At 39.6% G+C, this 72,089-nt stretch overlaps 3 protein-coding genes and 1 non-coding gene across 4 annotated transcripts; 3 read left to right on the forward strand and 1 right to left on the reverse strand.

Annotated features, from left to right (window-relative positions):
• Positions 1 to 18,479: 18,479 nt before the first annotated feature.
• On the reverse strand, positions 18,480 to 18,563 carry TRNAL-CAA (transfer RNA leucine (anticodon CAA)). Its single transcript has one exon. It is a non-coding gene; the product is annotated as a tRNA-Leu (tRNA).
• A 2,278-nt stretch (positions 18,564 to 20,841) lies between these two features.
• Positions 20,842 to 21,705, forward strand: LOC104245418 (uncharacterized). Its single transcript, XM_009801018.2, has one exon. It carries the CDS (start codon positions 20,842 to 20,844, stop codon positions 21,703 to 21,705), a length of 864 nt encoding a protein of 287 aa, XP_009799320.1.
• Positions 21,706 to 31,979: 10,274 nt separating this feature from the next.
• On the forward strand, positions 31,980 to 32,825 carry LOC104245417 (uncharacterized). The gene has a single exon (XM_009801017.2). It carries the CDS (start codon positions 31,980 to 31,982, stop codon positions 32,823 to 32,825), a length of 846 nt encoding a protein of 281 aa, XP_009799319.1.
• A 2,058-nt stretch (positions 32,826 to 34,883) lies between these two features.
• Positions 34,884 to 36,175, forward strand: LOC138885068 (uncharacterized). Its single transcript, XM_070165959.1, has 3 exons — positions 34,884 to 34,989; positions 35,097 to 35,308; positions 35,750 to 36,175. Exons 1-3 carry the CDS (start codon positions 34,884 to 34,886, stop codon positions 36,173 to 36,175), a joined length of 744 nt encoding a protein of 247 aa, XP_070022060.1.
• The last annotated feature ends 35,914 nt before the right edge of the window (positions 36,176 to 72,089 follow it).

Raw genomic sequence — 72,089 nt, forward strand, 5'->3', positions numbered from 1 at the left:
GGCCTTGTAATGGAAATCCGACGGTTCTGTAAGCTCCGTTGGGTGATTTCGGGCTCAGGGGCGTGATCGGATTATGTTTGGAGGTCCGTAGCTAATTTATGCTTGAAATAGAGAGAGTCGAATTTTTGAAGTTTCCAATCCGATAGTGAGATTTTGACCTAAGGGTCGGAATGGAATTCCAAAAATTGGACTAGCTCCGTAGTTTTGAATGTGACGTGCTTGTAAAATTTCAGATCATTCGGATGAGATTTGATAGACTTTTTGATCTAAAGCATAAGTTAAGAGTTCTTGGAGTTCTTCGGCTTGAATCATATGTTAAATTTGTGATTTAATGTTGTTGTGAGAGTTCCGAAGTTTTGAACAAGTTTGAACGATGTCATGGGATGTGCTGGTACAATTGGTTTGAAGTCCCGGGGGCTCGGGTGAGTTCCGGGTAGGTTCCGAGATGTTTTAGGCCGAAAATCATAGCTGTTGCAGGTCCAGAAGAGTTGCAGGCCTCGGAACCCACCAGTGCGGTCCGCACAAAGTCCAGTGCATCCGCGGTGGGGGCTGTGCGGTCCGCGGTGGGGGCTGTGCGGCCATACAAAATGCAGTGCGGTCCGCGGTGAGAAATTCTTTACTGGTCCTACTTTGGAAGCTCATATCTTTTGATATGCAAGGAATTTTGGGATGATTCAAAAACAAAAGTTGTAGCCCTTCGTGTCTAATTTCTAGAAAGGTAAAGAAATCATAATTTGGACATATGTAGCGAACGTTATGGCTAAAATACTAATGTTTATCACTGCAGTCAAAACCTGTGCGGCCGCAATCGTTTTTGTGCGGACCGCACTGGTTTTGTGCAGACCGCGGTCGTTTTTGTGCGGTTCGCAGAGGTGGAAATCCAGGGGGGTGCCCTATAAATATGAGGTTTTGGGTTTTTATGTCATATTTTGACCTAGAGAGCTCGGATTTTGGCGATGTTTCGAAGATTTTTCAAGAAATCATCGGGGTAAGTGATTATAACTCAGATTTGGCTAGAGTACATAAATTCATCATTAAATTCATTATTTAATTCGTGATTTGGGATGAAATTTGGGAAGAAAACTTGTAAAATCTTTCAAAAATATAAAATAATGATTTGAAGGACCAAATGGTATCGGAATTGGATAATTTTGGTATGGTTAGACTCATGAGGGTATGAGGATTTTGAAAATATTAATTTTACCCGATTTCGAGACGTGGGCCCAAGGGGCATTTTGGTCATTTTACATAATTTCGCGTATTAGCTTAGAATTTAATTGTAGAATCAGTTACTTGAAGTGCTATTTACATTATGCAATTGAATTAAATAGATTTGGGCCATTTGGAGTCGAGTACTTGTGGCAAAGACGTGGTGTTGGGTTGATTTTGAGCCGGTTCGAGGTAAGTGGCTTGTCTAACCTTGTGTTGGGGACCTTCCCCTTAGGATTGGTATATTTGGTAATTGAAATTCCTTGTACGTAAGGTGACGAGTGCGTACTTGTGCTAATTGTTGGAAATTCAGTTTTCTTAAGTAATTACTAGTATGTTTCCTTTCCTGTTTCTATTTCTTGCACCATGAAGCCTGTTGTTAGCTTAGGAAAGCATGTCTAAGTGACTTAATTTACTTTATTTGATTCAATCTGCCTTACTTGAATTCTGTGCAGCATGGTAGGCTAAAATCACTTGTTGCCTTAATATGAAATTTTGCCATTTCTGGATATCTTCCTGCTGTTGCTGTGTATTTATTTTGGGACTACGGATGTGAGATTTCGGTAGCTCCCCCTTGTCTATTTACTTTGGGACTACGGGTTAGATTCCCTGTAGATCCCCCTACACATTTACTCTGGGACTACGATTAGATTCCCGGTAGATCCCCCTGCACAGTTATATGGAACTACGGGAATGCACCCGGTAGATTTCCCCAGTACTGGGTATTTATATTTGGGACTACGGATCGGGATTCCGGCAGATCCCCACGCATTGATAGTTGGACTACGGGACGAGATCCCGAGAGATCCTTCGGACATATATATGATGGACTACGAGACGGTATCCCGGGAGATCCACTAGATATTTGTAATTGGGACCACAGGACGGTATCTTGGAAGGCGCCCCAGTTGTTATCTCTGTGTTGAGCTGTATTTCTTTTCGTGGCTTGTTTTGTCTTTGATCTAGTTGTTGTTGTTCTGTCAATTTGATGTTATTTATTACTGTTGCACTTATTTATACGATTTTATTCCATACTGTTAACCCTCATATTGTATTTCACCTCAGTAGGGCCCTGACCTTCTTCGTCGCTACCCAACCGAGGTTAGGCTTGGCACTTACTGAGTACCGTTGTGGTGTACTCATGCCCTTTCTGCTCATGTTTTTCATGTGCAGATCTAGGTACCGCTGATTAGGCCTACTATCGTTGAGGAAGGAAACTGCTTAGAGACTCCGAGACACATCTGCCGCATCCACAGACCAAGGAGTCCCTTTCTATTCCTACCTTTAGTATTTAGCCCTTCTGTACTTTTCTGTTCTTTACTAGAAATTCCGGAGTTAGAGCTATGTAGTATTTCTTTTCTTAGCTTGTGATTCATGGGTTTCCGGGTCTTGGATTTATGTTTGGTAGTAAGAGTTAAACATGGTGTATGCCGAGCGGCACATTTATACATTGTTACTACTTTATTTCTGTTTTAAATTGTTTACTTCCGCAAGTTTTCGTTTTCTTCCGCAAATTAGGCTTACCTAGTCATATAGATTAGGTGCTGTCATGATGGTTCATAGAGGGCGAACCGGGGTCGTGACAAGTTGATATTAAAGCTCTAGGCTCATATGAGTCATGAATCCCAAGCCGGTTTATTAGAGTTTTGTTGATCGGTATAGAGACATCTATACTTATCTACGAGAGGCTGTGTAACCGTTAGGAAAATTCCATTTCATTTGATTTCCCTATCATGCGAGATTTTTGACATCACAAATTCTGAACTTTTACCTTCTATTCTGTCACCGATGGTGAGAATACTGCTACCTAAAATGATCAGGCACCCACGTTTCTGTGAGAGTCGCCAGAAGTCGGGGCCGGGGTAGAGGCCAAGGACGCGCACGCGATGAAGCAGAAGATCACCTGCGCGAGCTGCCACCGATGAGCCACCAGCAGTTCCAGCCAGAGCACAGGCATCGGATGCGCCTACTGCTACTACTGCTCCAGCCTTTTAGGAGACATTTGCATAGTTCCGAGCATGTTTGGTACATTAGTTCAGGCGGGATTAATTCAGGTTGTACCAATTACTTTACAGATCGGGGAAGGGACCCAGACTTCCACCACCCCTACTCCAGAGCAGTGAGTTCCCATTGTTCAAGTTCTAGGTGTCATGGCAACACAACTTGTGGTCCTAGTTCAGCGAGTGGTGAAGACCTCTCGCCGAGTAGAGGATAGGTGGGTCAAAGAGAGAAAGGATAGACGAGGGCAGGAGAAAGAGTATAGGGAAGTAAGGTGACCTTGTAGACTGGAGAGTCCCACTGGTCCTTATTTTGGAGGAAGAATATGGCATGGTAGAGGTTTTGTGGGTTAGCTAGCTCAGTTTGCATCTCAGATTTCACATAGTGTTTCAGGTGTTCAAGGGTCTTGGGGTACCCGTACCACACAGCTCCCACTGCCAAGTCCTCCTAGAGCTTGTTTTGAGTGTGGTGACACATGCCATGTGGTGAGGGATTGCCCCAGACTTGGGAGGACTGCACCTCCACAAACCTTTTAGCCGCAGCGCGCTCCGCAGAGTTCTCAGGCTATGACCACAGCTCTAGTTTCTACCCCCACCTACTCAGCCAGCTAGAGGTGGAGGTCGTGGAGGTATAGGTCCCCCTAAAGGGGGAGGCCAGACCAAATACTATGCTCGTACCGAGGTTGTTGCCTCCGATTCTGTCATTACAGGTATTATACTGGTTTGTCACAGAGATGCATCGGTTCTATTCGATCCAGGCTCCACTTATTCTTATGTGTCTTCTTATTTTTCTCCGCATTGGGGTGTACCTTGGGATTCTTTGAGTTCCCCTGTTTATGTTTCCACTCCTGTAGGAGATTCTCTTATCGTGGACCGCATTTACCGGTCGTGTTTGGTTGCTTTTAGTGGTTTTGAGACCAGAGCCGATCTATTATTACTCATCATGGTTGATTTTGATATTATCTTGGGCATGGACTGGTTGTCGCCCCATTATGCTATTCTTGATTGTCATGCCAAAATCGTGACGTTGGCTATGCTAGGTGTACCGCGTGTTGAGTGGAGGTGTACATTAGATTACACTCCCAGTAGAGTTATTTATTTTCTTAAAGCTCAGCATGTGGTTGAGAAGGTGTGTGACACATATTTAGCTTATGTGAGAGACGTCAGTATTAACACCCCTTCAGTTGATTCAGTTCCAGTAGTACGGGATTTTCCCGATATGTTTCCAACTGAACTTCCAGGCATGCCGCGTGATAGAGATATTGATTTTGGCATTGATCTATTGCCGGTCACTCAACCCATTTCTATTCCTCCATATCGTATGGCTCCTCCTAAGTTGAAGAAGATGAAGGATCAGTTACAGGAATTGCTTGATAAGGGTTTTATTCGTCCCAATGTATCACCTTGGGGTGCTCATGTCTTGTTTGTGAAGAAAAAGGATGGTTCTACGCGTATGTGTATTGATTATCGCTAGTTGAACAAGGTTACACTGAATAACCGTTATCCTTTGCCTCGTATTGATGATATGTTTGACCAGCTTCAAGGCGCACGAGTATTTTTCTAAGATTGACTTGCGCTTAGGTTGCCATTAGTTGAAGATTCGGGAGTCCAATTTCCCGAAGACTGCTTTCAGGACTCGGTATGGTCATTACGAGTTCCTTGTCATGTCATTTGGGCTGACCAATGCCCCATCTGCCTTTATGCATCTGATGCACAGTGTGTTCTGGTCGTATCTTGACTCATTCGTCATTGTCTTTATTGATGATATTCTGGTGTATTCCCAAAGTCGGGAAGATCATGAGCAGCACCTGAGGACCGTGCTTTAGACTTTGAGAGAGAAGAATCTATATGCTAAATTCTCGAAATGTGAGTTTTGGTTGGATTCAATGGCATTCTTAGGCCACGTGGTATCAAGTGAGGTATTCAGGCAGATCCGAAGAAGATAGAGGTCGTGCATAGTTGGCCCAGAGCATCCTTAGCTACCGAAATCCGCAGTTTCCTTGGTTTGGTAGGCTACTACCATCATTTTGTGGAGGGATTTTCATCGATTGCAGCCCCTATGACCAGGTTGACCCAGAAGGGTGCTCCATTTCAATGGACGGAGGAGTGTGAGGCAATCTTTCAGAAGTTCAAGACATCTTTGACCACAACCCCATATTTGATACTGCCTATAGGTTCGAGGTCTTATACGGTCTATTGTGATGCCTCGAGGGTTGGCCTCGGAGCGGTGTTGATGTAGTACGGTAGGGTGATTACCTATCTAGACAGTTGAAAATACATGAGAAGAACTACCCTGTTCACAACCTTGAGTTAGCTGCCATTGTTCACGCCCTGAAGATTTGGTGTCATTACTTATACGGTATGCCTTGTGAGATTTATACTGACCATCGGAGCTTGCAGCACTTGTTCAAGCAAAATGATCTAAATTTGCGCTAGAGGAGGTGGTTAGAGTTGCTGAAGAACTATGACATCACTATTTTGTATCACCAGGGCAAGGCCAATGTGGTGGCCGATGCTTTGAGTCGCCGGGCAGAGAGTTTGGGGAGTTTGGCTTATTTACCAGCATCGGAGAGGCCTATGGCAATGGATGTTTAGGCCTTAGCCAGCCAGTTTGTGAGATTGAATCTTTCGGAGCCTAGTCGGGTTCTAGCTTGCGTGGTTTCTCGGTCTTCCTTATTTGATTGTATCATGAAGAAGCAGTATGATGACCCTCATTTGCATGTCCTCAAGTACAAGGTTCAGCACGGTGATGTTAGGGATGTAACTATTGGTGATGATAGGGTAATGAGGATGCAGGGTCGGATTTGTGTATCCAATGTCGATGGGCTTCGAGAATTGATTCTAGAGGAGGCCCATAGCTCGCGGTATTCCATTCATCCAGGTGCCGCGAAGATGTATCAGGATTTGAGACAGCACTATTGATGGAGGCGGATGAAGAAGGATATAGTTGGATTCGTATCTTGGTGACTCAACCGTCAGCAGGTGAAGTATGGACACCAGAGACCGGGTGGAGTGCTTCAGAAGATAGAGATTCCGGAGTGGAAGTGGGAGCGGATCACCATGGACTTTATAGTTGGGCTCCCAGAGACGTTGAGGAAGTATGATGTTATTTGGGTGATTGTGGATTGGCTGACCAAGTCCGCTTATTTCATTCCTTTGTGTATTTCTTATTCCTAGGAGCGGCTGGCAGAGATCTATATCCAGGAGATTGTTCATCTGCATGGTATTCTAGTTTCCATCATTTCAGATAGAGGTACCCAGTTCACATTACGGTTCTGGAAAGCCGTTCAGCATGAGTTAGGTACTCGAATAGAGTTAAGTACAGCATTTCACCCTCAGACGGATGGACAGTCCGAGCGCACTATTCAGATTCTTGAGGATATGCTTCGTGCGTGTGTGATTGAGTTTGGAGGGTCTTGGGATCCGTTTTTTTCATTAGCGGAGTTTGCTTACAATAACAGCTATCAGTCTAGCATTCAGATGGCACCGTATGAGGCTTTATATGGGAGGCGGTGTAGATCCCCGGTGGGTTGGTTTGAGCTGGGTAAGGCCAGGTTGTTGGGCACAGACCTGGTTCAGGATGCTTTGGAGAAAGTTAAGGTGATTCAAGATAGACTCCGCACAGCCCAGTCCAGACAGAAGATTTACGCGGATCGGAAGGTTCGTTATGTTTCCTATATGGTTAGAGAGCAGGTTCTGCTTTGAGTTTCGCCTATGAAAGGCGTTATGAGGTTCGGGAAGAAAGGGAAGTTTAGTCCGAGGTTTATTGGCCCTTTTGAGATATTGAGGCGTGTTGGAGAGGTTGCTTATGAGCTGGCCTTACCTCCCAGCTTGGTAGGAGTTCATCTAGTATTTCATGTTTCGATGCTCCAAAGGTATCATGGCGATCTGTCACACATGTTGGATTTCAGTTCAGTCCAGTTGGACAAGGATCTATCTTATCTTAAGGAGCCAGTAGCAATATTGGACAGGCAGATTAGAAAGCTGAGGTCAAAGAACATTACTTCGGTAAAGGTTCAGTGGTGAGGCCAGCCGGTCGAGGAGGCAACTTGGGAGACCGAGCAGGATATGCGCAGCCGTTGCCCTTATCTTTTCACTATTTCAAGTATGTCTCTATGCTCGTTCGAGGATGAATGAATGTTTAAGTATAGGAGGATGTGACGGCCCGGTCGGTCGTCTTAAGAATTAACGCCCCGATCCCCCATTAACTGCTTTCCCCAAGTTTATTTCTGCTAATGTCATTTGCCAGGATGTTCGGTTTTGAGTTTCGGGGAGTTTTGGGACACTTAGTCCCTAAATGAGAGCTTAAGTGTTGGAAAGTTGACGTTAGTTAGAACAGTGTGAAGACGGCCTCGGAATGGAAATCCGACAGTTCCATAAGCTCCGTTGGGTGATTTCGGGCTTAGGGGCGTGATCGGATTGTGTTTTGAAGGTCCGTAGCTAATTCAGGCTGTAAATAGCGAGAGTCAAATTTTTGAAGTTTCCAGTCCGATAGTGAGATTTTGACCTAAGGGTCGGAATAGAATTCTGAAAATTGGAGTAGCTCCGTAGTGTTGAATGTGACGTGCTTGCAAAATTTCAGGTCATTCGGACGAGATTTGATAGACTTTTTGATAGAAAGCATAAGTTAAGAGTTCTTGGAGTTCTTCGGCTTGAATCCTATGTTAAATTTGTGATTTGATGTTGTTGTGAGCGTTATGAAGTTTTGAACAAGTTTGAACGATGTCATGAGATGTGTTGGAACAATTGGTTTGAAGTCTCGGGGGCTCGGGTGAGTTCCGGGTGGGTTCCGGGATGTTTTAGGCCGAAAATCATAGCTGTCCAGAAGAGTTGCAGGCCTCGGAACCCACCAGTGCGGTCTGCACAAAGTCCAGTGGGTCCGCGGTGGGGGCTGTGCAGCTGCACAAAATGTAGTGTGGTCCACGGTGGGGGCTGTGCGGCCGCACATAATGCAGTGCGGTCCGCGGTGAGAAAAATTTCACTAGTCCTACTTCGGAAGCTCATATATTTTGATCTAAGAGGAATTTTGGGATGATTCAAAAATGAAAGCTATAAACCTTCATGTCTAGTTTCTAAAAGGTAAAGAAACCACAATTTGGACATCTGTAGTGAAAGTTATGGCTAAAATACTAACATTTGTCACTGCAGTCAAAACCTGTGCGGCCGCAGTCATTTTTGTCCGGACCGCGATCGTTTTTGTGCGGTCTGCAGAGGTGGAAATCCGGGGGGTGCCCTATAAATACGAGGTTTTGGGTTTTATTTCATATTTTGACCTAGAGAGCTTGGATTTTGGCGATTTTTCGAAGGTTTTTCAAGAATTCATCGGAGTAAGTGATTCTAACTCAGATTTGGCTAGAGTACCATCATTAAATTCATCATTTAATTCGTGATTTGGGATGGAATTTGGGAAGACAACTTGTGAAATCTTTTAAAAATGTAAAATGATGATTTGAAGGAAGAAATGGTATCAGAATTGGATAATATTGGTATGGTTAGACTCGTGAGGGTATGGAGATTCTGAAAATGCAAATTTTACCCAATTTCGAGACGGGGGCCCGAGGGGCATTTTGGTCATTTTACATAATTTCGCGTATTAGCTTAGAATTTAATTGTAGAATCGGTTACTTGAAGTGATATTTACATTATGCAATTGAATTGAATGGATTTGGGCTATTTGGAGTCAAGTACTCGTGGCAAAGACGTGGTGTTGGGTTGATTTTGAGCCGGTTCGAGGTAAGTGGCTTGTCTAACTTTGTGTAGGGGACCTTCCCTTTAGGATTGGTATATTTGGTAATTGAAATTCCTTGTACGTAAGGTGACGAGTGCGTACTTGTGCTAATTGTTAGAAATTCGATTTTCTTAAGTAATTACTAGTATGTTTCCTTTTCTGTTTCTATTTCTTGCACTATTAAGCCTGTTGTTAGCTTAGGAAAGCATGTCTAAGTGACTTAATTTACTTTATTTGATTCAACCTGCCTTACTTGAATTCTGTGCAGCATGCTAAGCTAGAATCACTTGTTGCCTTAATATAAAATTTTGCCATTTCTGGATATCTTCCTGTTGTTGCTGTGTATTTATTTTGGGACTACGGATGTGGGATTTCGGTAGCTCCCCCTTGTCTATTTACTTTGGGAATACAGGTTAGATTCCCGGTACATCCCCCTAACATTTACTTTGGGACTATGGGTTAGATTCCCGGTAGATCCCCTGCACAGTTATATGGAACTACGGGAATGCACCCGGTAGATTCCCCCAGTACTAGGTATTTATATTTGGGACTACGGATCGGGATTCCGGTAGATCCCCACGCATTGATAGTTGGACTACGGGACGAGATCCCGGGAGATCCTTCGGATATATATATGATGGACTACGGGACGGTATCCCGGGAGATCCACTAGACAGTTGTAATTGGGACCACAGGACTGTATCCTAGAAGGTGCATCAGTTGTTATCTCTGTGTTGAGCTGTGTTTCTTTTCGTGGCTTGTTTTGTCTTTGATCTAGTTGTTGTTGTTCTGTCAATTCGATGTTATTTCTTAATGTTGCAATTATTTATGCGGTTTTATTCCATACTGTTAACCCTCATTTTGTATTTCACCTCACTAGGGACCCTTCCTTGTCACTACCTAATCGAGGTTAGGCTTGGCACTTACTGAGTAATTGTGGTGTACTCATGCCCCTTTTGACAATGGTTTTCATGTGCAGATCTAGGTTCCGCTGATCAGGCCTAGTATCATTAAGGAAGTCGACTGCTTAAAGACTCCGAGGTACATCTGTCGCGTCCGCAGACAAAGGAGTCCCTTTCTATTCCTGCCTTTTGTATTTAGCCCTTCTGTACTTTTCTGTTCTTTACTTGAAATTTTGGAGTTAGAGCTATGTAGTATTTCTTTTCTTAGCTTGTGATTCATGGGTTTCCGGGTCTTGGATTTATGTTTGGTATTGAGAGATAAACATGGTTTATGCCGAGCGACACATTTATACACTGTTACTGCTTTATTTCTGTTTTAAATTGTTTACTTCCGCAAGTTTTAGTTTTCTTCCGCAAATTAGGCTTACCTAGTCGTAGAGACTAGGTGCCGTCACGATGGTTCATGGATGACGAACTGGGGTTGTGACAATAAGTAACTTTGGAGAATAAATAGATAGAAGTGATAATAATTAATTAAAACTAATATTCCAGCACAATATCGAAATATAATTAGAACGTTTCAGGTCAAGCATGTAGTAATATTGAGATTAATATTATTACGATCTCGAGCTTCATCAACTATCCCAACAAAAGAGATTACTCCATTATGGAGTCTTTAAATCTCACAAAGAAAGATATTCTTAAAATACTATCAACACTCTTAGAAAATTCAAAAACTACAAGAGGAAAGTGCAATAGATAAAGAAACAAGTAAAGATAAAAGCTAGAGAAAAGTTGCTAATTAGGCATGTATGATCTTCCCCCTCTTTCAACACAAATATGACATCCTTTTTATAAAAAATCAAATCTCATAAGGTGCCACGATGCCTCGTGGTTCTTTTGGCATGATGCGTCGTGCTTCTATTCCATGATGCCGCGTGGTCTCTTTTTATTCCTTTGTTTGCTTTATCATGATATTTTTATTTCCTGCAAAATACTATTAGAAAATACAAATAATTGACATATTATATATATATATATATATATATATATATTATTTAAAATAATTTATTTTTAAGTATATAATATATGAATATTTAATAGTCATCAGTAAACTTGTCCAATCTCAGTAAATCCTCAAAAGACAAGGCAGACCTCTCATCGGCCAGTGCCGCAATAATTGGTTGAGCTACCCCAACTAGATGAGATTAAGCTAAATCCTTCATAAGGTCATGCAACACAACCCATCTAATCCCTCAAACCATTTGCAAATCTCGCATTTACCCTCGTAACAGTCAAGCCCACTCTTATAAGCGATCCAAACTCAAATTGCAACATGTATATTTCACTGATAAAAGAGGACTGCCAACCAACAACATAAGGATGACACAAACTTCAGAACATCCCGTAGGAGATAATCCACTTGCTTAACCTCAAACTGGTATCTCTCTATACTCTTCAATAATCATAACTATTACACAATCACTTAACCTCCCTCTAAGTCTGAACTCATAACACAACATGAAGATTTACTCCACTCAATAACTAAACTACACGAGAGGCCCTTTAATACACCCATAGCTCGAGGCCATATGCCAACTCAAGACAGAAGTCAAACACCCAATAATCCTTGCTACATCCTCAGCAAACTCTTCCTGTCACATTAGAACAATTTGAACACATCTCGCAATCAAATCATACTCACCCCTAGTCATCCAGTCACAAATCCCACCAGTAAGGACACAAACAGACATATAAGTCCCAAATGCACGTGCTCACACAATCGAAATCTCAGTACTCAAGCCATAGACAAAACATGGCCTCAAGTCCTCTAGACTGGCCCAACATTACACACAGAAATCACATCACGCACCTCATCCAGGGAATCACAAGCTGCTGATGCATAGCAGATACCGAGCGCTCATGTGCGCACACGAATGCGTGGAAGGAATTCAAGGAATTATGCTTCAAGTTTAATCAATGTCACAGATAAGAATTCAAGAATGTGGAATTTCCTAAAGGGTTCTGCAGCCTCTCAAAGATAAGTACAGACGTCTTCGTACCGATGCGCAAGACTCTACTAAACCTGCTCATGACTCGTGAGACCTATGTAACCTAGTGCTCTGATACCAACTTGTCACGACCTAAAATCTGACTTGTCGTGATGGCTCCTATCGTGGTACAAGGCAAGCCTCAACTCAACATCTCAACACAGTAGAACTTTTAAATAAAGGCGGAAGCAGTTAATATTAAATAAAATCTTTTAGAACAGAATATAACTCCAAAAGTACTAAACAATCCATCCCCAAAACCCGGTGTCACTGAGTGCATAAACATCTAAATGATAACAACATCCGATTGATAAAACACTATCTGGAAATATAGAACAATACAACATGAAAGGAAAGGAGAGTCAAGGTCAGCGAACGCCATACAGCTACCTCAATAGTCTCCTAAGTCTGACTCCTCAATCAGCAACCGTCGTGACCAGAAGTGTCTAGATCTGTACACGAGGTACGTGGGGTAATGTGAGTACACCAACTCAGTAAGTAACAGAAATAAATAAGGAACTGAGAAGTAGTGATGAGCTATGCAAATACAGTTATCTCAATAACATTCAAATAAGAGTAGTCACACTTTCAATTTAACAATTTAAGTCACATCAATACATACTCAATAAACCAAATATCAAGTTTGACTAAGCAGTAAATAATACCTTTCAATAATTTTCAAAACAGTGATATGACATCTGCGATGCAACAATAATGAAATAAATGTATTTTCTCAGAATAACAGCCACTCCGTCCTCCCATTCACTCCAACCTCACAATCACTCATTCCTCATATTCACTCATTCCTCCCAGTCGCTCAGCACTCGGCACTCGGCACTTGCACTCAGCACTCGCATTCAGCACTCACACTCAGTAGGTACCTGCACTCACTGGGGGTGTGTACAGACTCCGGAGGGGCTCCTTCAGCCCAAGCGCTATAACAAGCCACCTCGTGGCATAAATCACTGAGGCCCTCAGCCTCACTCAATCATAAATCAGTAACAACAAGTTGCGGCGTGCAACCTGATCCCATAAATATCCTCACAGATCAGGCCCTCGGCCTCACTCAGTCATAAATCACTAACAACATGCTGCGGCGTACAACCCAATCCCATAAATATCCTCACATATCAGGCCCTCGGCCTCACTCAGTCATCAATCTCTCCAGTCTCTCGGGCTCTAAAAATTATATAAACAACCCAATAGAGGTAATGTCATGTATCAACAATGAACAGCAAGAGGCGGAGGCATAATAAGCAAGAAAAGCTATGACTGAGTACAAAACAACAATTAGTAGCTAATTCAGTAAGTACACGACCTCGCATGTCTCAACAGTGATCACATAATGCCTAAACATGGTTTCTAACATGAAGTACAATCAATTTCTATGAAAACATAGGGAACATGTATTAAACAGTAAGCCAATTAATTCCACAGTCTTGCGGGACGGACTAAGTCACAATCCCTACGGTGCACGCCCACACGCCCGTCACCTAGCATGTGCGTCACCTCCAAAATAGTCATACGACATAATGTCTGGGGTTTCATACCGTCAGGACCAGATTTATAACTGTTACTTACCTCAATCCGAGCAAAATCCTACTTCGTAATGCCTTTGTTGCTCAAATCGACCTCCGAATGCCTCGAATCTAGCCATAATAATTTGATTTAGTCAATAAAAAATATAGGAATTAATTTCACATGGAATTCTACATTTTCCATTAAAAATACAAAATTGCACTAAAAATTTGCTCGTGGGGCCCACATCTCGGAACCCGACAAAAATCACGGAATATGAACCCCCATCCAACCACGAGTCCAACCATACAAATTTTACCAAAATCCGACAACAATTCGGCCTCCAAATCATCAAATCTTAATTTCAAACTCTTCCAACTAAATTCACAGATTTAATGCCAAAACTAGTAATAGATTCGGGTAATCTAACCAAAATTAAGTTAAGAACACTTACCCCGCTGTTTTCTCTGAAAATCTCCCAAAAATTGCCTCTCCCTGAGCTCCAATTTGGTAAAAATGGAAAATGCAAAACTTAACATTCTGTCCAGAATTTTCATGTTTACTGTTCACGGATATTGTTTACGGATACTGTTCACAGATAATGTATATGGATTTTCACGCATGTGCGGTCACTGTTCACACGTGCAAAAAATGAAGAAGCTGCCCAGAAAATTTCAGCAGCTAAATTCAAGTCTGAATTGATCCGTTAACTTTCTGAAATCCACCCGAGGCCCTCGGGACCTCAACAAAATACACCAACAAGTCCTAAAACATCATACGAACTTAGTCGAAACCTCAAATCACATCAAATAATGCTAAAACCGCGAATCACACCCCAATTCAAGTCTAATGAAACTAAGACCGTCCAATTTTTATATTCGATGCAAAAACCTATCAAATCAAGTCCGATTGACTTCAAATTTTGCACACAAGTCATAAATGGTATAATGAAACTATAAAAATTTTCAGAACTAGATTCCGACCCCGATATCAAAAAGTCAACCCTCAGTCAAACTTTCCAAAAATCTTCTATTTTTCAACTTTTGCCAAAATGCGCCAAATTATCCTATAGACTTCCAAATCCAAATACGAAAATGTGCCTAAGTCCAAAATCACCATACGAAACTATTGGATTCATCAAAAATCTAATCCGGGGTTGTTTGCTCAAAAGTCAAATCTCCGGTCAAACTTAAAAAATCTTTAGCCTTAGATTTCTAGAGTCCGTTAATTGCCGATAATTTGATCTAGGGACCTCCGAATTTGATTTCGGACATATGACCAAGTCCCAAATCACGATACGGAACTACCGGAATGGTCAAAACTTGTACCCAGGTTCGTTTGCTCAAAATGTTAACCGAAGTCAACTCAGTTGAGTTTTAAAGCTCTAATTCACAATTTAATTCATTTTTCACATAAAAACCTTTCGGAAAATTATACGGACTGTGCACGCAAGTCGAGAAATTATTGATACCGTTTTTCAAGGTTTTAAAATACCGAGATAATTATTTAATTTAAAGATGACATTTTGGGTCATTACAATATATATATATATACCACTTATCACGACCCAAACCGAAGGGGCCGCGACGAGCACCCGATGCCTTACCCAACTGAGTAACAATGTAGCGTATCTTTCTTATCATACCATCATGGGTAAATGGGCCGGAAGGGCTATCATGATATAACCAAAATAAAACATAAAGGGATACTTGACATAGGACGACCCAACATGTAATACAAACTTATACATGTGACATGCAGTCCTATAAGACTAAAATGAACACTCGTACACTGAACATAGGACGACAAGGCCATACAATCTTTTATATATATGAAATATGTCTACAAGCCTCTAAGAGTACATACACATCATAGTGGTCGGGATAGGGCCCCGCCATATCAATCAATATATTCATACTAACCAAATAGGCAACTCCGGAGCAAGTGGAGTGCACGGACACCTATCACTGAGCTGATAGCCTACTAGGAGGAATGTCAACCTGTCTATCGGGACCTGTGAGCATGAAACGCAGCGTCCCCAGGCAAAAAGGACATCAGTACGAATAAAGTACAAAGTATGTAAGGCAGGAAAGCATAAACAAGAACAGTAATGTAAAGAGAGATAGAAGAGATACAACCTGTAACATCTGAGTGCCTCTGGGGGATACTGACATGAAATGCATAATACATATATACACATAAACTTTTAAAAACATATGCCTTAGTGGGCATCATCATTATCATATCGTACCCAGCCTCAAAGAGGACTCGATAAAAACGTACCCGGCCATTATAAGGCTCGGTAGAATCGTACCCGGCCACGTGGAGCTCGGTAAACCTAACTAATCAGTGGTTGCATAATAGGTGTCATACCCGACCGACTATAGCGTAGCTCGGTAGAGTAAAATAGATATTATATATAATGCATGCTAGATTCATGGAATCACGTTCTAAACCTTTCGGAGTGACTTAAGGTCGTTGCACCTTCGATTAATATTATGGACATCCATACCCTCAATATGAACATCAGTAGGATTGAAGGATCATACACAGTTGCTTAGATTAACTTTATAAGGAAAGAACAACATGGACAACCTTAGTTCCTAGGAGTAGATCCGTTATGAATTAGCATATCGTTTATGTTCCTGTCGTTTTAGATCATGCCAAAAGAAAGAATTAAGTTCCTAACATTCTTTAAACAAGTTGAGTCCTTAATACCTTCCAAGAAACTCTTCAAGCAAGTCAACTCAATCTATCATAGCATAAGGAGATTCAAAATCAGTGGTGAGCAAAGGCTAAGTCTGTAACTTAAGCTAGTAGCTCGTTTACGTAAATTCCGGCAATATCTCCCCTATAACAAGGGCCTCCTCCAATACCATATACCAATAACAACAACCAGAGAAATCCATCAACATATAAATATCAATAACAAGTCACCACATAACAACAACAAGTCACAACTACTTCACGACGAGCGGCAAGCTCCAATTGGAATCCGTATAACCCATATTACCCCTTATAGACTTCTTACATTAACTTAACAATATCATTAATATGATAATGAAGTCATTCATCAATGATTCCATCCTTATACCATATATTTATAACATAGGAAACAATCCCCAATTCCAACTATCTTCAATTAGTAACTTTATTCACTAGTTCATGTCTACTCCATCCATTTAACTTAATTAACATCAATATAACTTTAAGCACATGCAAGAACACATTATACATACCTCCTACAGTAACTTCAAGTCGAAATCCAAGTTATATTCAACTTACAACAAACCTAAATGGCCATACAAAGAGTTGTTGTTCTTCACTAGAACTAAGAGGTGTTGTCAGCCAAACACAACCCACAACATCAAACAATTAGTAGGTTGTTTTGCCCACAACAATCCTCAATGACAACACAACCTCAAAGAGGTGTTGTTCTTCACTAGAACTAAGTTTTGATGTTGAAATATGGTGTAATCAATTTGGAATCACTTCAAACCCTTGTGGTATCTATTTAGGAGGGTTAGGAGAAGTTTGGAGATAAAGTTGAGTTGAAAATGAGTTAAAAATAGGCGTCCAAATCGTTTATAAAGTGAAGTAGGTCGACCACCGCCTAAGTGGGTCCCATTAGGAGCTGCTTGTGCGGTCTTGCAAAAATACGAATATCTCTCTACTCCAATGTCGTATCGATAAACGGTTTAATGCATTGAAAACTAGACTCGTAGATCTTCAATTTGGTAGGTAGATCACCCAATAATTCCAAGTATATTGGGCGAGAAGCCCAGTTATATTTGACCTAATTTTCAGCATATTATGAATGTAACTTGTGATGACCTTTGCCAACTTTTGTTCCACAACTTGCTTGAGTTCAAAATGTAGCACATGACTATCATACGACTAAAATAACTCATAGCATAACCTCCTTATCATGTTAATAACCATATTTCTATCCTAAGGTACATGTTATAACATTCCAAACTTGTCGACTTTAGACGAAACTTATTTTCTTCCATTGGTTTAGTATCTAAGCTTTCCAATCCTCTTGGTACTCGTTATTCATGATCTTAAATATTTGTAACCTCCAAAGTAACATGATTAACTTACTTTATTTTCTTCCAAATATAATCTCATTTCCGAGCTTACATCAATGGCTTGCGACGTACTCTCACGTATGAAAACGTGGGGTGTAACATCATTCCCCCCTTTGGAACATTCGTCCTCGAATGTTGACGGATACGCTTATCTGTTTCATAAGTTATAGCTCTTACGAATACTTTAATGCTCATCTTATCATATATATTTATTTGAAATGCCAAATGATTATGAGATCCATTGTTCTTGAATTAAAATGTTAGTCTGCACTCACACCTTAGCAACTGCTAGTGAATGGTTACTGGTTAGCATCAATAGAAATAGCTTAGTGGATGGGAGTGTAATTTACATAAATAATAAGTACCCCTCTGTTCACTTTTACTTGTCCCCTGTGGACTTTGCACACCCCTTAAGAAATAATAATGAAGTGCATATTAATTTACCATGATATTCATATTAATTGATGTATATTTTTAATTGATTTGAAATGAGTAATTAATACTGTAGGTATAACAAGAAAAAAGAAATTATTTTCTCTTGATATGCTAAAAGTGACAAGTAAAAGTGAATCTATTTTTGGAATATTGAACAAATAAAAGTGAACCGAGGGAGTAATTGATAAAGGATCTAACATTTCCTCGTAAAATTTGGTTATTACATTCTTGAATCCATGTTAAGACCAATGATTTTGGGCCTGATTAACAACGAGAACTTGAGATCATGTGGACTGAATGTCATATAGTATAATGTGGCACTATTGTCAGACTCCGCTTTAGGCTAATGCATAAAAACAATGTATCTAGTTTTTATATGTAGGTTGGTGTATATATTTCTTCCTGCTCGTGATTATTCCCCTTTCGTGAAGAGTAAAACAAGCCTACTCCATTTTTATGGTCGTCTATGCCACAGCTTCAATCCTTCACTGGACAGTCTGAGGAACATTGGAGTAAATCTGCTGAAGCCCAAAAAACAAAGATAATATTGTCAGAAGTGGGATTTGAACCCACGCCCTCTCACGAAGACCAGAACTTGAGTCTGGCGCCTTAGACCACTCGGCCATCCTGACATCGGTTACTTCTTGCTTATTTGTTATTTATAAAAAGTATTTAAAAAAAAGGGAAAGAAATAGAAATAATGAAAATCTGAAAAGAGCTAGAAAGATGGCGTATCCTAATTAAGTAGGGTAATTTAGGAGGAGAATCAACTGTAACATATGCTCAATAAAAAGAAGTTCAATGTACCCTCTTAATGGATCAAATCCAAGCCCATCTTTCATGGTATTCGTCATGAGAGAGGAGCATGCATGTGATGATTAAGTGTAAGTGTTGCATTGTGTCACCCATACCTCCAAAGGCCCATATAAGTATTCACTATTTCGTTGCAAACAACTGATTCATTAGTTTCTCCTAACCAATAAACACTTTGCTCCTAGTATTCACAAATCACAGCTTAGCTTAAGTTTTGCACATACATTAATTGTTGAGAATCATGATAAAATTGATTTTGATTCTCAAAATGGATTACATAAAAGTCAAGCTATGAAGTCACATAGCAGAGGATTGAAGATGAAGAAAAAAGAGGGGTCGTGTGAGGCTTCGTGTGTATCGACTACAAAGGATAAAGTGAAGCCGCCTAACTTTAAAATATGTTTTGGTCAAAGTTGATCTTCTCTGACAAACAAAGGAACACGTGGACAAATCCTCACCTTCAAACAAATTATTGATGGATTAAATCATGACTCTCCAAATACTTCCTTGGCCAGCAATCAGAAAAGAATATTTCTAGAAGATGCTTACATGTGATCAATTCTTTGACATGTGGGAGAGAATATAGTTTGTTACTATAGTTAGATTTTATTGAATAAGAATATAGGACAAGTGTAAATAAAATTTTCTTTTTCATTTATTTATTTTACATTACAAACTTGTATAAAAGGGATGTACAGTGCATTATTAATACAATGAGAAAGAAGTTTTCTGGAAATTTAGTCTCTAAATCTATTATTAATTGCATAAGAATGAATCTGTAAAAATTTTAAAATTAATTTAATTGATAGCGTATAAAATATTACAAAGTCAAGTTAACTAAAAGTCAACTGCAGGTAAGATTGATTAATATAAGTATAGGATAGTAATATGAAAATTGACGACTAACATGCTTGAACAATTCAAATTGCCTCAAATAAAGTGTTAGGAGAGTAAAAATAAAACTAAAGTTCATAAAATACTTTTGGTATTTAGTCCTAACAATTAATTTTCTCTAATTGTATGAATATATAGACAAAAAATTATGGATCCCACCCCCCTCAATTGCCCACACCAGACATATTCGTGATTCGTGTATCTCTATGATCAATCCGCTACTTTCAGACGTAAAACTCCCATGCATGGATAACATGATGAGTACATGCTGAATATTTGCCTTGGTTATAGCTAGGTTCTTTGAATAGTCATGAAATTACTTATCTGCTTATTTAATGACACAAATCCATCCCATTGGTCAGCATTTCTTATGCTTTCATGCTTATAGTTATAGGCTTATAGCAAGTTTATAGATTCAGCAATTTTCATGGCCACAGGTGCAATATATAACAACTTGCTCTATCTAACATTAGTTAGATTGACAATTAATATTCTTAAAATTGATTCCCGTCCATTAATTTGAGATATTAATGATGAAGGAAATAGTACATGATTAACAAAACACCACTTGATTAAGATGAGTCATAGTATATCGTGGCTAAACCTCGGCAAATCTCCATCAAAATGGATAGAATCCTTAAAGTAATTAAGAGGGGAAGGTAACCAACAAACCATACGTGCTTCAAATATAATATTCACACCTCGCCACCGTTGCAGCACTCGTGTTCCTCCCTTCTATATTTTCCTAATAAAAAGCTCCTTTTAGCTTATCCTTTTCAAAAAGTCATACTAAAATCTTCCAAAAAAGATCCTCATCTCAATTTAATACTGGCGCTTTGCTGTTACAATTGACAAAATTTGGGTCCTCCAACCAAGACAACAATAATAAGCCACGTATTTGCTGAGACATCTTTCACCACTTAGAAGCAATAGCGTAATGCCACGTGGCCCCGTTGGAGGACAACAACATCACTAATGATTAAAGTTTGTGTTTCTTGAAGCGCAACAATCCCACCGAACACTTGGGGAATGCCCACTCTCACATCACATGGCGCGCAATCTCAACGCTATTAGCAAACAAAGCCCGCATCTTGTCGCTTTCTATACAACTTTAATTTGTGTATAAATAAGATGAGTTTTGAAGGTATTTCTTCATCCCCAAACATTGAGTTAATTCCAAGAACTTAAAAGAAAAGCAAAAAAATGGCTAGCTTTTCTTCAAAATCCAATACTAACAGATCCATCAGTTTACCAAGCAGATCACATCCAGCTACCCAGAAAATTGAAGAGGAGCTCAGTAAGCTCAAGAATTGGGAATTTTCAGCTTCACCAACTGCAGAAGCTGTTTATAATGGTTTACTTGGTTTGGTAGAAGTGCATAAGTGCATGGGTGATCTTCTCAACTTGCCCCTCACTCTTCAAGCCCTTTCCCAATGCCAAGACAAAAAATGGGTCAACGAAATTTTGGATAAATCTGTGAGATTTCTTGATATTTGTGGGACCACGAGGGAGATAGTGTCACAGTTTAAAGAAAATGTTAAAGATGTTCAGTCTTTATTGAGAAGGAGAAAGGGAGATTTAAGCATGGAAACCAGCAGCATTAACTATGTTTCTTTCAGGAAGAAGATAAAGAAAGATGCCAAAAACTTAGTTACAATTTTAAAGAAAATGGATCATGAGGTGGTTGAAGTAATGGAGATTGATCAACTTGTCTCAGCTGTTATTAGAGTGCTAAGAGAAGTTACCACAATGGGAATTTCAGTATTCCAAATGGTGTTGGTTTTCTTGTCAGCCCCAGTTTCTAAGCCAATAAGCAAATGGTCTTTGGTTTCAAGATTGGTGAACAAGGGAGATCAAGACAATGTAAATGAGATAGAAAGTGCTGATTTTGCATTCAACAGCCTTTTCAAGTATGGTTGTAATGAAGCGGAGAAGATACAGTTTGTGCAGAGCAAATTGGAAAATCTGGAAGCTCATTTTGAATGCATTGAGGATGGCCTGGACAATATATTTAGATGCTTGATCAGATCAAGGAGCACACTCCTGAATGTTGTCTCTTGCCAATGAAAATAGTCTTGTATTAATGCATACGCATCCGAATATTGTAGGATATGCTTATGATGTAAAACCTTGCTGTAAAGGAACAATTTTGTAATTACGCATATACAGAAAAATATATATACCTATATCATAGTTATACTTGTTGCGAAAGCCAAATGTATATAGTATGAATGAGTCACAACTACTATACCAAAAATTATGACAGCCACCAAATAATAAATAAGACAATAAAGCAACAATAAAAAGAACACCAGAATTTATGAGGTTCGGCCAATTTTGCCAACTTCCTCGGACACAACCAATATTTTATTCCACTCCAAAAATACAAGTGAAATAATACTAAAGAGAGAAGATACAAATGTATTAAGAAGATAAGAAGGTAAATGAGAGGTGTTTCTAAATCCTAAACATTAGGCCTCATTTTATAGGGAAAAATTCCCTACCAAATGGCTAAACCACCGATGTGGGATTTGCCAAATTCAACAAATCTCCACCTTGGCAAAATTTCACATCTTCAATTTTCTCTCAATAACAAATTTTGGTTGTGTCTTCATCTTCAATCTTCAGTGTTCAACAATGTTGATCAAATCCAAACAATGTTGAAACTTGACCGGAGTCACCACTTTTGTCAACATATCAGCAGAATTCTCTGTAGTATGAATTTTCTTCACCATAACTCCACCTTCTTCTATGATTTCTCGTATGAAATGATATCGAACATCAATGTGTTTCGTCCTTGCATGTTCTTTGCTAATTGAATAGCACTTTGACTATCACAAAAAATTGTGATACTTTTTTGTCCAATACCAAGCTCTTTTAGCAACCCATGAAGCCAAATTGCCTCCTTCACAGCCTCTGTAATAGCCATGTACTATGTCTCTGTTGTAGACAAAGCAACTGTTGACTGCAAAGTAGACTTCCAACTAACTGGTGCCTTTACAAAAGTAAACACATAACCAGTAGTTGATCTTCGTTTGTCCAGATCACTCGCAAAATCTGAGTCACAATATCCAATTACAGACTGATTGCATTCCTGCTCAAAAACTAACCCAACATCTACAGTATTATGAATATACCGTAGAATCCACTTCACAGCTTGCCAATGCTCCTTTCCTGGATTATGCACATATCTGCTAATAACTCCAACAACATGTGAAATGTCAGGTCTCGTACAGACAATTGCATACATCAAGCTACCAACATCATTTGCCTATGGTACCTTTGACATGTACTCTCGTTCAGCTTCATCTTTTGGCGACATAGTAGTACTTAGCTTAAAATGGGGAGCAAGTGGAGTACTAACTGGCTTAGTCTTCTCATCTATGCCAAAGCGTTGTAGTACTCTCTTCAAATATTCTTTCTGAGATAAATAGAGTTTCTTTGAACGTCTATCTCTTATTATCTCCATGCCAAGAATTTTCTTTACCTCACCCAGATCCTTCATCTCGAACTCCTTCTTCAGTTGAATCTTCAACTTATCAATTTCTTCCGAATTCTTGGAAGCTATCAACATATCATCAACATATAGGAGAAGATATACAAAGGTACCATCTTCAAGCTTGCGCAAATACACACAATGATCGTATTTGCTTCTCTTGTACCTTTGCCGCAACATAAACTTGTCAAATCGCTTGTACCATTGTCTAGAAGATTGTTTCAATTCGTACAATGATTTTTCAAGTTTGCATACCATAGTTTTTTTTCCAACAACTTTGAATCCTTCTGGCTGAGTCATGTAGATTTTCTCCTCCAAGTTCCCATGTAAAAATGCGATTTTTACATCCATTTGAACTAGTTCCAAATCCAACTGTGCTACCAAAGCTAACATAATTTAATGGAGGAATATTTTACAACTGGAGAAAATACTTCATTGTAATCAATTCCCTCCTTTTGAGCATATCCTTTGGCCACCAATCTTGCTTTGTAACGAACATCTTCTTGGTTAGGAAATCCTTCTTTCTTTGCAAATACCCATTTGCGCCCAATTGCTTTCTTTCCCTTCGGGAGATTGGCCAATCTCCATGTATGATTCTGATGAAGGGACTGTATTTCATCATTCATGGCAATCATCCACTTATCTTCTTTTGAACTTTGGATTGCGTCTTTATAAGTGGTAGGAACATCATCAGCTATAATTGAGGCAACACAAGCAACTGTCTCTATAAGACGAACAGGTTTTATTATTGTCCTTTTTGGCCTGCTGGTTGCTATTGATTCAAGTTGTTGTTGAGGTTCTGAGTTGGAATCTCTCTCTCTCTATTGGCTCTTCTTCCAGAGAATAATCTTCATATTTTTCCTCCTCTGCTTCTTGTGTAGGAAAAATAAATTTTCCCTCAAACTCCACCTACTTAGAAGCACCCTCATTTTGTTTGGTATCTTCTGTTACCTTATTTATCATAGCAGATTCATCAAAGGTAATATCCCTGCTGAATTTTACTTTCTTTGTCATAGGACACCATAAGCGATATCCTTTGACTCCAGAAGTAATCCCCATAAAAATAGCCTTCTTTGCCCTTGGATCCAATTTTGATTCTGTCACATGATAATATGTAGTTGAACCAAATACGTGCAAAGAGTCATAATCTACAGCAGGCTTTCCATACCATTTTTCAAATGGTGTCTTGCCATCAATAGCAGCAGATGGTAGACGATTAATGAGGTGGCATGCATATGTAACTGCCTCAACCCAAAATTCTTTGCCCAAGCCAGCATTGGACAACATACACCGCACCTTCTCCAGCAAGGTCCGGTTCATACGTTCTGCCACTCTATTCTGCTGTGGTGTATGTCCGATAGTGAGTGTTGGACGATGCCATCATTTTCACAGACCTTATTAAAATGATCATTTTTGTATTCACCTCCATTGTCTGTGCGAATACACTTGATCCTCCTGCCTATTTGATTCTCCACCATCATTTTTCATTTGAGAAAAATTTCCAACACTTCATCTTTGCTCTTTATTGTATACACCCACACTCTTCGGGAAAAATCATCAACAAAGGTTACAAAATAGTGCTTCCCACCCAATGAAGGTGTTTTGGAAGGACCCCAAATATCAGAGTGTACATAATCCAAAATACCTTTAGTATTATGGATTGTTGTACCAAATTTAACTCTTCTCTGTTTCCCTTAAACACAATGCTCGCAAAACTCCAAGTTGCAAGCCTTTACTCCTTTAACAATCCTTGATTTGATAAAGTTTTCAAGGATTTACCTCCAACATGTCCCAAGCGCATGTGCCATAGCCTGGTTGTTTCTGCCTCTTTTTCGTTACTGGATGTTACTGTCGTTGTCCCAATAACTGTACTACCGCGATAACGGTACATGTTATTGTTCTTCCGATTGGCCTTCATTACCACTAGTGCACCGGAGCATACTCTCATCACTCCAGTTTCTGCAATGATTTTAAACCCTTTTGATTCTAGGGCTCCTACAGAGATGAGATTCTTCTTCAAATTCGGTACATATCGAACATCTGTTAATGTTTTGATCATTACATCATGGTCCTTAATCGTATTGAACCAATTCCATATGAGGTAAGAGGGTTGTTATCCGCTGTGTGGATGATTCCATATTCTCCTTCTTGAAAATCCACGAGCCAGTCCCTGTTGGGACACATATGATAGCTACAAGCCGAGTCCATCAACCATATGTCTGATGGTGTTGATGGCTCTGTTGTAACTAATGAGAAGTTTGAATCATCACAATCAGCTACATTTGAATCCATAATGGCCTTTCCATTGTTATGTTTGGCCTTATTCTTCAACTTCGGACAGTCTTTCTTCCAATGTCCCTTTTCTCGACAAAAGACACATTCATCTTTGTTGGGTCTAGATCTTGACTTGGATCTTCCTTTCTTTGTCCTCATTTGATTTTGAGGACGACCCCTCACAACCAGTGCTTCTCCTTCTCCGCCCTTTTGTTTTTCTCACTTTCTTTATTCATAGATGTACAAAGCCGAACAAACTTCTCTGAGAGAAATTTCGTCATTCCCATGGAGTAGAGTAGTTTCAAGGTGCTCGTACTCATCAGGAAGTGATCCCAACAACATCAAGGCCAAGTTACCATCATCAAAAGTTGCATCCATATTTTGCATATCTGTGACCAACTTATTGAAACTGGTGATATGTTCGTTTATTGTGGTACCGGAAACATAGGTGAAGCGAAACAGTCTCTTCTTCATGTACAATTTATTTTGACTATTTTTCTTCAAAAATTTATCCTCCAGTGCTTTCCATAATTTACTTGCAGAAGTTTCTTTTGTGTATGGATATTTATCCTCTCTAGCAAGGTAGGATCGAATGGTACCGCAAGCAACACGATTGATAATTCTCCAATCTTCTTCTCCAATAACATCTGGTCTCTTTTCTTCAATAGAAAGATCTAGCCCTTGTTGAAAAAGGACATCTAGAACCTCGCCTTGTCACATCCCAAAATGTCCTGACCCGTCAAAAATTTCTACCGCAAAGTTCGCATTTGACACAATTCTTGTCATAAGCGAAGATGTCAATGATGACGTATTGTTGACACTTGATGTAGATTCTTCTTGTTTATTGTCTCCCATCTTTGACACAAATATTATTTAATAGCTGACGACACAAATCAAGATTATTTCCTTTCTGATGTGGAAGATCAGACTAAGCTGCAACCACAGAGCATACTCAGACAGAACCTTGACTCAGTTACCAAGATAAATCTTTTCTGATGTGGAAGATCAGACTATGCTGCAACCACAGAGCATACTTAGACAGTACCTTGGCTCTGATACCAATTGTTGCGGAAGCCAAATGTATATAGTGTGAATAAGTCACAACTACTATACCAAAAATTATGACAGCCACCAAATAATAAATAAGACAATAAAGCAACAATAAAGGGAACACCAGAATTTACGAGGTTCGGCTAATTTTGCCTACTCCTCGGACACAACCAATATTTTATTCCACTCCAAAAATACAAGTGAAATAATACTAAAGAGAGAAGATACAAATGCCTTAAACAGATGAGAAGGCAAATGAGAGGTGTGTCTCAATCCTAAACATTAGGCCTTCTTTTATAGGGGAAAAATCCCCTCCAAATGGCTAAACCACCGATGTGGGATTTGCCAAATTCAACAATACTCACAAATTTTGCCGCTCTTTCTCTATTGTTTATCTTTAATCAAATAAAAATACGACAATGAACTTAGATATACTTTGGTTAAATCCACGAAACTTTTCCTTGAATGAACCAGTTAATTACTTTTTCCTTCCCTTCACATATGCAGAAATGAGATGTTTAAATAACATAATATTCTAGTGAACAACGAACTCAGCCCATGCAATCCTAGTACTCCTCATGATTTATCAATAAAACTCACTATACTAAAGGTACATTAAAAATGTCCAAGGCACTTGATCTTTACAAGTGCAAGTAACGCGTCATGGCGGAGATGATCTGATGATGGTATTATGCTGTTTAAATTCCAATTAATTCCACATTATCAGTATTTCTTTGAGCTAATTAACTAGTACTCCTCATGATTTATCAATAAAACTCACTATACTAAAGGTACATTAAAAATGTCCAAGGCACTTGATCTTTACAAGTGCAAGTAACGCGTCATGGCGGAGATGATCTGATGATGGTATTATGCTGTTTAAATTCCAATTAATTCCACATTATCAGTATTTCTTTGAGCTAATTAACTGATATTTGGATATCATGGTACGTTGCACCCACCCCCGAGTATATACTTAAACAGGAATCACAAAACTCTGGTAAAATAATGATTTTATCTCTCCCCTACGTTTTATTTTTCCTTCCACCCCCAAAAGGCGAAAGGCGGGAATTAATTACTACTTAACAGAGTCAACCCTAAAATAATTTGGCAAAACAAGATGTTGCGGAGACAGGATTTGAACCCGTGACCTCAAGGTTATGAGCCTTGCGAGCTACAAAACTGCTCTATCCCGAGCTGGGAGAAATGGAAGTTTGGGCTCTAGAAGGGTTTGGGGTTGTTCATATTTTACAAGAGATGCTTACTTATAAATCGGATCATATTAGAGCTCACCGGGAAGTACTTGGTACTACGATCATTGGGGGAGCAATACGTAATCCCGAAGACGCTCCAGAACCAATTCGATTGGTCAAGTAACAAAATGTTATATTTTCTGGTATATCCTTACGGATTGGATTAGTCTTGTAACTCAGCATTGTCCACTGTTACTAGCTACTAATAATCTATCCTACCATAATTTTCAGAACCTCTGGACTTCTTAGCATGTTCCCATGAATGTTCTTTATTGAGCTGGGAATGTCACGTAACGTTCCAAAAACTATGAGTAGTTTTAGGACTGGTCATAATTCAGTAAAAATTGAATTATCGAATCGAATCGCTCCAAACAGAGGAAAACACCTAATTAGTTAAGTAGCTTTGTTCTTATAAATTTTAAAAGAATACTGAGGAAAAATGTTAGAAACAAGAGAAGGGCAAAAGGCAATTTTATGATAGAACCTAAAATTATCCTTTTGCATGAAAATTTATTCCAATTCGATAGGATTTAGATATTGGATTAAATAAAACGAAAGACAGACTTTCGCATTAGGATTTGCAAACTAAAAGGATTAAGAAATTGGCTGGATTAAGCAATAATTTAATCACCTTCAACGAGGATTCTCTTGGTAGAAAACATGGAGGAAACATCAAGGCAACAAGCCACTCGTGCACACCTAACTAAACCATATTCGTCGCTATCTTCTAATTAACCACCGTATATCTTTATTGATTAGTGAAATGAAATCTCGAGATTCTTGATGTGTTCAGATTTCAAATCCTTGACAGCTAGCTGCTTAGCCAAGAATCCATGAGAAAATGGGATCTAAATCATGAAGTGTAAATTTGGAACTAAATCTTTTATTATAGTTCACAAAACTGCTCTAATAAACCTTTAAACGGTAACTAGACCTAGTTAAAAACAACATCTTACTGCCTTTAACTTGTTGATTTACCACGATGAGACAAATTTCATAAAGACTAAAGAGGGTTCTATTCTCCAGATTAGATTCCTAAATTCTATGGATTGATGAGGTAATTATCATAGTCACACAAATTAAGTTCGACCATCCATTCGTGCACTATTAAAATATTAGCTTCATTATCCATAATCTCCATTATGACCAAATAATTTATTATATTATCGTATTGGTGTTGTCTCCTGGTTCCGAGAAATTCCAGTTCTCTCCAGCTAAGATAACCTCAGAAAGCGGTGCAATTGCAACAGATAAAGCGGCGGTTTCAAAATTCTCTTCATGCCGTTTCAAGCACAAAATCCGTATCTGAAAATCAAAAAGTCACCATATTGAAACGCTGCTTCTTATTAATAATCTATAAGAGCAACAGAAGAAACCGTATTTGATTTCCCACTCTCTCCTCTACAGGTTAGCAATTCTGATACCCACATTGAATTTCATTAATTTCTTAGAAATTTTATTAGTATTTATTTTATCATTGTTTATACATATGATATTTGTTGTCTAATGAATTTGTGAGTTTATCTGAATACATTCATTTGTTATACCCTATGTCTGTTGTGGTTAAATTAATCTACTAAGAAAGAGTGGATATGTCTGAATATAGGTGGAAGAATTGCTAGCAGAGTCATCTCGGCTTTGGTGATAACTGAACTAAGTTTTTTTTTTCTCTGAATACTTGGGAAAATGTCTTTTTATGTTACGTGTTTCAGAACCATTTACCTTAAAAAAGTGAGAAAACATCTTCCCTTCTTGATTCTTTCCCTAGCTCGATCGGTTTGTTTTCACATCCTCGCAATCTTAGGTATGTACTCCAAGACATGGTTAAACTCCTGCTATTGAAAGTTTTCTCTTGTGATGCTATATGCCCACGTGAAGTATGTCTCTTTCTTTTTATTTCAGTCCAACTTATTCGGAGTTCGAAACTCAAATTTGTTGAATTGTAGAGAAATCATGGCCACACTTTCATTGTCTGTCACTTGAGCAATACGTGTGTGCGAATATTTTTACAACTCAGACTCTCACTCTATTTTGTTCTTCTTTAAACTGTGTACCAGTGGGTCTATGTGGATTAACAATGGCTCTTGAGTTCGATCGAGTTTCTTTACAGTATCCACCATTCACTTGTGTCAAATCAGCTTTTCAGAGTATGGCTTCCATATTTTGACTACAATTCTTATCAGAAGGCATGATAGTAATAAGTGACAAAGATGCAAAAAACATAAAAGTTGTCCTTCACTTTTGGTTAGAGGCTGAAGATGAACTTTCTAAGTTGGACATTAAATTCAGCAGCGGCACAATATAATCTTGAGGGAAGAAAGCCTTTTCAAGAAATGGTTCTGTTCCGTTACTAAGAGACGCAATGGTCACTGTTACTCTTCTATTGTTCCGTTACTGAAATAGTTTGAAGTTTTGAACTTTAGATTTATTTCCTTTTATGAGACTCTACAAATCTTAGTTTTGTTGGTTATTGAGGATGTTTCACCAGTCTCTGAATAGTTAAAAAAAATTAACTTTAGATTTTTGATGCTCCTTTCTTCTTCTTATGTGAATGCAAAAGCTGAGTGTTGGTTAAAAGTTTTTAACTTTAAATTCTTGATGCTTAAAGGGTAACACAACTAAATTGGTATCATGGAAAAAGAGAGAACTTACTGTAGGCAAGAAGACCAATTTGAAATGCTTTGTTTGTCCTTATTTCAGTAAGTTATGGAATTACCTTTTTCTCCTATATAAGAAGCACGGTAGAAACATTCTATTTATAAGACGAGTTCAAGGAATATTAAAATAGAAAGAAACAAAACTTTTGGAATTCTGTGGAGGATTGAGAACTAAAATAGAAATTTGTAATGCACCATATATAATTGATTTTTATGCATATATACTTATAAAATTGTCTTTATCTCAACAAAATTTATAAAAAAATAATTCTAAATATACATTTCTGTTATTTGTAACCGCGAAGCGCGGCAAATTCTCTAGTATAAATATATAACGGAGGAAAGTGGTTGTATTGGCGCAATGCCCGGAAGGAGGGAGCCTAGAATTTACACGTGGGATGATGAAATAATTTTTAGTCCAGCATCAGCTAGAGTGTCCTTGTCTCGTCAAGAAGGAAAATAATTGCTCGGTTCATTTCTACTAGTTCACTATTTAATTTGTACATTCTTTAAAAAATAATAAATAAAATACATAATTTATCATGATACGCATATTAATTAATTCGTATAGTTTTAATGGATTTGAAAAATATTGAAATGAATAAATAATGCTATGGGTAAATCAAAAAAAATAAATTATTTTTCTTTAGATACGCGGATGTAACAACTAAAAAAAGTTATTTTTAAAATACTTGACAGTTAAAATAGACAAGGGGAGTATTAGTAAGATGCAAATAAACAAACCAGGGATACCTTTTCGGAAAAAGCCAACCGATCGAAAAGTAATTAAAAGGAGTTTTATAGTCATTTTAACTGGATTGACAATCTTATCATTGATTCCGATTTCCCGTCCATTTGAAATAAGGATGAAGGAAATACATGTGTCATATTTTCACAAAGATGATATGTATATCATGAGATGAAGAGTCGTAATTTTCCATTGAAATGGATTAGAATCCATTCTGATTCTCAAAAGGTGCTTCTAATTCTTTTTTTTTAAAAAAAGTTTCCCAAAAATATTTTGCCAAACAACTCAAGTTGAGAAAAAACTATTTTGGGAGGGGGTGTTAAGTGAGGAAGATAGCCAACAAGCCCTACGTGTACAAATTTAAAATATCACTTTACCTCAGTTGCACTCGTGTTACTCTTTCCGCTGAATTTAGGAATTTCTTTTTGAAAAAGAGGTATCAAAATCTCCATTAAAAGATCTTCATCACAATTTAATAATGGCGCTTTGCTGTACGATCGACAAACTATGGCTCCCCCAACAAAGACAATACTAGTAACAAGCCACGTATTTGCTGAGACATCTTTCATCACTAACTAGCAATAAGGTAACGCAAAGTGGCAACTTTCGAAAGACAAAAACATTAAAAAATCAATAATATTGATTAAAGTTTTGTTTTTGAAGCACAACAAGCTCACCGAACTCTTAGGGAATGCCCACTCTCTCGGCACATGGCAATCTCAACGCTATCTTAGCAGAATTATCTGCATCTTGTCGCTTTCTGTAGAATCTTGGTATAAATAAGATGAGTTTTGAAGCTTTTTTATCATCCCAAACTTCGAATATATACCAAATAAAAAGGAAGAAAAAAACAGAGGAAAGAAATGGCAAGTTATTCTGCAAATAACAGATCCATCAGTTTGCCAAGCAGATCACATCCAGCAACTGAGAAAATTGAAGAGGAGTTCAACAAGTTCAAGGCTTGGGAATTCTCAGCCTCACCAACTGCAGAAGCTGTTTACAATGGTTTACTTAGTTTGGGAGAGGTGCATAGGTACATGAGTGATCTTCTCAACTTGCCCCTGACTCTTCAAGCCCTTTCCAAATGCCAAGATAAAAAATGGGTCGATGAAATCTTGGATAAATTTATGAGATTTCTTGATATATGTGAGGCAACAAGGGAGCTGGTGTCACAGTTTAAAGAAAATGTTAAAGATGTTCAGTCCTTACTGAGAAGGAGAAAAGGAGATTTGAGCATCACTAACTACACTTCGTTTAGGAAGAAGATGAAGAAAGATGCCAAAAACTTAGTTACAATTTTAAAGAAAATGGAGCATGAAGAGGTGGTTGCTGTAATGGAAGCTGATCAACTTGTCTCAGCTGTTATAAGAGTGCCAAGAGAAGTTAGTACAATGGGAATTTCAGTATTCCAAAATGTGTTGGTTTTCTTGTCAGCTCCAGTTTCTAAGCCAATAAGCAAATGGTCTTTGGTTTCAAGATTGGTGAACAAGGGAGATCAAGACAATGTAAATGAGATAGAAAGTGCTGATGTTGCATTAAACAGCCTTTTCAAGTATGGTTCTAATGAAGTGGAAAAGATACAGTTTGTACAGAGCAAAGTGGAAAATCTGGAAGCTCATTTTGAATGCATTGAGGATGGCATGGACAACATCTTTAGGTGGTTGATCAGATCAAGGAGCACACTCCTGAATGTTGTCTCTTGCCAATGAGTATATATTGTCTTGTATTATTGCATAAGCATCCGAATATTGTAGGATATGCTTATGATGAAAAACCTTGCTGTAAAGGAACAATTTTGTAATTACATACATATACAGAAAATATATATACATATATCATAGTTCTCTGTGCACTTATGAAACCAGGTGGTGTTCATTGCTGAAACGAACACAACAATGAGAATCAAAGACGGTTAAGAGTTGGTTGTGTGACTTATAGTTGTCTAGGTATACACCAAAGTTCGACGGTTCAATGATATCAAATCTACCGATTGACCGAGTATATCCGACATAAGTTTACTACCGAAAGTTCAAAGGGAAACCTACTTATCCAGATGCAATTAATCCTTGCTTGCGAATCACACAATTTTTCATCCATATTTTCGTGATATAGCCATTCCCCATTCATGTGGGGATTTTTGGGGTTTTAAGTATATTAATGCTTAAAAGAGGGTGAATGGGAAATGGAGGGAAAATGAAATATTTGAGTTTCATTTGAGATTCCCTCTTTGATGAAGGGACATTGTCCCATATTGGAAGAGGAAGAGGAAGAGGTTTGTAATGGATATATAAGCAATTGCTCTTCTTCTAACTCTAAAAGAGTTGAGAAGAAGGCAAGCCTCGCGCCGTCGTCGTCGCTCGCTCGGCTTCGGCTTTGGTCAATTGATTGATTAATTTTTTAGACCAAATTTGTTTGTTAATAGTAAATATTAACAGAAATGTTATTAAATATCTGTTTTAATAACAAAATATTAATATTAAATCCAAGAATATTACTATTAAAATCCAACTATTTCCAATTTTCCGTTTTCTGTTTTTGTAACAGAAAATTAACTACCCTCTTCAATTTTCCCTCTTTATTGTTGGGTAAATAGCCATTTATGTTATGGCCATTTTGCATAAACAACCATTCTGAAGTAGGGCTATGCATAATTTGGTAAACACCGAATTACCATACCGAAATCGAAAATTTTGGTATTTGGTATGGTATTTGGTTTAAGTTTTTTAAAATATTGGTATTAGGTATGGTATTTGGTATTTTAAAATAAAATACCGAAATACCGATACCGTACCAAAATATATATTATATTACACAAAACACATATATCAATTATAACATAAATATAAAAAATCTAAAATTTTACTTTCCTTTATTCTCTAAGTTCATCAAGTAACTCTAAACAAGTAACAAGATATTTCTAATGACCAAATATTCTTTTATATACAATTTTCTCTATTTGGTTGATATTTTCTAGTTTTGGACAAAATTTTTGTCAACAAATATTTTCAGTTTTGTATTTTTGAGTACTTTAATTAAGAATATTAGAGTCTATGGCTTTATGCACTAGTTAGTATTCAAACCGAATAAACCGAAGTTACTGAACCGAATAAACCAAAATTGAAAGGAGAAAAACTAAACTATAACGAATTTAATTAGGTACGGTATTGGTATAAGATTTTAAGAAACCGAATACCGAACCGAAATATCTAAATACCGTACCATACCGACCAACGAACACCCCTATTCTGAAGAGTTGAACCTCTTCAGATTTCAGCCCAACATTGGCTATAAATACAAGTCCATTCTCTCAGAATTTCCATACGATTTTCTTAGTTTCTCCTCCTTCTTCTGCATTGTTTTAACTTCACAGAAAGCAACAGTAAGTGTGATTTGCTACCGAACTTTGTGTTCGCTGAAACACTAGGGTTTGATGTTCCACTACACCAATGTGTAATTCGTTCTATCCTGGGAGGAAATAATCCATAACCTTGGGTACTAGGAGGGGATTAATTTTTGTAAGGAAACACCGAGATTTCAGTGAGCTCAGATTAACTTCTGTTTCGTTTATATTTCTGTTTATGTTGTTTTATCTTTTCCAGAATTAGTTTACAAATACAGTTTACTAACAAGCTTAAGAAATTTAATTTGTATTCTGTATTTGTGTTATATTCATTGTTTTGGAGTTTAAAACCTTTGTGTTTTTTTACTCCATTGGAGATTAAAATCTACGTGATTTTAACGTTTGTTTGTGTCATTCTTTTACAGAAATGACTAATGATAAGGAGAACCAGACTGTTCCAATGGTGACTGTCAATGCATCAACAAGCCGAACACCAGCGTTGGCACCGGCGGAGAAACCCGAAAAATTTTTCGGTTAGATTTCAAGCGGTGGCAGCAGAAGATATTCTTCTACTTGACTACTTTAAGTCTGTAGAAGTTCATCAAGGAAGATGTTACTGTTCTGCCTAATGAAACTCCAGAGAATGAACGCTTTCTTGTGATTGAGGTGTGGAAGCATTCTGATTTTCTGTGCAAGAATTATATTCTCAGCGGACTGGAATACGATTTGTATAATGTCTACAGTGGCGTGGAGACGTTAAAAGAATTGTGGACAACGCTTGAAAAGAAATATAAAACTAAAGATGTCGGGCTGAAGAAATTCGTTGCCGCCAAGTTTTTGGACTCCAAAATGGTAGATAGCAAGTCTGTTATTACCCAAGTCTAGGAAATGCAAGTGATTATTCACGATCTCCTTGTTGAAGGTATAAATCAAATTAATATTGATGTTGAAAGTTGTAATCTTAGTATTTTTACTAACAGAATTTTTCATTGAAGGTCTTGTCATTAATGAAGCATTCCAAGTAGCAGTGATGATTGAGAAGTTGCCTCATTTGTGGAAGGACTTCAAAAACTAATTGAAACACAAACGCAAGGAGATGTCCCTTGAAGATCTTATTGTTCGGTTGAGAATAGAAGAGGACAACAAAGCTGCTGAAAAGAGAGGTCATGGAAACTCAACAATAATGAGAGCAAACATTATTAAGGATACTTCTCAAAATAAGAGAAAAAGGAAGCAGGCTTCTGGACCAAAAATCAACCCAAGCAAGAAGCGATTCAACAAAAATTGCTACAGCTGTGGGAAAGCTGGGCACAAATCTACGAAGTGTCGTGCTCTGAAGAAGACAAGAAGAAGGGTCAAGCAAACATGGTTGAAAAGCATGAAGATGTTGATGATTTGTGTGCTATGCTTTTTGAATGCAACTTGGTGGGAAATACTAAGGAGTGGTGGATTGATTCTGGAGCCACTCACCATGTTTGTGCTATTAGGGAAGCCTTTGCAACATATGCTCCTGTTGGACCCGAAGAGACTCTTTCTATGGGAATTGCTGCAACCGCCAAGATTGAAGGATATGGGAAGATCTTTCTGAAGATGACTTCTGGCAAGGTGGTAACTTTGAACAAAGTCATTCATGTTCCCGAGATTATGAAGAATTTAGTCTATGATGGACTTCTTGTTAAGAATAGTTTTAAGTGTGTTTTGTTTCCGATAAGGTTGTAATAACTAAGAACGAAATGTTTATAGGAAAATGTTACCTCACTGAGGGCCTTTTCAAGCTGAATGTAATGGTTGTTGAGAATAATAATAAAATTTTAGCTTCGTCTTACTTACTTGAGTCAAATGAATTATGGCATATACGTTTGGGTCATGTCAATTATAAAATCTTGCGAAAAATGATTAACTTGGAAGTATTGCCTAAATTTGAATGCGACAAATCAAAATGTCAAATATGTGTGGAATCTAAGTATGTTAAACATCCTTATAAGTCAGTTGAAAGGAATTCAAATCCTTTAGACTTAATTCACACAGATATTTGCGACATGAAGTCAATACCATCTTGCGGTGGAAAGAAGTGTCGACGCCCCCCTTTTCCTCTAACGTAGGGTCAGAAATCGGGTATACGACATTGGGAGGACAACTCTATTCCCTTTCGAGAATTGGGTTTGGAAGTTGAAGAGACGCCACCTAATGATTATAGTGCATTAGGACACTTTAAGAAAGGTTTGAGATGAAGAGACCAGAGATTAGGGTAAGGGCTAGAAATTATCCCGAGGGGAAGGTGTTAGGCACCCCTCAGGATCCACAAGTGTGGTTCTCGGCCATGTTACAATTGTGACTTTAAGAAGACAAGTAAGAGAACAAGCAAAGGGATTCACATAGCTTAGCAAACAAGCTTAAGATTTGAAGAAATAGAGTGTTTAGAAAATTAGTCTTAAAAGAAAACTAAAAAAAATTAACAAGTAAAGGGAAAGGGGGTCCTAGGTTTATTGATTAATATGGATCACTTCAATGCAATATCCAGCAATCACTCCTCAGAAGAGGGGTCGCACGTGATATTAGCGCACCGGTCATCATATCCATATTCTACCCTTCCCACCTCGTTAAGGTGTTAAAGCGCATTTAGTCTCGTTTACTTATTGCACGCTAATACCCGTACCAACCTATCAGTACCGGGGTATTAGGACTTCTAATCCTAAGAGGGAAGAAAGGGATGGGGCCTTTATGGAGTTTAAAGGATAAAATTCTAGTTTCGACATTCAAAACAAATATCAAATAAAGGGATGAGTAAACAAGCAAACAAGGCTCAAATAAACCTCTTAAATCGGACAACACTTAGTTTAGCATGTCTTAGCATATACTGATTTGGTCTTAAGTTAAAAATTAAGCGGCGAGCAGACTGGTTCAACACATATATTTAGACAGAAAGTCTGCATTAGGCAACTCGGATGCAATTGTCAGAGATTAAGGCACTTAATTAACGCGAGTGGGATTACTGATTCTTTTGAAAAATAGACAGAAAAGTTTTGAAGAAAAGGCAAGCCGCAGACTTAACAAAACGACGTAGAATAGTTCCTAGAAGACAGATCATTGAATTGCAGATTAGTAGAGAAAGGGCAATTTTAAACAAGTTTCAAAAGAGGCAGATTGTTTAAGAAGAAAACGAGTTCGAGCTGCAGAAAATGATAAAATACAGAAAAGTGATATGTAACTGAGTTGGAAATCGTTCATCGAACTACCAGAAAAGGCAGTAAGTTTCAGAAAGCATGCAAGTTTACCAGAAGATTAGGTTTTAGAAAGAGTTGCACTAATCTGAGAAGAGGCTCAATGGTTCAGAGAACCACTGGTTTTTGTCCGTTAGTCAATGAAATCGTTACTGCGTTTAGACGAGTGAGGCAAGTTTGATTTTAAAAACTTCCTATAAACATGATCTTTACGAGTCATTTGTTTTAAACCATGTTAACAAACTTGTAAATAGATGCTGATTTGATTAACCCTAAAAATTTGCCTAATATCGTGAGCATGCACATTCCTATAGGCGTGATATCTATATGCAAGATTGCAGAAAGTTAAATATTGTCTCCTATAGGCATGATTTCTATGTGATTGGATCAAAAACATTAAAAAGAATTAAAACCCTAAAGCATGGTTTCTACCCTTTGATGCAGGAAAGTAAAATCCCTCCCACACCCTTTTACTAGATTCCCCGAGTTTGTACAAGTTATTACAGACCAAAAGAAAAGATAAAATACATCAAAGACCAACAGCTGCATCTGAGGAACCTAATTCAATCTTAATGTCTAATAATATGTGATTAACCAATTCCGAATCCATATTTCCAAAGCCTTCTCTTATCCAAAGTGTTTCAGAGTTCCAAGGAATCTCAAGGAATCTCGGCATTGCTTACACCCAGGATACCATTAAAAGAATAGTGCAGTGTGGAAGAGCTAGCCCTCAGGCATCCAAGTTCAGTGAGAACTCAAGGGTACCAAAGCATGGCTTGCAAGAGGGGGGCAGAACTTAATTGCTAAGAATGAGTGTAAGTGTGAAAAGGGGTTGGGAAAGTCATAACAGATTGGTGGTCATACCCAGCCATAAGGCTGGCTGGCACACCCCCTGACCAACCTGTTTAGCCAAACAAATGAGAGCAAGACCTATTGAAGGTCAGACCAAGGTCTGGACAGTGATTAGGACACTGCCAGACCAAGGTCTTAGGCTCAAAGCACACATAAGGGGAAAGGGGAAGTGGGAATTGGTTTGAGTTAAGGGGTTCAAAGAACCCAGTTCAAAGTCATGGGCAACAATAATAGAGTGCTGTCATGGCTAGAACCATACTCTCATACAAAGAGGAAAAATGAGACGGAATTCACATAAGAAAAGTAGCCACAAAGTTGCAGAAACATAGTAAAGAAGAACATAACAGACTAAGAAGTAAACACATAGTGGAGGAGCATTATTTAAATTAAGAGTGACATACCAGTTGCAAAGTAAATAAACAGCAGAATAACAGAGTAAGCAGACAGCCAGAAATCAGCAGGAGCAGACTTAAGTCTTCAGCAAAAACACTTGAGAGTTCAAAAGGAACTCAAGAATGTTTCAGGCAGTAAAAGAGAAGAAGAGCAAATTGTTCAGTATTAGAAGCAGAGAAAACAGTAGTAGAGAAAGTATTGAACTTGTGTCGTCTCGAGTGTTTGTGTAAAAAAACTGTGTCAGAACTTGTGAGAGTTGTGAGCTTTTATAGTGCAAAAACGAGTAGACAAGAAGGTAAGGAAATAAAATCTCAGTCAATCAAATAAAATCTCCCTTAGTCAAAGGGATTTGATTTCAAACGAGAGTGAGTAATTAAGGAAAGGAAAATAATGAAAACCTTTCAGAGTAGCATAATAAAGGGTAGGTTCATACAGAGTCTATTTAAGGTAAGAAACTATAGTACATGGTTTTGAAAGAATAAGGAAACAAAGTAATCAAACAGCCGGAAAGTTTTAAAAGCTTTGAATGAACTTAGTCGGGAAAATAGGGAAGAGGCTAAGTTGTAAAAAATCAGTAGCAAATCAATCGAGCCTCAGTAAAAGGAGATTAAAATCAATCACAAGCTAATAGTATCAATTCAAAAGGAACAAAACCCTCGTATATAAGCATGCTAGTATCAAGCAAGAAAGAAAGATTGGCATAAACAGTTTTAGAATCATAAGCAAAAAAGGAAAGCAAGTTTCAGTTCAGTCTATGAACTCAGCACAAATTTGAGAGCCTAGGGTTTCTAGAGTAGAACCCTAGAACCAAAAGCTCGCAAAATCCCCAAATAGGGTTTCAGTCCGAGTAGGACACACAAAAAGAGAAGGCAAACTCAACAAGCCTGGGGAACTCTTTCAGAATTCCCTGAGGAAATACACAGACATACGTAGCAATCGAAAGCAGTAGAGTGCAAACTAAAACTCAACCAGTTCAGAAGAGAGAAAAGATGTCATAGAAGTGTAGGAAGTAGTAAAAGAAGCAAGTTCAATAACCCAAATAAATCTAGTAAGAGTAAACACTTTCAGTACCAGAAATAGTAAAGGGACAGGCAAGATAGGCGTATAAACATGCTTATAGAAAAATCAGTAGAAGCAGCAATAGAACAAAGGCAGAGAGACATGCATATTAACAGCAAATCATAAGAAACAAATGAAAACCCCTAAAGCATGGCATGGACACATAGATTCACATAAAGAAAGAGGGAGAAGAAAAAGAATCGTTTTAGGATTTTTTGAAAACCCTAATTTGAACAGACTAATTTTAAAAAGGGAAAATTAGGGGAAATCATTAAAACATTGAATAGAGCATAGATCTGCTACAGATCTAAGAAAATAAGGAAAGGAAAACCTCGAATAAAGATTTTTAGGGTTTCTCGGAAACCCTAGAGACGAGAAGGCTTGGAATGGTTTGGTCTCTGAACGAGTCTGGGCCATGCTAAGCCTTGTCAAAGCTCGAACATGCCGGAACGGGGCAGGAGAAACCAAAGGAACTCAGGTTGGCGGAGGACCTGAACAAGCCTGTTGAAGATCGAATCCTCGAAGAACCTTGAATAATCATGGTTTGGGAGTGAAGGGAAGAGAGCACAGGCCATCCATGGCTTGAGAAGCCATGGACTCCGGTGAGAACTAGTCGGAGACGACGACAGAGGCGGCTAGGGTTTCGAGTGTTAGAGAGCATTTGAGAGGATGAGAGAATTCAGGGGTGGCTACTTTGGAGAAATGATTAGGGTTAGGGGCTGGGGCGGAATTAAAAAAGGAAAGAAAGAACGAGGGTCGTTGATTAAAACAATCAACGGTCAGGATTTAAAGATGGGAAGCGAGCGGGTTAGATTAATTGGGTTTGGGTCAGGTAAAAATTGGGTCGTCTATTGGGCTGAGTTGGGGTCAAAATTGAGGTTCAATTGTGGCTAAAATTGAAATGGAAATGGGCCATCTTTTAAATAGCCATTTTTCCTCTTTTTAATTAATTAACATAGCTAAAAAATAATTTTAAAACAAATTGAAAGCACATCACTAATTGATAATATATAAACATTAATCTAAAAATAATTGGAACAATTTTATAATTATAAAACGCAGTTAATTATTAAAATAGGCCATAATTGCAATTTCATACAATTAAGCTTTAGAAATTCCGAATAAATTTGTAAAAATATGCAAAAATCATATTAATTATGTTTTGGTTTAAATATGAGAATGAAATAAGTTATTAATCAAAAATGATAATTTTGGGAATGATTTTTGGATTTTTGTGGTATTAAAATAGGCAGTAAATTGGTTTAAAAATCACAAATATACCAAAACTCTTGGGTGTGCTTATATATGCACATATATGCTATTTTGAAAATATTTTGGGTATAAAATATATATACCCGAGGAGGATGAAAGAGTTGTCGGGTAAAGACAAGATGGCCAATTTTGACCGGAAACGGTGATTGAAAAAGAACTTTGACCGCGCTTTGGTTTCTGAGCTGCCTACATATCCTTGGTTTCACAGGAATCTGGCCACATGTAGTTCAGGAACCATTGACGGAATGTGTCAAAGGAGATTTGAAAAGACGGACGCGATGGTCAGATTTAAAAGGTGTTTGGAGTCGAATAGATTGCGGAGAACTGGAGCGGGATCGCTTCTGCTGAGACGGCCATTCGCTATCCGGTGTACCTGTAAATGAGCAGATGCACATATTGTGCGTAACTTAAACATGATGCAAATTTCCGTTGGACCATAAATGTTGTCTTTGGATGGTTAGGATGACGTCCTCAGACTATGATGTCCTGGGCCATGAAGAGCATAAAATAAAGATTCGCAGGCCATGAAATGGTGTTTTCGGGCTATGCATATGGTGCCTCCGAACTATGACGCCTTTGAATAAGTTGGCGATTTTTCAGCCCATGAGAAGGTGGCAATCTTTCAGCCGAATGAATGCAAAGAGTGGCAATTTTTCAGCCAAGGCGTGAATTTGAATGCAGGTGGCGATATTTCAGCCGAAGCGAGAATTTAAATAAAGTGGCGATATTTCAGCCATGCAGGATGGAGACAGAGCTTAGTCTCGAAAGGCAGATAGATAGCCTTATGCAATATGGAGGTAGAGCTTAACCTCGAAAGGCAGAGAATAGCCTTATGCAAAATATAGATGGAGACAGAGCTTAGTCTCGGAAGGTAGAGAGTAGCCTTATGCAATATGGATGGAGACAGAGCTTAGTCTCGGAAGGCATATAGATAGCCTTATGTAAGAATGCAGATAGAGACAGAGCTTAGTCTCGAAAGGCAGATAAGTAGCCTTATGCAGGATGGAGGTAGAGCTTAACCTCGGAAGGTAGAGAGTAGCCTTATGCAATATGGATGGAGACGGAGCTAAGTCTCGGAAGGCATATAGATAGCCTTATGTAAGAATGCAGATGGAGACAGAGCTTAGTCTCGAAAGGCAGATAAGTAGCCTTATTCAGGATGGAGGTAGAGCTTAACCTTGAAAGGCAGAGAGTAGCCTTATGCAGGTGATGATGGAGGTAGAGCTTAACCTCGGAAGGCAGAAAAGTAGCCTTATGCAAGAATGCAGATGGAGACAGAGCTTAGTCTCAAAAGGCAGATAAGTAGCCTTATGCAGGATGGAGGTAGAGCTTAACCTCAGAAGGCAGAAAAGTAGCCTTATGCAAAATGCAGATAGAGGTAGAGCTTAACCTCGAAAGGCAGAGAGTAGCCTTATGCAAGATGCAAATGGAGACAGAGCTTAGTATCGAAAGGCAGATAAGTAGCCTTATGCAGGATGGAGGTAGAGCTTAACCTCGGAAGGCAGAGAGTAGCCTTATGCAAAATGCGGATGGAGACAGAGCTTAGTCTCGAAAGGCAGAAAGTAGCCTTATGTAGTGCAGGAATGTAAATGAGCAAATGGTAGTAATTTTCTTTGCTGATAGGCGGTTGCGATATCATGATTGTTGGGGAATGTTGGGTGTAGATAGTAGACCTTTGTGAGTTGAGTGATTGTTTCGAGGGTTTTGACTTTGAAGAGTGAATGCGTTTTGAATTACGATCTGAGTTCCTGCATCCAAAGAAAAATCGTGAGTTCTGTAGAGGGTGAAGGTTAGTTCGTATCCCTTGGCTCCTGACGTTACGTATCATTGGGGTAGCATTGCTAAACGACGGTGATGCAAATGATGTTTATGCATGATTTAGTAAATGTAATGTAAGTATATATATTTTGAAAAAATGATTTTATTTTGGATGAACCAACAACTGCAACGTGGTTCAAGACACGGCAACCTTGCTTGCTCCAAAATTTTGAGGGTCCTCCTCAAAATCCTGCCCCAGTTAACTGCTCGTAGCGGCCTTTTACCCATTATGCGTCATCTAACTCGGCTTCTTGTATGATCCTTAATGATGGAATTTCTACCTCAGCGGGAATGACCGCCTCTGTACCATAAACCAGCATGTAGGGAGTTGCCCCGGTTGATGTGCGGACTGTGGTACAATAACCCAATAAGGCGAATGACAACTTCTTATGCCATTGTTTGTGCCTCTCAATCATCTTCCTTAGTATCTTCTTGATGTTTTTGTTGGCCGCTTCTACGGCTCCATTCATCTGCGGTCTATAAGCCGTAGAGTTCTTGTGTCTGATCTTGAAAGTCTCACACATTGTTTTCATCAGGTCGCTGTTAAGATTGGAGCCGTTGTCGGTGATGATTGACTCTGGAATTCTGAACCGACAAACAATTTGGTCGCGGATGAAATCTGCTACCACCTTCTTGGTAACTGCTTTGTATGATGCTACTTCAACCCATTTAGTAAAATAATCAATTGCTACCAAGATGAACCTGTGCCTGTTTGATGTGGTAGGCTCGATTGGACCGATAACATCCATTCCCCAAGCGGCGAACGGCCATGGTGATCTTGTTGCATTAAGCTCGTTTGGAGGCACTTTTATCATATCTGCATGTATCTGACAGCGATGGCACTTTCGGACATACTGGATGCAGTCTGTTTCCATAGTCATCCAGAAATATCCTGCTCGGAGTATCTTCTTTGCTAAAACAAAACCATTCATGTGCGGTCCGCAGGTCCCTGAATGTACTTCCTCCAATAACTTGGTTGTTTCCCTTGCATCGATACACCTTAGTAAACCCAAATCAGGAGTCCTCTTGTACAGGATTCCTCCGCTGTGAAAGAAATTATTGGATAGTCTCTGAAGAGTGCGTTTCTGGGTAGCATTGGCAAGCTCTGGATATTCTCCTGTGGTCAAATACTCTTTGATGTCGTGGAACCATGGTTTCTCGTCGGCTTCTTCCTCAACATAAGCACAATAAGCTGGTTGGTCATGAATATTGACCTGGATGGGGTCAATGAAATTTGTATCTGGATGCTGAATCATAGATGACAAACTAGCAAGTGCATCGGCGAACTCATTTTGTACCCTGGGAACATGCTGGAATTCTGTCTTTCTGAACCTCTTTCTCAATTCCTGTATGTGATGCAGATAAGGGAGTATCTTGGGATTCTTGGTTGCCCATTCTTCTCGAACCTGATGTATGAGTAGGTCCGAGTCTCCGATTACTAGTAACTCCTGAATGTTCATATCAATGGCTAGTTTAATCCCTAGAATGCAGGCTTCATATTCGGCCATGTTGTTGGTGCATGGGAACCTGAGCTTGGCGGATACCGGGTAATGCTGACCGGTTTCTGATACCAGGACTGCTCCTATGCCAACTCCTTTAAAATTTGCAGCTCCGTTGAAAAATAACCTCCAACCATCATAGGATTCTGCAATATCTTCTCCTATGAAACGTACCTCTTCATCGAGAAAATACATTTTTAGGGGCTCGTATTCTCCGTCTATGGGATTCTCGGCGAGATGGTCCGCCAAGGCTTGCCCTTTGATTGCTTTATGGGTTACGTAAACAATGTTGAATTCACTTAGCAGGATCTGCCACTTGGCGAGCTTGCCAGTGGGCATGGGCTTCTGGAAGATATACTTCAGATGGTCCATTCTGGATATGAGATAAGTAGTGTAAGCACATAAGTAATGCCTCAACTTCTGCGCGATCCAAGTCACAGCACAACAAGCGCGTTCTAAAAGAGAATATCGGGCCTCGTACGGTGTGAACTTCTTACTGAGATAGTAGATGGCTTGCTCCTTTCTCCCTGTTTCATCATGTTGCCCCAAAACACAACCAAATGCTCCATCCAACACTGCGAGATAGAGCAAGAGGGGTCTCCCTGGTTCAGGCGGAACCAAGACTGGCGGTGTAGACAAGTATTCCTTGAAATTGTCAAAAGCCTTCTGACATTCATCGGTCCATTTGGTGGCGGCATCCTTCTTCAGCATTTTGAAGATGGGTTCGCAAATGACAGTAGACTGAGTTATGAATCGGCTGATATAGTTGAGTCTTCCCAGGAAACTCATCACGTCCTTCTTGTTCTTTGGCGGTAGCAATTCTTGGATAGCTTTGACCTTTGATGGATCCAATTCTATTCCTCGACGACTCATGATGAAACCCAATAATTTTCCAGCAGGAACTCCGAATGCACACTTGGCGGGATTCAGTTTCAAATTGTACCTTCTCAACCTGTTGAAGAACTTTCGCAAGTCTTCCATATGATCTGCAGCTTTCCTGGATTTGATGATGACGTCATCCACATACACCTTGATCTCTTTGTGTATCATGTCATGAAAGGTGGTAGTCATGGCTCTCATGTAGGTAGCACCAGCATTTTTCAATCCAAACGGCATCATTCTATAACAGTACATCCCCCATGGCGTGATAAACGCCGTTTTCTCTGCATCTTCTTCATCCATCCATATCTGATGGTACCAAGCGAAACAATCAATGAATGACTGCAGCTCATGCTTGGCACAGTTGTCGATCAAGATATGTATATTCGGCAAAGGAAAGTTGTCTTTGGGACTGGCCCGGTTGAGATCCCGGTAGTCGACACAGACTCTAACCTTCCCATCCTTCTTTGGTACCGGCACGATGTTGGCTAACCATGTCAGATGAGAACCCTGACTTTGACTTGCTTAGTAACCTCTTCTTTAATATTCAAACTCATGTCTGGCTTGAACTTCCTGAGCTTCTACTTTACCGGCGGACATGTAGGATTTGTTGGCAACTTGTGAGCTACAATGGATGTGCTGAGGCCAGTCATATCGTCATAAGACCATGCAAAGATATCCTCATACTCTTTTAGGAACTCTGTGTACTCTTTCTTTTCTAATGGCGACAAATGTGCGCTAATACATGTTTCCTTGACATTCTCAGTATCACCCAAATTAACGACTTCGGTCTCATCTAGATTAGACTTAGGCCTATTCTCAAAGTTTTCGACCTCTCTGACAACCTCTTCTAGTATATCATCCTCTTCTGAATCTATATCCGTTTGTTGCATTGCCTCGTTGCAAGTCACAGTTGTTGGTTCATCATCAATATATGTAAGAGTAACGCTGTGTAAAACAAAGTAAATAATAGAGAAAAGTAATAAGAGTGCAATATATAATGAGTTTGAAATGCTTTGATTAAAATTCATAATTGTTCGAGACATCAGAGCTCTTTTGGAAAGTAAAGACAATGCAGAAAGGAAAAGCAACTAAGAAAATAAAGATGCGATGCATGATGCTCGTTCAGCCTTGCTACCCCAAAGATGTCCGGGCACTGGTGGTCCTGACCGACCAATTAGTGAGGCGTTCCCCTCGGTTCATGGCTTGAATGGAAGGGCCTTCCTCCCCATCCTCCTCGAAGATAACACAACAATCCATATCATCTTCCAGAAACAAGTTCTTTATTGTTGCTAGTGCCTCGTCTTCCTATGATCCGTACAAAGTGTCGGATGGCTGAAAAGTCTGCTCCAACTGAGGTATAGGGTGCTCCAGCGGATAGTATGGTCCGCGCCATGGAGGTGACCAGTGGTTGAACTCCTCCCAAATGTACTCATACCCTAGGACAAAAGTGGTACCGTGCTTCTTCAGCTTGATAGGTTTGGTGATACCTTGCAGGTTCTTGCCAAGTCCTTTTCCGGGTTCATACCCTCTCCAATTCAGGATGCTTTCGATCTTGCTATCCCACCACTTGTCTTTGTCTACAGCATTGACCCGCTCGATGTGGTGGTACGTTTCTCCTCCTATCCTTCTTCTTCCTTTGGCGACTATATATAGGGTTGCTACCGTCGCCATGAATGATTACTTCCTGATGATTCCATTCAAATTTTACAGCTTGATGCAAAGTGGATGCTACAGCCCCAGCGGCGTGGATCCAGGGTCGTCCCAGCAAAAAATTGTAGGATGCTGGTACGTCAATGATTTGGAACTCGACATCAAACTAGGTGGGTCCCATCTGTAGGAATAGGTTAATTTCTCCAATGGTGGACCTATGAGATCCATCAAAAGCTTTGACACTGATAGCCCCGTCTTTGACCTCGTGCAATCCCTTACCCAATGTCTTGAGAGTTATCAATGGACAAATGTTGAGGCTGGATCCCTCGTCGAATAAAATCCTAGTGATAAAGTGATCCTCGCATTGCGCAGTAATGTGCAATGCTTTGTTGTGACCAAGCCCTTCTGGTGGTAATTCGTCCTCGTGGAAGGTGATCTTGTGGCTTTCCAGTACCCGCCCCACCATGTTTGCCATTTCGCCTCCTGTTATGTTGCTGGGAACATAAGCTTCACTCAGTATTTTCATTAAGGCGTTTTTATGTGCCTCAGAGCCTTGCAGAAGATCCAGAATAGAAATCTGTGCTGGCGTTTTGTTCAGCTGCTCGACGACTGAGTACTCTTTGGCCTGTACCTTCCTCCAAAGGTCATCGGGTCCAGTTTCAACAACCCGCCTGGAGGCTTGCTTGCTGGACTCAGCCAAGTGCTCCGGGGTGTATACCCTGCTTGTCCTAGTCATGCCCTGTGCGGCAATTGCTTCCCCGGTATATGTCTTTCCTTTCCTTCTAGCCTCACCGGTGTAATCCCAAGGTATAACATTTGTCTTGAACGGGGTCACGTCTATCATGGAGACCGGAATAGGCACCTTGGGAGGTAACACAGTAACTTCCACAAGTGTAGGCGCCTTTGGAATTCCGAACTCAACCTCAATCGGTTTTGGCGCCTTTGCGGAAGGTGCTTCAAACTCGAGCGGTACGGACACATTTACCATATCGCCCTTAGAGGGCTAAATTTGAACAACAATGGGATTGAGAGTAACTGCTGGCTTCTTAGGTTCGTCTCCTTCAACTATCAAACCGATTGACCCCTCGGGGTCCCAATCATCTTCAATCTCGATCATATTGATGCCTCTACCCTTGTGGTCAGGCAGGGGGTTGTTGCTGACATTAGGAGTGGGCTCCTTTGCTATAATGATCTTGTTGTCAATCAGGTTCTGAATCTTGTCTTTCAACGAGCGACACTCGTCGATGGTATGGCCCTTCATCCCGGAATGGTATGCGCAAGTCTTGTTTGGGTTGATCCATTGGGAAGGATTTTCTGGAGTTACGGCTGGAATAAGGGTAATGTAACCGGCTGCTTTGAGTTTTTCATAGAGTTGGTCAATTGGCTCAGCGATGGCTGTATATTGTATGGGAGGTCTGCGGTCAAAATTTGGTCTGGGTCTAGGGAAATTTTGGCGAGTGGGAGGTGATTGGTAGTGAGAGGGTTGGGCATTATAGGTTTGGTAAGCAGGTGCAGGTTGAGAGTATCTAGGTAAAGTGGATTGATATGCGGGAGGTGGAGATGATTGGTAAACGGGTTATGGAATTTGGTAGGTGGGTGATGGTGCTTGGTAGTTTAGGGAAGGTTGGTATGTGAGTGGAGTTGAGGGGTATGATTGGTATTTCATAGGGGAATTGTTTCTTTGCGCAGCCATCACGGAATTCACGTCCTTTTTCTTTGACGTATCACCAGACTGTAAAGCCTTGTTAGTGGCCTGCAACGCTTCGAGATTAGTGACCATACCGTTATTGATACCTTCTTCGATCCTTTATCCCAACTTGATGATGTCGGAGAACTTTTGACCCTCTATCAACATCAGCCTCTCGTAGTATTGCGGGTCCTGAGCCCGGACAAAGAACCTATTCATCTGCTCTTCTTCTAAGGCCGGCCTGACCTTAGCGGCTTCTTTCCTCCAACGAGTAGCATACTCGCGAAAGGTCTCTATGGGTTTCTTCTTCAGATTTTGGATATAGAACACATCTGGTGCGTTCTGAGTATTGAACCTGAACCGGTCCATAAAATCGGATGCCATATTCACCCAACTTGTCCATTTCTTCGCATCCTAGCTAATATACCAAGATAATGCATCACCCTTCAGACTCCTTATGAACAACTTCATGCTGATCTTCTCGTCCCTTCCGACTCCTACTAGCTTATCACAATACCTTCTGAGATGGACCCTGGGATCACCTGTACCGTCGAACATTTCGAACTTGGGAGGTTTGTACCCCTCCGGGAGTTCGACATCTGGTTGAACACAAAGATGTTCATAGTTCAAACCTTCCACACCTTTGCTATCTTCGACACCCTGGACCCAGCTGGTTAACCTCTTGAGCTCAACAGCTAAATTCTGAATGAGGGAGTCTTTGCTGTCTGATTCAGGTGTATCTGAGATAGGCTGGGCATAGTGGGGTACAGTGTCCACAAAGATGGGAGCGTTCTGGTCGTTTGTGGTGTTTTGGGGTTCGGGAATGAGCAGTGGACTATTGTTGCAGGTGTTGTAGGCTTGGGTATGAGCGGGTTGTGCTGGTGGTGGTGTAGTAAGGTTCTGGTTGTTGGCATCAGCAGCGGCAAGAGTGATTGACAGACTTGCCAGGTTTCGAACTTGTTCCAATTCTTCTCAAAATCTCAGCAAAGTTTGCTCAAGATGAGCAACAGTTTCCTTAGTGATTGAAGCGTTCTGAGAGGTTTCCTCGATTTCCTTTCTAGCACTGATATCTACCATTTTGCCTTTGTTCCTGTTTTTGGTAGGACGCGGAGGAGGAGGAGGTGGAGGGCCCTTGGATCTTGTTGAGTATGCTGATGGTGCCAGAATGCACGAACTAACCTTTGGGGAGGGGAATAAAAATAAAGAAAAACAAAAAAGGTAACAAGTTAGTGCGGGTTGTGAGAAGAAAATGTTGCAATATTTAAACACATTGTGCAAGAATATAAATTGCGTCCTAATTTGGGTGCCTCGTTGTGCCTGAGGTAGGCCTAGAGACAAATTAACTTGGAGAACTTATAATGCTAAATGCCTCATTTTATTGATAAAAAATAAGATGACTCCAAAGCGACGCTAAATAACGGAAAATAAAATGTCACTAGTGGTCATCAACCTTATTACATCATTAGAAGCAAAATAAAAGACTCCTAACTACTTTGTCCCAGACAGACCTTCCCCAGATCCGATATTCTTGCCTCCCTCGTACAGCTGCACCAACTCGCGCAGTCCCAGCAGCAAGTAAGCTCGGGCCAGGTGCCCACCTTCATTACCCTCAGCATTCTGACAATCGTCGATCCTCTTCAGAAATTTACCTTTCAATTCCACTAAGCCTCGTTCCAGATACCCCAACCGGTTGTTGGCGTTGACAGCCATATCCTTCCACTCGTTGATCAGCTTCTCGTGGGTTTCCTGTATTTCCCGGTGCTCGTTCTCGCATTCTCACATCCTTTTGCGCAGTTGATTGTATTTAACCTTTGCTGCAGTCTTTTCATCAATAAGCCCATGACCATGGACAAACCCTGGGTGACCCAAACCAATGTGATCATCCTCCAACCAACCCAAATAGTGCGGCACACATCCGGCATGATACCTGTCTGGTTCGAGGTATTCCCTTCCCAAAACAAGCTTGCAGTGCCACATGTGCTGAGCTTGACACCTGCGTGGGCTATCATCATCTTGAAAGTCGTCTCTGAAGTGACTCATCTTGTCGACCCTTGGTATGATTTGTTTCCTCCCTGCTTGTCTCATAGCTCGGAGAGGGACATAAGGGTAAGTTACTCTCAAGCCAATGAGTATAAGGAACGGTGCATCCCGAGGTCGAACAATAAATTCCCCGGTTGGGAACCACTCATACATCTATTGTACATGCTTTTCTTTCAGATTCTCAAACAACTCTACCCATCCACTGGTGTCTTCTGGCTGAGCAAACATATTGGGCATAAAGTTCATTTGCTTTGGGTGATGAAAAGCTATATGGTCATCCCAATACCTGCGTATGATTTCCTGTCTGTAGTCGCATTTCTGAAGGTGTTCTATGAGCTAAAGTTGAAGTAACAAGTTGCACCCTTCAAAGTGCGGGGATCCTTGTTGACACTTTTCCAAAGCCCGGTATATTTCAGCAACGATCATGGGTACTATGCTGAAAGTTTGCCCATAAATACCCTCCATTAAGGTCTTGGTCACCATGACTAGTCTGGTGTGGATCCTAGCCTTCTTCATAGGGAAAATTATCATGCCCAAGAAGCAAAACATGAAAACAAAGACCCTTCTATGTATGTGTCCCAAAGAAGTGAGGGCAAACTCGTCCATGTAGGTGCGATAGGACTTGTTGTGGCCATATCTCTCATACAAAAAGTCAAATGGTATGTAGGAGTCCTTCAAGCAAGAGAGGTCGGGATTTTTCTTGAGTCCCATCATCTTAAGAAAGCCTCTACTTTTGCGGTTTTCCGGCATAAGCAAACCCGGAGTCTCCCAGGGGATACCAGCTAGGCCCCCTATCTCTTCTAGCAAAGGGGTCATTTCCAAGTCTCCGAAGCGGAACACTGATCGATCACTATCCCAAAACAAAGTGGCAGCCTCAATGATCTTGTTGTTAGGCTGGATTTCCAGAAGTGAGGGAAAATTCCCTAAGTATTTGCGTACGAGTGTCTGATCACTGGAGTGAAGATCTTCCCACCAATTTAGCAGCCTTGGATGAATGTTGGATACCATACCGAATCTGGGGACCTCGTGCCTCATTTTCTGCAAAACAAAGTGTTAGGCCCTTAACCCCACCAGACTCAACTATTTGAATCAATAATTAGCAAAAGGCATTTAGTTCTCCAAATAAATACACATAACGTGGAGGTGTTCGTTTGGGTTTCAGGAAACCCGATGGACTTTGGTTTAGGCTATCTTAAGGAGTCATTATGTGGACCACATAACTGACTCGGCTAGGGTTGACCATGATGCATGAGCAGTTTCAAGGGAATTTGGTTTCTACTTTTTGAAGTGCTAGACAAGGTACCCTTGAGCGGACAACTCAAGAGGGAAAGGCGCGGAACCGTCGACTATACCGTTGATCGACTGGTTTTACCGCAAATATGCCTTTGTCACATTTAGGGGGTTTATAATATCGGAAGGGCGCAACCACTCATTATAAGCGTTGCTATGGTGTTTGTTTGGCACGAGTGGAATATGATGTTGAAGATGTAGTTTACAAGAATGAAACAAATTGACATGTATTTTCACGTTCATAAGGTAAATAATTATAATAATTGTAGTAATTACAACAACATTGAAATAAAGCAATAAAGGAAAGAAACTAAAGGAAAGAAAAGACATGAAGAGCCAAGTCAGTTTTGTAGTGAAAGAATAAAAGACAGTAAATAAAGCAATTAATGAGATAGTAAAGTCACAAGCAACATGCAATGGTAAAAGCCTAAAGAAATTCCCCAGCAGAGTTGTCATGCTGTCGACGCCCCCCTTTTCTTCTAACCGTGGGGGATAGAAATCGAGTATACGACATTGGGAGGACAACTCTATTCCCTTTTGAGAATTGGGTTTGGAAGTTGAAGAGTCGTCACCTAATAATTATAGGGCATTAGGACACTTTAAGAAAGGTTTGAGATGAAGATACCAGAGATTAGGGTAAGGGCTAGAAATTATCCCGAGGGAAAGGTGTTAGGCACCCCTCAGGATCCACAAGTGTGGTTCTCGGCCTTGTTACAATTGTGACTTTAGGAAGACAAGTAAGAGAACAAGCAAATGGATTCACATAGCTTAGCAAACAAGCTTAAGAGTTGAAGAAATAGAGTGTTTAGAAAATTAGTCTTAAAAGAAAACTAAAAAAAATAACAAGTAAAGGGAAAGGGGGTCCTAGGTTTATTGATTAATATGGATCACTTCAATGCAATATCCAGCAATCACTCCTCAGAAGAGGGGTCGCACATGATATTAATGTACCGGTCATCATATCCATATTCTACCCTTCCCACCCCGTTAAGGTGTTAAAGCGCGTTTAGTCTCATTTACTTATTGCATGCTAATACCCGTCCTGACCTATCAGTCCCAGGGTATTAGGACTTCTAATCCTAAGAGGGATGAAAGGGATGGGGCCTTTATGGAGTTTAAAGGATAAAATTCTAGTTTCGACATTCAAAACAAATATCAAATAAAGGGATGAGTAAACAAGCAAACAAGGCTCAAATAAACCTCTTAAATCAGACAACACTTAGTTTAGCATGTCTTAGCATATACTGATTTGGTCTTAAATTAAAAATTATGCGGCGAGCGGACTGGTTCAACACATATATTTAGACAGAAAGTCTGCATTAGGAAACTCAGATACAATTTTCAGAGATTAAGGCATTTAATTAACACGAGTGTGATTACTGATTCTTTTGAAAAATAGACAGAAATGTTTTGAAGAAAAGGCAAGCCGCAGACTTAACAAAACGATGTAGAATAGTTCCCAGAAGAAAGACCATTGAATTGCAGATTAGTAGAGAAAGAGCAATTTTAAACAAGTTTCAAAAGAGGCAGATTGTTTAAGGAGAAAACGAGTTCGAGCTGCAGAAAATGATAAAATACAGAAAAGTGATATGTAACTGAGTTGGAAATCGTTCATCGAACTACCAGAAAAGGCAGTAAGTTTCAGAAAGCATGCAAGTTTACCAGAAGATTAGGTTTTAGAAAGAGTTGCACTAATCTAAGAAAAGGCTCAATGGTTCGGAGAACCATTGGTTTTTGTCCGTTAGACAATGAAATCTTTACTGCTTTTAGACGAGTGAGGCAAGTTTGATTTTAAAAACTTCCTATAGACATGATCTCTACGAGTCATTTGTTTTAAACCATGTTAACAAACTTGTAAATAGATGCTGATTTGATTAACCCTAAAAATTTGCCTAATATCGTGAACATGCACATTCCTATAGGCATGATATCTATATGCAAGATTGCAGAAAGTTAAATATTGTCTCCTATAGGCATGATTTCTATGTGATTGGATTAGAAACATTAAAAAGAATTAAAACCCTAAAGCATGGTTTCTACCCTTTGATGCAGGAAAGTAAAATCCCTCCCACACCCTTTTACTAGATTCCCCGAGTTTGTACAGGTTATTACAGACCAAAAGAAAAGATAAAAATACATCAAAGACCAACAGCTGCATCCGAGGAACCTAATTCAATCTTAATGTCTAATAATATGTGATTAACCAATTCCGAATCTAGATTTCCAAAGCCTTCTCTTATCCAAAGTGTTTCAGAGTTCCAAGGAATCTCAAGGGTTCTCGGCATTGCTTACACCTAGGATATCATTAAAAGAATAGTGCAGTGTGGAAGAGCTAGCCCTCAGGCATCCAAGTTCAGTGGGAACTCAAGGGTCCCAATGCATGGCTTGCAAGAGGGGGGCAGAACTTAATTGCTAAGAATGAGTGTAAGTGTGAAAAGGGGTTGGGAAAGTCATAACAGATTGGTGGTCATACCCAGCTATAAGGCTGGCTGGCATACCCCTAACCAACCTGTTTAGCCAAACAAATGAGAGCAATACCTATTGAAGGTCAGACCAAGGTTTGGACAGTGATTAGGACACTGCCAGATCAAGGTCTTAGGCTCAAAGCACACATAAGGGGAAAGGGGAAGTGGGAATTGGTTTGAGTTAAGGGGTTCAAAGAACCCAGTTCAAAGTCATGGGCAACAATAACAGAGTGCTGTCATGGCTAGAACCATACTCTCATACAAAGAGGAAAAAGGAGAGGGAATTCACATAAGAAAAGTAGCCACAAAGTTGCAAAAATATAGTAAAGAAGAACATAACAGACTAAGAAGTAAACACATAGTGGAAGAGCATTATTTAAATTAAGAGTGACATACCAGTTGCAAAGTAAATAAACAGCAGAATAGCAGAGTAAGCAGACAGCCAGAAATCAGCAGGAGTAGACTTAAGTCTTCAGCAAAAACACTTGAGAGTTCAAAAGGAACTTGTCACACCTCCTTTTTACACGCACCTACCCCGAGGGATAAAAGCACAATGGAGTTTTTCCAATTTAAGTGACAATATTCGAAATGATATTATTCAATTATTTCAGAATCGCCACTTGGGATAGGTTTGGTTTTTTGGTGTCCCAAGTCACCGGTTTATCTTGAATCCCAGTTCGAGGAAAATATTTGACTTTCCAAATGAAGTCTGCGAACCAGAAATTCTAAGTAAGGAATTCTGTTGACCCGAGGGAAGGTGTTAGGCACCCTCGGATCCCGTGGTTCTAGCACGGTCGCTTAAATTGTTGTAATAGCTGAAATATCTGATTTTAATACATGTTCAAAACTATAGTGCAATTTAATTATTTACCGCTTTATTATTATTTTTAAAGGAATTGCAAAGTCGTAGAAACGCGTCTCGAACTACGTCGCAATCAATGCACCCGCGGTTGTTGACACATTTCAACTCCGTTAAGATTTGGATTTAGGTCACCTAAATGTGCACCCGAGTTTAAGGACGTAACTTATTAAAGACGCGTCCTAAAGAGACTAGCGTATTGTTATTTTTGGGGAAGGACCATGGAGTTCACTAAACGGCCGATCCCGAAGTCTATCCAATTATTATGTCTTTTATTGAGGGCCCCGCGACTTGTGATTTCTCTGGCGAGGCACACCTTATTTTATTTTAAAGGATCGTCCTATAGTAACTATGTTTTTCTATTTCCGTCTGTCTCTAAAATAAAATAAGAAAAGTACCTAATTTATTTACAGGCTTTCGGGTTATTATAGTTAAGTTTCGAATACGATTCGTTAATTCTGAAAATAATGTAATAAGGGCGATCCGTTTGCCATTTATTGAGCCCAGGTCCAACGTATATAGGGTAAAACTGGACCCGGGCCATCCTTAAACCTATAGGGTCTAGTTAATGGTTTCTATACATATTCATAGCTTGCAAGAAATGGTGTCATTTTTGTTTACAGATTTCTGCAAATTTAAAGTGGCGTTTTACTGGAATGAAATAACTTGGAAATCTAATTTTTTATCCTAAACCATTTATATGCATGAAATTAACCAATGGTATCTAATTAAACAATGTTTCTACCAGTTTCAGAAACAGGCCATTTGTTCAATGAGATAACTATTGAATGTTTTAAGAATAATCTAAATGGCCTAACATGCTTTTGATATATACTATTTAACAAATAGTACTGAAGTAACAGAACAGGAATTGCTATACCATCAATCCTTCTAACTAAACATACATAGGCAGTTTTCTCACTAAACTACTACACACGGCATGTCCAGTTATACATAAATAAACACTTACATGAAAAATGAAAGAGGTATTCTAATACATATACAAATAAGTAGACAACTATAATGAATTTAAAACTTCAACTCTTCATTTCTTTATATTCATGCTTCAAGTTTCAGCCTACAAGAACCAGTGTATCAATTTGTGTACCTGGTATTTGGAAAGCAAAGAGAAGAAGAGGAAGATCAGTGCAGAAAACAGCAGTAGCATACATAGCAACACAGTAGTACAACAACAACCAGTAAACCAATAGCCAACAATAGCAGAAATCCCAGGAAAGATTAAAACCAAGCAAGAAAACCCATGAACTCAATGCAACCAGTACTCCACCAACAGAAACCCAGGGAATACTAAACTAAAACCCAGCAGTACCAAAATGAAACACAGACAGATGCAAGGAAACAATAGTTTCTGATTTGTGAAACACTCAAGAAAAGCAGCCTGAAACTCTTAATGTAAAAAGTTCAGCCTTAACACTCTAACTCTTAATGTAAAAGTTCTGATTTTTCCCCTCTTTGTTCCAGAATTTTTTTTTCTCCTGCAATTCTCACTCCCCTCCTTTAAAATCAGTCCCCAACCCCTTTTTTATACAAATCTGCCGTTCCTTTCCACTTACTGCCCGACCGTATTCCTTATTCAAATCAGAATTTTCCACTCCAATTCCACTAAGGAAAGCTTTTCCTTAATTTCAGCCCCTCCATTCCCTTTTGTTTCCCATTAGTGTATTAATTAATACCCTACTAACAAAGCACTAACACTAAAATATAATCCTAACTATTTCATTCCTAAATCAACCCTGAAAACCTCTTGATATTACTGACTTCCTAATACAATTATTCAATTGTATTAAAACTTTTAATTCTAAAATCTGTTCAAACTAATAGTTATCTAAAACTAATTCTGACTAACAACTATAACCAATTCTTCTAACAACTGAATGACTGAGGTTGAGTTCCCATTGAAGCAAAAAGGAACTGAATTTAAATCATAGCACAGAACTCAAAAAAATCATTAAAACTGAACTTGAAACTGGATCAGAATCAATCACAAATGCAGGTAACATGAATGCAGGTTCATTGTCAGCCTAATGACAATGCCCTGAAACTAAGTGTCCACAGATCAAGCATACACAACAAACATTTGACGAACTTATTGATTTACAAACAAAAATAAATTAATCTACGAAAACTAATTAACCGATTACCTACGACAAATGATAACAATCAATCTGAAAATAGCTAATCAGGCAATTTCAATCGGCATTTACAGGAAAAGGGTTTATAATAAAACAACTAATCGACGAACTTAGTCGAATAGATTACACACATTGTAACTCATAATAATTATAGCAAACCGAAGCAATGCCAGAATTGGACCAAATAAAGAGGTCTAGTGGAGATGAGAAGATGAATTGAAAAAGCATGGGAAATAAATAAAACTAAACTAAACAGATACATAGATAGAAAAATCATAAATACAGAATATAGGAAAAAGAAAAAATACCTCAGAAACTCAGAACTATACGTACCCAAGTTCGAACTCGGATTTGGACATTTTGAGGTCGAACAGACCTTAGTCGAAGTGTTCTCAACTAAGAACACTTCGATTAAGGTCGATTAAACCTCAAATCCTCACTTAATTTGGACGGATTCCATGATTTTTTTCGATTTAGGGTTCGAACGTTTCTAGGCAGATTTGAAGGGAACCAATGGTGGTTCAGGGGTGAGGGAGGTCTGGGGGTCACCTGTTATGAATTTGGAACGGATCTGGGTAAGTTCATGTTTGGCTCGAATCTTCAAACGAAGATTCGAGGGGTTTCATGAAGATTCGAAGCCAATGGGTACTGGATTTGTAATGAGGGTGGTCAGATGGCTTAGGGGTGTTAATTTGGTAATCATCGGAACAAGTGAGGTCTCAGACGGACTCTTTGATTTAAGATTCGAGACATTGGGTATGGATTCGAGGGAAACTAATACCAGATATGGAAAGAGGATGGTGTGGGGAAGCTATGGTGTAATTTTGGGGTCGTTTGAACCACCGGATCCGCCGTGAGGCGATTTCCGGCGGGCGGTGCATGGTGGCTAGAGGTGGGGGTATGTTTGGCCTCTTAAAATCAGAGACGAAGGTGAAGGGGCATGGATTTGGGGGGGGGGCTGGGGTAGGATTTTAGGAATATATACGGTGTGAGGGATTTAATCCCGGCCGTTGGATCGATTAAAATCAACGTCTAGGATCAAAGAACTAATAAGACGGTGTCGTTTGGTTTAGTGTTGGGGTCGGGATGAACCGGGCAATGGGTCGGGTATGGGGTTATGGGTAAGGATATTGAATCCTGGCCGTTAGATTGATTTAATCCAACGGCCTTGATGAAAAGTGACCAAACGACGTCGTTTGGTTTACCCTTGAGCGGGACTGGATTGGGGCGGGTATGGGCTGATTTTAGGACGGGTTTGGGGTGTATTTTGTTTGGGCTTTAAAGCTTTTGGCCCAAATCCGAGTTTTGCTTCATTTTTGAACTCTTTTCCTTTTCCTTCTTTAATTCAGCCTCCATTCTCTAGGCGGGCTCCTGACTTTAACAACTTTCTCAAAAATAATTCAGCATCCATTCTCCAGGCGGGCTCCTGACTTCAACAACTTTCTCAAAAATAATTCAGCCTCCATTCTCCAGACGGGCTCCTGACTTCAACAACTTTCTCAAAATAATTCAGCCTCCATTCTCCAGGCTGGCTCCTGACTTCAAAAACTTTCTCAAAATAATTCAGCCTCCATTCTCCAGGCGGGCGCCTGACTTCAACAACTTTCTCAAAAATAATTCAGCCTCCATTCTCCAGGTGGGCTCCTGACTTCAACAACTTTCTCAAAAATAATTCAGCCTCCATTCTCCAGGCGGGCTCCTGACTTCAACAACTTTCTCAAAAATAATTCAGCCTCCATTCTCCAGGAGGGCTCCTGACTTCAACAACTTTCTCAAAATAATTCAGCCTTCATTCTCCAGGCGGGCTCCTTACTTCAACAACTTTCTCAAAAATAATTCAGCCTCCATTCTCCAGGCGGGCTCCTGACTTCAACAACTTTCTCAAAAATAATTCAGCCTCCATTCTCCAGGCGGGCTCCTGACTTCAACAACTTTCTCAAAATAATTCAGCCTCCATTCTCCAGGCGGGCTCCTGACTTCAACAACTTTCTCAAAAATAATTCAGCCTTCATTCTCCAGGCGGGCTCCTGACTTCAACAACTTTCTCAAAATAATTCAGCCTCCATTCTCCAGGCGGCCTCCTGACTTCAACAACTTTCTCAAAAATAATTCTGCCTCCATTCTCCAGGCGGGCTCCTGACTTCAACAACTTTCTCAAAATAATTCAGCCTCCATTCTCCAGGCAGGCTCCTGACTTCAACAACTTTCTCAAAAATAATTTAGCCTCCATTCTCCATGCGGGCTCCTGACTTCAAAAACTTTCTCAAAATAATTCAGCCTCCATTCTCCAGGCGGGCTCCTGACTTCAACAACTTTCTCAAAATACTTCAGCCTCCATTCTCCAGGCGGGCTCCTGACTTCAACAACTTTCTCAAAATAATTCAGCCTCCATTCTCCAGGCGGGCTCCTGACTTCAACAACTTTCTCAAAATAATTCAGCCTCCATTCTCCAGGCGGGCTCCTGACTTCAACAACTTTCTCAAAATAATTCAGCCTCCATTCTCCAGGCGGGCTCCTGACTTCAACAACTTTCTCAAAATAATTCAGCCTCCATTCTCCAGGCGGGCTCCTGACTTCAACAACTTTCTCAAAATAATTCAGCCTCCATTCTCCAGGCGGGCTCCTGACTTCAACAACTTTCTCAAAATAATTCAGCCTCCATTCTCCAGGCGGGCTCCTGACTTCAACAACTTTCTCAAAATAATTCAGCCTCCATTCTCCAGGCGGGCTCCTGACTTCAACAACTTTCTCAAAATAATTCAGCCTCCATTCTCCAGGCGGGCTCCTGACTTCAACAACTTTCTCAAAATAATTCAGCCTCCATTCTCCAGGCGGGCTCCTGACTTCAACAACTTTCTCAAAATAATTCAGCCTCCATTCTCCAGGCGGGCTCCTGACTTCAACAACTTTCTCAAAATAATTCAACCTCCATTCTCCAGGCGGGCTCCTGACTTCAACAACTTTCTCAAAAATAATTCAGCCTCCATTCTCCAGGCGGGCTCCTGACTTCAACAACTTTCTCAAAATAATTCAGCCTCCATTCTCCAGGCGGGCTCCTGACTTCAACAACTTTCTCAAAAATAATTCAGCCTCCATTCTCCAGGCGGGCTCCTGACTTCAACAACTTTCTCAAAATAATTCAGCCTCCATTCTCCAGGCGGTCTCCTGACTTCAACAACTTTCACAAAAATAATTCAGCCTCCATTCTCTAGGCGGGCTCCTGACTTCAACAACTTTCTCAAAATAATTCAGCCTCCATTCTCCAAGCGGGCTCCTGACTTCAACAACTTTCTCAAAAATAATTCAGCCTCCATTCTCCAGGCGGGCTCCTGACTTCAACAACTTTCTCAAAAATAATTCAGCCTCCATTCTCCAGGCGGGCTCCTGACTTCAAAAACTTTCTCAAAATAATTCAGCCTCCATTCTACAGGTGGGCTCCTGACTTCAACAACTTTCTCAAAAATAATTCAGCCTCCATTCTCCAGGCGGGCTCCTGACTTCAACAACTTTCTCAAAATAATTCAGCCTCCATTCTCCAGGCGGGCTCCTGACTTCAACAACTTTCTCAAAAATAATTCAGCCTCCATTCTCCAGGCGGGCTTTTGACTTCAACAACTTTCTCAAAATAATTCAGCCTTCATTCTCCAAGCGGGCGCCTGACTTCAACAACTTTCTCAAAATAATTCAGCCTCCATTCTCCAGGCGGGCTCCTGACTTCAACAACTTTCTCAAAATAATTCAGCCTCCATTCTTCAGGCGGGCTCCTGACTTCAACAATTACTTCCTTCAAAATTGGTGTTTCATTCCTCTGAAATTTGCTGGGGATAACACCGATATTTTATTTCACCAATACGTCATTTTCCTTCCTCAAAGACTATTTCCTTTAAAGCTGGTGCTTTCACTTCCCTGAAACCTGCCGGGAATAACATTGCTGGGGAATTATCTTCCTCTTTTTAACAATGGTGGGGATTATATTGATTCAAAGGTCATTGCTTTTACAACTTTGGGTTATCTTGCTTCTTCCAAGATTGCTCTCCTTTTAAAACTTGTATCTCCCTTCTTGTATACTGCTGGGGATTTTATTTTCTTCAAAACTTGTGTTATCCTCTCTCTTTCCCAAATGGTTATCTGATTTCAAGAAAATTTTTGTAATGAGAGAATAATCTTCTTTGTGACCCTGTCTTCCTGCTGTCAATAATATTTCCTTTCCCTGCTTAAAATCAAAGAAAAATTTGTTAGTTTAAAATGGGGCGAGTGGTCGTGCCACTTTTGCTGGGGGTGGTTCCCTTTTTCCTTTCCCTGCTTTGCTACAAAACTTGCTGGGGGATGATATTATTTGCTGAGGATGATACTCCTACTGGGGATGATTTTTCTTTTCTCTTCCTTCCCCGCTCTGTGTTGTCCGACCATTGTGAAGCTTGGTCGAGAACCTGTCGGACTTGTTCCTGTATCTCGCAAATCTGCTGGGGATCCTCTTGGAATTTGATCCATAACTTTTTTAACTGTCATTTTTCCGTTTTTTTTCAACTTCCCCTGGAATTTTGGTCCTCATGGGATCTAGACCCCTTCATTATTTGGTCTTGCGACCAACTTCTTTTCGCTTTGTCGCCTTATCCTTGGCCTGTCCTATTCGCATTTTGCTTTGCACCATTTTGGCAACTGGTAGTAAGCTTTGAAAATCCTTTTCAAAAACAAACTTGGGGAGGTAAAGTCTTTAAACCAAAAAATGAAAAAGTGATAATTTCAAAAAAATAGAAAAAGAAGAAGTTTTTCTGAACAAATGCTGGGGAAAAAGAAAGAAAAGAACTTATCTGAGATATAACCGATCCAACGATCATGTCGTGCATTCCGGATTAATCAACTCAGTCTATTCATATCAATCAATCTTTCGGACAGCTTCATCTTGCTGGGGATAAATAAAACACTCAACTCTTTGCCAACCGCGGATCCTTCCCGCCAATCTTTCCTTGTCGCCTCATAGTGCCCTTCGAGGGGTTTTCACTAATAAGACTCTCTCATTTCTCTCAACCCCCGTCGCCTTATGGTGCCTGTGAAGGTTTTCACCGATAAGACTCTCTCATTTTATTTCTCTCAACTTTCGTTGTCTTATGGTGCCTGTGAAGGTTTTCACCGATAAGACTCTCTCATTTTATTTTATTTTTTTAGCTGGGGATTGGAGTGCTGCCGATATTACTCTCTCTGCTGGGGATTCTTTCGGCTATCAATTCATTTCTAGTTTATGATCCTCTTCTATGTTGGGGAGAGAGTGTTATTCCCGACTTCCGTTTGCATGATTTTGTACTTCTCGGATACTGATCGAGAGGTCTTTTTTGGACATCAATATGGGTTTTTGTGTATGGCTAAAAGGAAAAAGGGTATCAAAAAGGCTCGAAATACTTTTGATGGGTAAAATATTACAACTCTTGGAATCAAACTTTCTTTCCAAAATTACAAACACAAACTTCTGCCCCAGTTTTTCTTGCTTGGGGATTTTTATTTTTTGTTACATTAAGACCGGGCCGTGAGGCACCTACGTATCCTTCTTTGAGGAATCAGGTCAAACGTAGTTCCCAATTCCTTTGTTTTTTTTTCTTGTGACTTTTCTTTTGTCTTTATTATCATTACTTTTTCTCTTCTCTTTTTCTTTCATTTTTCATTACTGATTCCAAAAGAGGGGTATGAAAGAATAAATAAGGCTCAAAAGGGGAAGCAAAGGTTAAAGTGTTTAGATAGAAGAAAGAATTGCCTCCGTCATTTCATTATCCGATAAATGCTAAGTACAAACAAACAACAATTACAATTATAAGAAATCATACATAATATCTCTTAATTGTGTCAGAATTGATAGCCACGTCGATGGATTTCCCTTCGATATCTGTTAAACATAAAGTGCCATTGGGCTTGCTTTGTTCAGATTGCGATAATCAACACACACCATGATTTTTCATCTTTTTTGGCCCTGGCACCACATTAGCCAACCAATCAGGATATGGAGCGACCCGAATAACCTTAGCATTCAGCTATTTGGTTACTTCTTCCTTAATCTTCACACTCATGTCGGTTTTGAACTTCCTCAATTTTGCTCGACGGGAGGAAATGTCGGGTCAGTGGGCAATTTGTGAACCACTAGATTGGTGCTTAAACCCGGCATGTCGTCGTATGACTATGCAAAATATTTTTGGATTCCTTTAAGTACTTTGATTAGTTCTTCCATGATGTTTGGTTCAATGTGGACGTTTATCTTAGCTTCCCTGATATCATCCGAATCCCCTAGATTGACGACTTCCGTGTCATTTGAGTTGGTTTTTTTTCTTTTTTTTTTCAAATTGGTTCAACTCTCTGTTAATTTCTTCGAAGTCTTCATCCTCATCGTATTCCGACTCATCATCACAATCTTGTACTATAAGTTTGAAATTAGATTGATTTTTTAGACTAGGTTGAAGATCCGTCGCGCATGCCATGTCATTAGAACCAGTACAAAGAGAACTGTTCAGAAGAGAAAAAAAAGAAGAAAAACTAAAACAAAATAAGGAATGAAGAAAAAAAACTTTCACTTTATTAAAATACGGGATAGCAAGGTTTCACACTTTGGCGAGCACAAAAAGAAATCTGGATTACAACCCTGGAATAATCCAGACAACAAGAAAGAAAATCAGAGCCCACTACCAAGACTCCCTTCGGATAGGAAGAGGAGTAGCCATTCAATTGTTGATTTTTGCTTTCAACCCCACAAACTGTACATCTGCCCCAATGGACCCTTTTCCCAATACCATAACTGGCTTGTCATCTACTTTTTCCAACTATGCCACCACGTTTTCACTGGTCGAATTTTCGTTCGGACTGGCACGAATCATCATTACCGTTTGTGAGGGTGTTTTAAGTTTCCCTCCTTCGTGCACTAGTTCGATCATGTGGGCCTCATGGTGTACTGGTAACGGGTTTTCATTGATGTTGGGTGCCTCTGGTGCCTGAACTTCGATCCTATTTGTGTCAATAAGATCTTGTATGGTAGTCTTCAACTTCCAACACTTCTCAGTATCATGCCCGGGAGCCCCTGAACAATATTCACAGTTTACTGAATGGTCCAGATTTTTGGGAAGGGGATTTGGCAATTTGGGTTCAACAGGACTTAATAAGCCTATCTGCCTCAACTTGTGAAACAGAGTAGTATAGGTTTCTCCCAACGGAGTGAATGTTCTCGGCTTCTGCATCCTTTCATTTCTGAAAGCCTGATTTCCGCGGAAGCTTGGTCCTGAAGGATTACTGTAGGCCCTTGGTGGTGGATATGTGTTTTATGGAGGAGGATATGTGTGTCGGGGATTCGGCGCACGCCATTGCGGACGAGCCGGAGGCTGGGTGTAAGTTTGGGCATGATGGACGGAGAAATGGGGCTCTTGTGGTGGATAATAGGGTTGTGGAGGGTTGTATGGATTGTGTGGATAATTTGGTTAACGGGGTCTGGTTTGATAGCGAGAGGCTGGACCTCTTGATCTGGACCAAGTACCTGCTTCGATTGTTGCGACCTCCTCTCTCTTCTTTTTCCCGAGCGCACCTCCCGTGCTACTTTGCATAGCCTGAGTTGTGGCCTTGATCGCCGAATAACTCATTATCTTGTTGGACCTGAGTCCCTCTTCAACCATGCCACCCATTTTTACTACTTCATTGAAAGATTTACCAACTGACGTCACCAAGTGACCAAAGTAAGTTGGCTCCAACGTTTGTAGGAAGTAGTACACCATTTCACCTTCCCTCATTGATGGATCGACTCTTGCCGCTTGTTCTCTACAACGGAATCCGAATTCCCTGAAGCTCTCTCCAGGCTTTTTCTCAAGTTTTAACAGTGTGAGACGGTCGGGGACGATCTCAAGGTTATACTGGAAATGACCTGCAAACGCTTGTGCTAGATCGTACTAGGTGTACCACCTGCTAGGATCCTGCCTCGTGTACCACTCCAATGCGGACCCGCTCAAACTCTGGCCAAAGTAAGCAATCAGCAACTCATCCTTTCCACCTGCCCCTCTCATCTTACTACAGAAACCTCGTAGATGCGCCATGGGATCACCATGCCCCTTATATAGATCAAATTTTGGCATCTTAAAACCTGCCGGTAATTGAACATCGGGGAAGGGACACAGATCTTTATAGGACACACTAACTTGGCTGCCCAATCCATGCATATTCCTGAAGGATTGCTCCAGGCTTTTCACTTTACGGAGCACTTCGTCCTACTCCGGATTCTTAGCTGGCTTCTCAGTTTCTGTCGGGAGCTGAAGGTGAGGGGTGTAAATGTATGGCTTGGGTGGTTTGAAGGTGAGTTCAGGAGGATAGTATTGATTGTTGTGAACCTGAAACACTGGTTCCTCGGGTGATTTTTGCAATGTGGCGGGTGGAGGTGCCACGAAAACAGGAACAGCTGGTGGATGAGGGTTTTGTTTGGGTGGTGAAGCTTGGGGATTATAGGAAGTTTCCCCTTGATAGTATTGGGCAATGGGGAAGATCGTTGATGGACCAGTGGAAGGGTGTTCCAGAGTCCGAGCTGGTGAAAGGGTAGGAGTAAGGGGAAGTATTGGTGGTGTTTGTCCCTTAGCCCAGGCTAGGTGCATCCCAGCAATCTCTTGTCTCAACCTGTCCACTTTCTCCTTCATCATTTGCATCTCCGACTTTTCCTCCTCAACACTTTTGTCCGAACCAGACATACTTTCCGGAATGGGCCCTTTTGATCTTGTGTGGTAATGGTAATCTGCCAGAACGTTCTAACGAGCTAACTATTTTGAAATCTCTTTCTCTGGTATAAACAACAAACTTGTTAGCGTTAGAGTTTAACACATATTGCACTTTGACATTGGGGAATGCAATGTTCATAGGCAGTTAACCATTTCTAACATGTTTTTGCTTCGAATGCATACGTCATTACGGCTTATGTCCTTTCTTTATTCACTTTGCCTCTTCTTTTTATCTTTTAGTGGTGGTCAAATCTTATGTAGATTGCCTACGTATCATGTCCCCGTATGAATCAGACCGGGCGTAGTTCTGGCCAATAAAATAAACTTATTTTGAAAAAAAGAAAACTCCATTTTATTGGCAAATAAAACTTTTTTTTTCATTTTCTCAAAAATTCGACAGAGTTTCGACATTATTTTCAAAACAAGTGATTAACCTTCGTGCCTATATTTCTCTTTCCTCAAAATATTCACAAGCCAGTCAGCATGCCAGTCCGAAGCAAATAAATGCACAAGTAGAAGCAAGTAAGATGCATCAGGATAGTCATTTTCATTTTTGGTATACCTGTCCTAGACAGACGCAACCCCTGTGTTGAGTCTTCAAAGTCAAATGCACGTGATGCAAACAAACGTTCCTACTAGGGATCCGGCTTGAAACTGAGTTATTCTAGGTTCATAACTTGGGTATTTGTTCTAGACTGTGTACCCGAGCGGACAACTCGAGTCGAGGAGGGGGCTACGTACCGGGAACCAAAAGGCCATCCGGCTTAGTAACTTGTCCGGCCTCTTTCTTATTTCAGGTATTGACACTAACATAATAGAGAGTCTCGACCAGCAAGCACATCCCCGGAGGTAAGAAGAGAAGGGTTTCAGCACAGTTTATATACAGTTCAGATAATATCAAAGCAGTAAAAGCAACATTTAGCACATTAGGCTCAAACATGTAAAAATCAGATAAAGCCAAATATAACAATTTATCTAAGCTCGAATTCTGAACCCTGCGAAACCAGAGATTCTGGGTTCGTTCCCCAGCAGAGTCGCCAGAGCTGTCACACCTCCTTTTTACACGCACCTACCCAGAGGGATAAAAGCACAATGGAGTTTTTCCAATTTAAGTGACAATATTCGAAATGAGATTATTCAATTATTTCAGAGTCGCCACTTCGGATAGGTTTGGTTTTTTGGTGTCCCAAGTCACCGGTTTATCTTGAATTACAATTCGAGGAAAATATTTGACTTTCCAAATGAAGTCTGCGAACCAGAAATTCTAAGTAAGGAATTCTGTTGACCCGAGGGAAGGTGTTAGGCACCCCCGGATCCCGTGATTCTAGCACGGTCGCTTAAATTATTGTAATAGCTGAAATATCTGATTTTAATACATGTTCAAAACTATAGTGCAATTTTAATTATTTACCGCTTTATTATTATTTTTAAAGGAATTGCAACGTCGTAGAAACGCGTCTCGAACTACGTCGCAATCAATGCACCCGCGGTTGTTGACACATTTCGACTCCGTTAAGATTTGGATTTAGGTCACCTAAATGTGCACCCGAGTTTAAGGACGTAACTTATTAAAGACGCGTCCTAAAGAGACTAGCGTATTGTTATTTTTGGGGAAGGACCATGGAGTTCACTAAACGGCCGATCCCGAAATCTATCCAATTATTATGTCTTTTATTGAGGGCCCCGCGACTTGTGATTTCTCTGGCGAGGCACACCTTATTTTATTTTAAAGGATCGTCCTATAGTAACTATGTTTTTCTATTTCCGTCTGTCTCTAAAATAAAATAAGAAAAGTACCTAATTTATTTACAGGCTTGCGGGTTATTATAGTTAAGTTTCGAATACGATTCGTTAATTCTGAAAATAATGTAATAAGGGCGATCCGTTTGCCATTTATTGAGCCCAGGTCCAACGTATATGGGGTAAAACTGGACCCGGGCCATCCTTAAACCTATAGGGTCTAGTTAATGGTTTCTATACATATTCATAGCTTGCAAGAAATGGTGTCATTTTTGTTTACAGATTTCTGCAAATTTAAAGTGGCGTTTTACTGGAATGAAATAACTTGGAAATCTAATTTTTTATCCTAAACCATTTATATGCATGAAATTAACCAATGGTATCTAATTAAACAATGTTTCTACCAGTTTCAGAAACAGGCCATTTGTTCAATGAGATAACTATTGAATGTTTTAAGAATAATCTAAATGGCCTAACATGCTTTTGATATATACTATTTAACAAATAGTACTGAAGTAACAGAACAGGAATTGCTATACCATCAATCCTTCTAACTAAACATACATAGGCAGTTTTCTCACTAAACTACTACACACGGCATGTCCAGTTATACATAAATAAACACTTACATGAAAAATGAAAGAGGTATTCTAATGCATATACAAATAAGTAGACAACTATAATGAATTTAAAACTTCAACTCTTCATTTCTTTATATTCATGCTTCAAGTTTCAGCCTACAAGAACCAGTGTATCAATTTGTGTACCTGGTATTTGGAAAGCAAAGAGAAGAAGAGGAAGATCAGTGCAGAAAACAGCAGTAGCATACATAGCAACACAGTAGTACAGCAACAACCAGTAAACCAATAGCCAACAATAGCAGAAATCCCAGGAAAGATTAAAACCAAGCAAGAAAACCCATGAACTCAATGCAACCAGTACTCCACCAACAGAAACCCAGGAAATACTAAACTGAAACCCAGCAGTACCAAAATGAAACACAGACAGATGCAAGGAAACAATAGTTTCTGATTTGTGAAACACTCAAGAAAAGCAGCCTGAAACTCTTAATGTAAAAAGTTCAGCCTTAACACTCTAACTCTTAATGTAAAAGTTCTGATTTTTTCTGAATTTTTCCCCTCTTTGTTCCAGATTTTTTTTTCTCCTGCAATTCTCACTCCCCTCCTTTAAACTCAGTCCCCAAAACCTTTTTTATACAAATCTGCCATTCCTTTCCACTTATTGCCCGACCGTATTCCTTATTCAAATCAGAATTTTCCACTCCAATTCTACTAAGGAAAGCTTTTCCTTAATTTTAGCTCCTCCATTCCCTTTTGTTCCCCATTAGTGTATTAATTAATACCCCACTAACAAAGCACTAACACTAAAATATAATCCTAACTATTTTGTTCTTAATCAACCCTGAAAACCCCTTGATATTACTGACTTCCTAATACAATTATTCAACTGTATTAAAACTTTTAATTCTAAAATCTGTTCAAACTAACAGTTATCTAAAACTAATTCTGACTAACAGTTATAACCAATTCTTCTAACAACTGAATGACTGAGTTTGAGTTCCTATTGAAGCAAAAAGGCACTGAATTTAAATCATAGCACAAAACTCAACAAAATCATTAAAACTGAACTTGAAACTGGATCAGAATCAATCAGAAATGCAGGTAACATGAATGCATGTTCATTGTCAGCCTAATGACAATGCCCTGAAACTAAGTGTCCACAGATCAAGTATACACAACAAACATTTGACGAACTTATTGATTTACAAACAAAAATGAATTAATCGACGAAAACTAATTAACCGATTACCTACGACAAATGATAACAATCAATCTGAAAATAGCTAATCAGGCAATTTCAATCGGCATTTACAGGAACATGGTTTATAATAAAATAACTAATCGACGAACTTAGTCGAATTGATTACACACATTGTAACTCATAATAATTACAGCAAACAGAAGCAATGCCAGAATTGGACCAAATAAAGAGGTCTAGTGGAGATGAGAAGATGAATTAAAAAAGCATGGGAAATAAATAAAACTAAACTAAATAGATACATAGATAGAAAAATCATAAATACAGAATAAAGGAAAAAGAAAAAATACCTCAGAAACTCAGAACTATACGGACACAGGCTCGAACTCGGATTTGGACATTTTGAGGTCGAACAGACCTTAGTCGAAGTGTTCTCAACTAAGAACACTTCGATTAAGGAAGATTAAACCCCAAATCCTCACTTAATTTGGACGGATTCCATGATTTGGAATTTCTAGGGTTCCGTTTTTTTTCGATTTAGGGTTCGAACGTTTCTAGGCAGATTTGAAGCGAACCAGTGGTGGTTCAGGGGTGAGGGAGGTCTGGGGGTCACCTGGTATGAATTTGGAACGGATATGGGTAAGTTCATGTTTGGCTCGAATCTTCAAACGAAGATTCGAGGGGTTTCAGGAAGATTCAAAGCCAACGGGTACTGGATCTGTAATGAGGGTGGTCAGATGGCTTAGGGGTGTTAATTTGGTAATCATCGGAAAAAGTGAGGTCTCATATGGACTCTTTGATTGAAGATTTGAGACATTGGGTATGGATTCGAGGGAAACTAATACCAGATATGGAAAGAGGATGGTGTGGGGAAGCTATGGTGTAATTTTTGGGTCGTTTGGACCACTGGAACCGCCGTGAGGCGATTTCCGGCGGGCGGTGCACGGTGGCTAGAGGTGGGGGTATGTTTGGCCTCTGAAAATCAGAGACGAAGGTGAAGGGGCATGGCTTTGGGGGGGCTGGGGTAGGATTTTAGGAATATATACGGTGTGAGGGATTTAATCACGGCCGTTGGATCGATTAAAATCAACGGCTAGGATCAACGAACTAATAAGACGGTGTCGTTTGGTTTAGTGTTGGGGTCGGGTTGAACCGGGCAATGGGTCGGGTATGGGGTTACGGGTAAGGATATTGAATCCTAGTCGTTGGATTGATTTAATCCAACGGCCTTGATTAAAAGTGACCAAATGACGTCGTTTGGTTTACCCCTGAGCGGGACTGGATTGGGGCGGCTATGGGCTGATCTTTGGATGGGTTTGGGGTGTATTTTGTTTGGGCTTTGAAGCGTTTGGCCCAAATCCGAGTTTTCCTTCATTTTTGAACTCTTTTCCTTTTCCTTTTCCTTCTTTAATTTCTAATTTAAAACACAATTCCTAATTAAATTGTAAAATCAAAAATGAAACTACACAAAATTTAATTAACACTTATAACAATTAACACACAAATTAAAACCTAAAAATAAAATCACACAATGACGAAAAATAGAGTAAAACGCATATATATTATTTTTTGTGATTTTCCTTTTAGAGCCAAATGATGGTTTAATTAATTCCTAAATGCATAATTAAATCCTAAATATGCATGCAACATGTATTTTTGTATTTTTCAATTAACTACAACAAGGTAAACATTTACGGACAAAATAATTACCAAAAACTGCCACGCAAATCCTAAAAATTGTACACCAAGAGAATTTTGTTTTATTTCGATTTCTTTTGGAGTAGTTTTCGTGAAGCAAAAATCACGTGCTCACAGAACTCAAGAATGTTTCAGGCATTAAAAGAGAAGAAGAGCAAAGTGTTCAGTATTAGAAGCAGAGAAAACAGTAGTAGAGAAAGTATTGAACTTGTGTCGTCTCGAGTGTTTGTGTAAAAAAAACTGTGTCAGAACTTGTGAGAGCTGTGAGCTTTTATAGTGCAAAAACGAGTAGACAAGAAGTCAAGGAAATAAAATCTAAGTCAATCAAATAAAATCTCCCTTAGTCAAAGGGATTTGATTTCAAACGAGAGTGAGTAATTAAGGAAAGGCAAATAATGAAAACCTTTCGGAGTAGCATAATAAAGGGTAGGTTCATACAGAGTCTATTTAAGGTAAGAAACTATAGTACACGATTTTGAAAGAATAAGGAAACAAAGTAATCAAACAGCCGGAAAGTTTTAAAAGCTTTGAATGAACTTAGTCAGGAAAATAG

The sequence above is a fragment of the Nicotiana sylvestris genome, chromosome 2, assembly GCF_000393655.2.
Source record: "Nicotiana sylvestris chromosome 2, ASM39365v2, whole genome shotgun sequence".
In the NCBI taxonomy this organism is placed as follows: domain Eukaryota; kingdom Viridiplantae; phylum Streptophyta; class Magnoliopsida; order Solanales; family Solanaceae; genus Nicotiana; species Nicotiana sylvestris.

What these genes read in the sequence shown, in the direction of transcription:
- LOC104245418 (XM_009801018.2), top strand. Translation starts at nt 20,842, where the DNA reads ATGGCTAGCTTTTCTTCAAAATCCAATACTAACAGATCCATCAGTTTA.
- LOC104245417 (XM_009801017.2), top strand. Translation starts at nt 31,980, where the DNA reads ATGGCAAGTTATTCTGCAAATAACAGATCCATCAGTTTGCCAAGCAGA.
- LOC138885068 (XM_070165959.1), top strand. Translation starts at nt 34,884, where the DNA reads ATGACTAATGATAAGGAGAACCAGACTGTTCCAATGGTGACTGTCAAT. An exon ending in GAAACCCGAAAAATTTTTCG is followed by an intron (nt 34,990 to 35,096) that starts GTTAGATTTCAA and finishes ATGAAACTCCAG; the next exon opens with AGAATGAACGCTTTCTTGTG. An exon ending in AGTTTTTGGACTCCAAAATG is followed by an intron (nt 35,309 to 35,749) that starts GTAGATAGCAAG and finishes AAATTGCTACAG; the next exon opens with CTGTGGGAAAGCTGGGCACA.